We start from the raw sequence: 57,916 nt of genomic DNA, 5'->3' as shown, positions 1-57,916 counted from the left end.
TTTAAGCTGGAAAAATTAGCCTCACATTTTCCTCTCAGATTAATGTTTGTTTTATGTTTTTGCATTTTAGGATAAAAAAACCCAGCCCCCAATCCTTGCCCCCAAACTCACACTCTTTGTTCAGGATACATCTACTTCCTTGCAATAGTTTGTCCCCATCCACAAAGACCTTCCCTGGGGTTTTCAGCCCACCTTTGTCCAGCTTTACGATTCCTCTGCCTGCTGGGCTAACTTTTCATGGAAATGGTAATTTAAATTAGTACTGTAGGTAGACAAAAGCTTTCCTTAATGAATACATTAGACCAGAGTTCCTCTAAAAGCTGCAAGCACAGATTTTCCTTGTTTACCAAAATTATAAAAAAGGAAAGAACTGCTTACTGCGACTTTATGGGGTATGATAAATATGATTTTTAAAAAATGCAAGTGGGAGTTAAAAGGAAATCTAATGGCGTTAAGCTTTCATCACCCACTTAATGTAATGTTGGGCTGGCATAGAAATATAACATACAAATATTTTAAATTATATAAAGCAGAGATTTCTGCAAAGTGCCCACAGCACATTTCTTAGTTTAATGCTCTCAACAGAAGCAAACAAGGCAAAATGTCCTGGCTGAAATTGATAAAATGTGCTATTGGCAGGCAATAAATAAGATTGAATGCCTTATAAGTGAAAAAGACCAGTCACTGACACAGTGTCTGGTTGAGGCATAACGCTGAACCATTATTTAATGTTATGTGTGCAGGCTAACTCACCCTCTCTCCTCCTGCATTATGGCCATTAGGAGATCCAGCTAACCAAACTTTGACATGTCGTCTGAACTGGAAACTGTGGTTAGTTTTGGTTATGGTTTGTATGCTTTATATGAATTGTAGAACTGTAGAATTGGAAGGAACTCCAAAAGTCATCTGGTCAAAATCCCTGCAATGGGTGGGGTTTATATTCTTATTATGAACTACCCAATAATGGTGCTGTGTTTGTTTATGTGGAAAAGAGCACTCTATGTCCATGTCAGGAGTCCCAATTTCTGACATGATAAGACAGCAAGCGTGGTTAATTAAAAAGGAAGATTTATTGCAAAACAAACAAACAAATAGAGTTCTCGGGAGGGCTCTAACATGCCACCAGTCTCATCAATCATGATGACCCTTCTAAGGAGTCCTTCCTCTTCTGCCAACATAAATGGAACCTATGACCCTTATGTTTCTGATTCTTTTTCCTGTCATACATCCTCCCTCAGCGACAACTGTGTGGGCATTCCACTGGGTGGTGAAGTTACCCCTGACTGATGTGAACTCTGCTCAGCCTGTGTGTGATCTGCCTCTCTCTGTTCTTCAGCAGGCTGCAACCTTTCACTTAGAGCTGTCTTAGTCCTGACAACCCCTTTGCCCAGCTCAGGAAGACTGGAGCTTGGGGGTGGGGGGTGGGGAAGCTGCTTCAACAGTGACGCATCTCAGCCTTGAACCTTACACAGGAACTTGAGGCTCCACCTCTTTCTGATTTGCAGTCAGATCCTGATCTTCATGGGTGCTTCCATGCACTTCACCCTCCTCCCAAGTAGTCTCATGTGCCACTAGCTGGACACTTTGAAAGCATCACTGAAACATCTTGTGTGGATGGGGGACATATCCTTATCCAAGGAGACCTCAGGTTCTAAGACTAGGCAGAGCTGAACCCTGACAAAATAGACCCAGGAGTCCTTGGAGGATATGGACTATCTGGATTTGTTTCACTCTTGGTTCAGGCACAGTCTTGGTCACCAAGAGTGGGACAGGGTACCACCTTCTCAGTCTGTTGGTGGCAATGACAATAATAATACCCTTGCCACTCTGGGCGACTTCCAACAAACATTAAAATACATCAAATATCACAAATTAAAAACTTCCCTAAACAGGGCTGCCTTTAGGTATTTTCTAAATGTCAGGTAGTTGTTTATCTCTCTGACCTCTGATGGGAGGGCGTTCCACAGGGCGGGCGCCACTATCGAGAAGGCCCTCTGCCTGGTTCCCTATAGCTTTGCTTCTCACAGTGAGGGAACTGTCAGAAGGCCCTCGGCGCTAGACCTGAGTGTCCGGGCAGAACGATGGAGGTGGAGACACTCCTTCAGGTATACTGGACCGAGGCCGTTTAGGGCTTTAAAGGTCAGCACCAACACTTTGAATTGTGCTCGGAAACGTACTGGGAGCCAATGTAGGTCTTTCAAGACCGGTGTTATGTGGTCTCAGCGGCCGCTCCAAGTCACCAGTCTAGCTGCCACATTCTGGATTAGTTGTAGTTCCCGGGTCACCTTCAAAGGTAGCCCCACGTAGAGCACATTGCAGTAATCCAAGCGAGTGATAACCAGAACATGCACCACTCTGGCGAGGCAGTCCGCAGGCAAGTAGGGTCTCAGCCTGCGTACCAGATGGAGCTGATAGACAGCTGCCCTGGACACAGAATTGACCTGCGCCTCCATGGACAGCTGTGAGTCCAAAATGACTCCCAGGCTTCACACCTGGTCCTTCAGTGACACAGTTACCCCGTTTAGGACTAGGGAGTCCTCCACAGCTGCCCGCCTCCTGTCCCCCACAAACAGTACTTCTGTCTTGTCAGGATTCAATCTCAATCTGTTAGCCGCCATTCATCCTCCAACCGCCTCCAGGCACTCACACAGGACCTTCACCGCCTTCACTGGTTCTGATTTGAAAGAGAGGTAGAGCTGGGTATCATCTACATACTGATGAACACCCAGCCCAAACCCCCTGACGATCTCTCCCAGCGGCCACATGTAGATGTTAAAAAGCATGGGGGAGAAGACAGAACCCTGAGGCACCCCACAAGTGAGAGCCCAGGGGTCTGAACACTCATTCCCCACCACCACTCTCTGAACATGGCCCAGGAGGAAGGAGCGGAACCACTGTATGACAGTGCCCCCAGCTCCCAACCACTCTAGACGGTCCAGAAGGATGTTATGGTTGATGGTGTCAAAAGCCACTGAGAGATCCAGCAGGACTAGGAAACAGCTCTCACCTTTGTTCCTAGCCCGCCGGAGATCATCAACCAGTGCGACCAAGGCAGTTTCAGTCCCATGATGAGGCCTGAATCCCGACTGGAAGGGATCCAAACGGTCCGCTTCTTCCAGGCGTGCCTGGAGTTGTTCAGCCACCACTCGCTCAATCACCTTGCCCAAGAATGGTAAATTTGAGACTGGGCGATAATTAGCCATATATGCCGGGTCTAAAGATGTCTTTTTAAGAAGCGGTTTAATGACCGCCTCTTTCAGCGGGTCTGGGAATACTCCCTCACAGACCATACCGGTAGTATCCAACCTTGTAGGCTGGGTACTGGGGATACAGTTTTACTGTGCTGCCATTCCTACATGCAGGGCCGTGTCTAGAAAATAACATTAGGGGATTGTCTCTTGGCTTCCTGTTCCTTGTGCTATAGTGTGCCTCAGGGAACAAATCCATTGTGAATGTTCTTTGACATTAAGCCATTGGGAGTCATGTAAAGGAGTTTGGGGGCATGCTATGATAATCAACTCCATTTCTCCATAACACCTGAGTCAGGTGAGGCTAAGCATAGTCTGAAACGTTGTCTGGATGCGGTTGTGGAATGGATGAGGGCTGATAAACTGAGCTTGAATACCAAGAAGACAGAGGCACCGTGGGGGTGTAGTTCCAGTGTCTGGGAAGTTGGCCATTCCTTGCCCTGGCCAAATATATTATCCCACTGAAAGAACAGGTGGGGTTGCTCCTGGATCCATCTTTATCAGTTAATGTTCAGGTAGCCTCAGCAGCTAGGAGTGCATTTTACCAACTCTGGTCATTCTTGGACAGGAATAGGCTGGCTGTGGTGATTCGGGTATCGGTAACTTTGACACTTGATGAGTGCAATGTGTGGGGCTACTCTTGTTTCTGGTCTGGAATCTCTAGCTGGTGCAAAATGCTGTTGCTAGACTGTTGAGTGGAACAGACTACTGCCAGCACACAACTCCAGTCCCTAGAAGCTTACACTGGCTGCCCATATGTTACCAAGCTATGTTCAAGGTTCTTCTGCTAATTTACAAGGCCCTTAACAACTTGGGCCTAGGATATCTTAAGGACCTGTCCTTTCACTGCAATCTCTGAGGAGTGATTGTTGGTGCTCCCCCATGGCTCAGACATACAACTCATAAGTACTACAAGGCATGGAGCCAGAGTATTGGGTCGAAGCCAGTGAAACTCCCTCCCACTTGCTGAATTTTGGGCACATGGCTAGGACTTCCTTTTTCCAACAGGCATTTGAAGGTAATATTTGGTTTTAGGATGAATTTTGAAGGCTTTGTTGTCCCATTTTCTGTGGATTGTTTTTTTATGTACACCTCTTAGCAATGTGAATAATTAAATGGTATATAAATGTCTTTAATAATAAAGAAATAAACCTTATGAAATCCAAATTCTGTGTTGTGCCAGTATGGCATGTTAATTTGTCAGCTTTTAACTAGTAGACTATGTTAGCATGTTTTTATTATGAAAGATATTGAGGTTATTTTAGTGACAGCGGAACAGTAACCAACAATAAATGATTCCCTCTCTCTCTAAAATATTTTCAGCCCAATTGCTTTGTGGAAAAGGAACAAAATGATCACACATGTTTATTTAATGCACAATGTATTTTTTATTTAGAACTTCATACAATGCAGAATGCATTTGATTTTAGTTTAGTTCCAATTAACATTAATTAATATATTTATCATTTGATGTAGCACTGGCATCCCCAAGGTGGTTCGCGAGATAACTCAGTTAATTTGAGATATCGAAAGTTTGGTCTTAAGTACGTTGTCAGGGTAATGTTCACCCAGTCCGGAGTCTTCTCAGAGCTAAGCTGCCCAAGCTTCTGAGTCAGACGTTGCTTCAATATCTGTCAAAAAAGGAAAATCACCATCAATCAACAGAGTCCAAGCGATATATTTTTAGCAGTGAGGACATTCCCACCTTGAATTAACAAAACCAAAACCAAAACAACAACCCAGTCAAATAATTTGTTGGAATGGGTATGGAATGTTTTCAGTACTGTATACAATTCTAATTTTTGTCTCTACATCTACAAACAGAGAAAAATTGGTAATTCTTTCAGTTTTATACACACAGTTGCAGTGAAAGAGGCAAGTGCTAAAAAAACAACACAAACCTTTTATCAAATAATAATGCTATTTTTGTTGAAGAAAACTTCTGCTGGGACATGTGGGTTATCCTATTAAGGCAACATGCTAAAGATCAGTTCATTCAACCAAGCAACTCCTTCCAGCTCTGAACTGTGAAATACTAAGGGCAGATAACCCAATGGTGTGGTGGATTTGAATGTCACACATACATTTTTTTTATTAATGATTTCTTAGTTTACCAAAGTGTGTGCAATGTCTCTTTTTTCAAGTTAAATTTTCTACAGGCGCACATACGTTTGAACTAACCAGCCTCTTCAAGAACGAGAAGGGAGAGTGACATTGCATCAGCTGTCTGCATTAATGGTACAAAGCCCCGCTTCTCCCTTCCTCCTTCCATTGCAGTGGCAGTTAGCTTTGCCTTGTGAAATGCAATCCACCTCTTTCTTAAAAGACTCTGCTTCAGACATGCACTCTGCTCACAGAGACACATTTGCAGCCTTAGACTATTAGTAATGGTAGAAAGCAAGTCTCTCTACTTTCAAGCTGAGAGATGCATAGCAGATCAATGACAACACAATTGTCATTGTCCCCTCCCAACTTTGTGTTGTCGGGAATCAGGCATGGACAGGTAGCCATGGCACTTCTGCATGTGGACAAAGCAAGGTCTATTCTGTTCCATTCTCACCGAAAATTCCGTCTCCTAATATTTGTTGAAGGCTACTTACAACTTTACAGGCTGCTCTGAAGGCTGCCTTTAAAGCTTAAAAAACTGCCCCAATTCCAGATAAAAACCAGTTTAAGTGGCTAGCAAGTGTAACTGCCACCATGACTAGTGCCTGGGAATTCCATCCACAGCTACAAGTGCCTCTGGGAGGGATGTGATGTGGTGCTGTGCCGTTTTATTTCTAGGAGAGTTGTATGGAGAGTATAGTCAAGCTATAAACTGATGCTCTGGTTTCCAAATTTAACTGACCTCTATCACACTTATCCGTCAAAGACCAGGAACGCAAAAGCTCCGTAGTGGTTGATGCTTGTTCTTGATTGGGCATCTGGGCTTCATTTCTCATTTCACCATCATTGTTTCCGCAGAGTCCGCAGGTTTTACCTCTCATGCTGGAAGCGACTGTAACCTGCGTGGATAATGGATATTTACTGTAGAAACTTGTGCTTGTATCCTTACAATGCAGTGCATTAAAGGAATGCAGCAAGAAATTCTAGCACAAGAAGCAGCAGGCTGGCAGACTTACTGTCAGTAGTTCGCCATCGTACGTCACATTCACTAGGCCTACCATTGGTGCCTCAATAGCAACAGTGGTCTCATTTTTACACATTTTAAGGTGGGCTGTGGAGAAACGGGATAGTTGAAAATGGCTTACCAATTATTTTAAAGAGCAAGAGCATGTTTCAGCAGTGTACACAGAAATGTACACATTTCGTTCATTTGTTTTACATTTCTTTTTGAGTCTTGCCTACAGAATGGGACCAGAGACATAGCAATTTTTGCTACGAGATTCTGTGACATCAGCTTGTATTGACTACTGTGTACAGAAAATTTAATCAAATTTGTGGGTAGGATACTCAGCTAACCCATCACACCTTTACTGATCAAGGCTTACTAACTTATTTTCAATGTTTACTTTATTTCGTTATTGTGTGTGTGTGTGTGTGTGTGTGTGTGTGTGTGTGTGCCAAGTTATTAAAGGTTTTTTTAAAAAAAAAACAACAACCAACCAATTGATTACCAATATGTAATCAATAGTTAGACTACTTGGATTTAAGTTGACTCAGGTGAATAGAACTGTGTTGTGATTTAAGAAAAAGCATAATATTAGATGCCGTACCTTTCTCATCCTCAAACTCCTTTTTGTCAAGCAGGACTCGTTTCTCATTATATAACAAAGAAGGTGCATTCATGGTAGGTAAGATCCTGATATAACTTCTGAGCCTGGGGGGGGGGGGGAGGAGGAGAGAATGCTTTTTGTTAGAAGGTAAAAAAACTGATATTAACAATCAATGTGAAGCACCACCCATCTTTCTCCCATATTTGTCATTTACGATTGCACTGCAAAACTGCACCAGTCCCCCCCCCCCCCCCGAGGCTCCTCGTGCTTCTTTTCCTGTGGTTTGAAAGGTTCACATTAAATTTGAAACCAAATGCATTTCTTCCCTGCATATTGGTTGCTATAGACCCTTCAAGGCATCAGCAGCATGGCATGGGATAACTGTGATCTGATTCCATTTAGATCTGAGAAAACCAGCTGCACATTTCTGCAGTCTGGGTCCTGTGGCCCAGTTTGCAATTATTTCTAATGCAGTTCCCATTACAGGGGGGGTGGGGGTGGAAATAAAGGTTAAACCTTTATTTATTTTTCCTTGTGATTATATTATCTGAAAAAGCTGTGTGTTTGTTAAAACTTACTCTGAAGAGATATTGATGTGAACCTCTGCTGGACTATCAGGTCTGGACTTTGATAGCCAAACACGGAACCGTGGTTCATAATCCTCATTTTTGCTGCAGTCTTGGACTACCAAAAGGTCACAGGCATGTTGGCTTATAGTTACATTGAATACCTTGTTGTCGAAGGTCACGATCTGTTCGTCGTTCATCTCACATACAGCTGGTAAGATGACACCCCCCCCCCCAAAAAGAAGTCAGATGCGGCAGTGAACATAAGATAGCCATAAATATGCAATGGTTAGGCAGATGTCTGGAAGCACATTTTCTTGTTAGACTTAGATTCCATCCCTTGCGGTTCAGATGAATAACCGGGGAAGCCTGTTTGATCCAAAAAGCCTCTCAGCTTGACTAGATCTCAGGTTTTGTCAAACTTTTGCCACTTTTACAAAAGACTGCCAGTAGAACTGTCCAGTTGTGGACCCATGCGCAGTGTGCAGTGAAGAACAGGTGGAACAAACTTACACGACTATGTTCTGAGACTGAAAATCGGCCACAGCTTTATTGATTACAGATGTAGGCGGGCTAAGGCTTTAGGCTTTGGGTGTGTATCCTGCACCGGCCTCCCAGAGGGTCATACTTGAGTTACAGGCCACCTCAAGATGCAGGTCAACTAAACTGGCCCCCGTCAGGCTGCCATTGGAAGTTCTATAGCCCAGCCACTCTCTAAGGCAGGCACCCCCAAACTGCGGCCCTCCAGATGTTTTGGCCTACAACTCCCATGATCCCTAGCTAACAGGACTAGTGGTCAGGGAAGATGGGAATTGTAGTCCAAAACATCTGGAGGGCCAAAGTTTGGGATGCCTGCTCTAAGGCTTTAGGACAGAAACTCCTATTCAGCCCCCTTTACCGGGATACCCTGAGATATTGCATCTGCCTGAGAGTGGAGTGATGATCGGACTCAACCTACTCTTCAGAAGCTACACTAAGGATTGATCTTCTGCTGACTGCGCTGCCTAGTCCAAGCACAGACGGCTTAACTAGAGCAGTGGTGGACCAGAGTGGTCCATTGCCTGCCCCTTCAGCCTCTATTGACCAGTTTAATTTAAAGTTGTGGCAGGCAATCCCATTACTCCTTGCAGCTGCCCGAGGGCAAAACCAGCAGCCAGACTTTATTGTACTTATTGGGGCTTATGTCTGAGTTCATAGGACCGTGCTGTCAATTATTTATGTATTTATTAATTTCAATGTATTTCAGGTTGCAAGGTGGGTTACAGAACAGAAGAAGAACATCATAATTTATAATAATTATTAAAAATATATATCAAATGAGCCATCCATATAAAATCACTAAATCCGTTTACAATATATAATTGCTAAATAGAAGGCTTAAAGTAAGAAAAAAATATGCTTGCAAAATGGTATTGTTGTAAGCTAAGAACAGGCAATGCTTTAAATTCAAAGACTTGCCTGATGTAAGTAAAGTATTAATTTACCTTCACCTCCTTTGGGTGTCCATGACATTAATTCAAATAAATCATATGCCCTTTTTGCTGAAGATTGATAATATGGAGTTTCGAAAGCGGGTAAAGAAAATGGAAAACAGAGGCCATCTCTGTAAAAGATTCCCTAGAAAACAAAGAATGAATGTATAAGGACCAATGTGGCTGTAGACAAAGCTTGTGTTTTGAGTTATCATTTAACTACATGAACTAAAACATTCCCCCCCCCCAATTTTCTAAACACGAAGGGATACATCCCAATTTAAGCTCAGCAGTTCCACTCTCAATAGAGGAAGTGGGGGTGGCGGTTATCTCTGTTGATTCTTCCTTCCCCTTAAAGTTCCCTGTGTCCCCTCAAAATCTCCTCAACAGGTTGGGGGCTATTGGGAGGAGCATGAGAAGTAGCATAGGCAGCTGCAGGGAGAAAATGGCTCCCTCCTTCCTCCCTGGATCTTGACCGAATCTTCAAACAGAAGAAGCCCTTCTGTTTGTGGAAAGGACACAAGCAGAATGTTGATTGAGCAACCATCCTGATTTGTTTGGGGCAAGTTAAAGTGCGGCTTAAATTTGCGACCTTACAAAAATGGGCTTTTACGATACCGCTGCTGAAACAGACATACGGTAAAATGGAATGGGTGTGAGTGCCTGTGGAATTTTAAGGGAGCGGCTTATATTCGAGTATTGCCTCTCTCTCTCTCTCTCTCTCTCTCTCTCTCTCTCTCTCTCTCTCTCTCTCTCTCCCTTGAATTTTAAAGGTGTGGCTTATATTCGGGCCAATACGGTATAAGACATTGAATCAAGCAATTGTTATTCAACACTTTCCAATGCACTTTCACATCACTTTCCTTTTTTGGGGAAAAAAAAGTCTGCTTTTAGGGAGCAGAGGGCCTGCTGTGCAAGGTCACCCACTTTAACCGTACCACCTGAATATGATAGTATGTGGTTGAATCAAACCTGAAAATAGGTAGTTGGGGCTGTTTTTTTTTGGGGGGGGAGTTAGGGGAAAACTGTATTTGATTGCTCGTATTTGATTATATGTTGTTCTTATATTCAACTAATAAAATATTTAATAATAATAATAATAATAATAATCTCCTCTATACTTGCTGACCACCCAGGTGCTTCCCCGAAGACAAACTACCCTTATTTAATAACCCATATTTAATAAAAGAGATAACAAATACATGCCTCGGGCAATCTCAACAGTGTAGCCGTTGTATATGGTGAGGATTGAACCACTCTGAACAGAACCTGACGTGAAGGATTCTTCTGATAGACCGCTGTGAAGTATTTCATGTATGCAATACCAGGAATGAGATCCATAACCCTTGGATGAAATCAAAATAGGATTTAGTCAGATTTTTTTTAAAAAAAACCCTAATATGTGCAACAATTAGGTTTAATACGAAATGAGGTGGGTGCTATACCAAGCAGCACATTTCTCTAGGTAGCGTGGAACCTTTGTCCATTTCATCTCGATTTGGAATGCATCCCGTCCTGCAACCAGCCCACTGGAAGCCTTTGTTCGAATGCTGTAATCTTTGCAGTTGTCACCCCAGCTCAGGTCATTCTTAGGTAGAAATAAAAACAAGTTATTTAATCCCATGGGAATGAAAAGCCAATGACCCGTTTGGATCCTATCACAATGGCATCTTCATCGCATTGGGGGATGCCCCTGTTTTATAAGCTGAAAATATTTTTGTTCTATCAGTGAGAAAATTTGGGACTGGCCATTTGCTCTGTGTTTTATTATCACAGAATCCAATGAGTGTTTTAGTAACTGTATTGTAGACCACTGTTATATTTTTCCTATGAGTTGGCAGTTCATAAACAAGCAGTTGGCCAACCTAAATGATATTGGTAAGGAATATTTAAAGAACTATCTCACCCCCCACAAATCTGCATGTTGAGATTGGCATAGGTATGGTTTGTGCTTGTGTGGAACACTTTTCTTTTCAAGTTATTCACCAGGATGCGACAACGTCTCCCTCTACATTCTAGGAGATGCTTTTTGATTTCTGAAGTTTAGCGAATTTTCAACTTTAAGCAGATCTTCTGCCTGTAATAATCTGTGCCCCCTAGCTAGTGTGGGATAATTAATAAGAAGTGCTCTGCCTTGGTTCTTAATCTATTCAATGTTTATTATTAGTGATAATTTGTTTTATTGTATTTCAATATTTTTATCACGTGTAGCTTTGGAGAAGCATTGCTGAAAATTGTCTTACAAACCACAAAAATAACTGAAAACACATTTTTAAAAAATGTTTTGTTTTTGTTTTTTACCTGGAATGTGTAAGGTTGCACAATACTATCAAGACATGCTCTCCACTTGGTTCTGGCAAGCTCACTTCCAACTACTTTCATCTGGACTTTGTAGCGGTCATGCTTCATGTACATTGAAAATCTGTAGCCCTGTTCTTTCTTATCACTCCTAACTGCCTCAGCCACAATAGTAGCATAAGGTCGTAGTGAATCGCCATGGTCCTGAAAGACAGAAAAACGAAAGGGCACCATTTTAATGCCTACGATATCAGTTGCATTCAGCTAGAGTCACATTCACACCATAAATTTCAATCTCTGTGATACCACTTTGAACAGTCCTGGCAGAGCCGGCTCTAGGGGCAGTCTGGGTGCCGTGGGGCGCCAGGGCGCCGGCCCGGGAGGGGGGCGCCGTGCAATGGAGCCGCATGGAAACTGTGCTGCGCGCTGCGCCCACCCACCAGCCGCAGCAAGAAACGGAGTGGGATGGGGGCACCGGAGCGATCTCCGCACCACGGCGCCTGGGCGCCCGACGTGCTTGAAACGGCCTGAGTCCTGGCTTTCCCCAAAGACTATTGGGAGCTGTGCCTATTAAGCTGTACTGTACCTATTAAGGGTGCTGAGGGATCTTGGGAGGCTCCTATTCCCTTTACTGAGCTACAATTTCCAGCATGGTTTAACAATCAAATCTCTTTACAGGAAACTTTGGGAACTGTAGCAGGAAGTCTGTGGTTGAGACCCTATGTACTTCATGCTGTCTAGGAGCAAAATCAGATGTCTATGTAGAGGTGTAATTATTTGCCTGCCCTGTTCATCTATAAAATGGGAGGATGGGTCCACTTTTAACACTAAAAAGGGTGTGTGAGGAGGGGGAGCTGAACTCTGCTGTCATTTCCTTCTCTCCTTGTGTTCTGCCACCCAGCTTTGATTTGTACTTCTGAAAGTGCTATTGAAAGGGTGAACCAGAGGTAGAATTCTTAATTTATTCAGTAATATTTTTATACCACTTACTATTAGAAGAGAAATCTTGAAACATTTTATAATGTTAAAAACAGCAACAATATTACAGATGCCACCCAAAGCATAAGGCAAGTGAAACCACGTTCATTTATATAATTGCAATTAGATTTTAGCCTCCACTGTGACTAGGACAGACACATGAACAAGAATTGTAGCTGTTTTGAAAATGCTTTCCCCTTGTATTTAACACAACAACAACAACTTTTATTATTCATTATTTAAAATTCATTATTTATTTTATTATCCCGCCCATCTGATTGGGTTTCCCCAGCCACTCTGGGCAGCTTATAGCATACAGTCATACCTTGGAAGTTGAACGTAAGTCTGTTCGACTTCCAAAATGTTCAAAAACCAAAGCACAGCCAATCGGAAGCTGCAGAAGCCCAGTCACTTCCTGGTTTTGATCATTCGGGAGCTAAAACGTTCGAGAACTAGGCTGTTTGAAAACCAAGGTACGTTTTAAAAAAACACTTAGGAAATAAATAAAGATAGGGAGAAAAACCGACAACTTTGCTAGCCACTTCCTGTAAATTAATTACCTGACTGAAACCTGGACCTAAGCTAAGGAATGAAGCAATGACTTCTTTTTCACTTTTATAAACTTACCTCCTGCGAGAAGCTGCCTTTTCCACCCTTCAGCTTTCTGCTTCTGCTGCTTCTGGAGCTGCTGCTGCTTGAGCTGCTACTGGATTCAGAGGATGAGGATGAACTGCTTGATGATGAACTGCTTGATGCTTGCTGATTTTCACCCCGTAATAATAATGAGAGAGATAAACAGAGAGAATGAGAATGAGATGACACTGTGATATAGGACCTGTCACTCACACTATGAGGTGGAATATCCCCACCCCCGTCTCCAAAGTCCCAGGTGCTTTTCAGACACATGGATGGCTTACAACCCTCTTTGCAGACAGTAGCCACAGATGCTTCCTCTGGAATGCCCACCCTAAAGAGTTACGATGCCAACTCTATTTGCAGCATCAGATGTTGCAAAGTCACGCAGGCTATATTCCTAGGCACTGTTTAAAATGGTGCAGAAAAAGTCTCATTGGTGAACACTGCTTTTTTTTTTTTGGATGAATTTGCCCCATTTGGATGAATTTGACCCGCACGACATGGAATTCTGCAGTCTTTCTCGGAGAGGAAGTCCATTTTAAAGAATCACTAATATCAAAACTACCTGGTGCTTCGTCTGCTGCTTTGCCTTGTGTGCCGTGTATTTCGCGTTAGCCAATTCCAGACCTCGCAAGTCCTTCTGAATTCCAAGAAGAAGAAGAAGAAGAAGAAGAAGAAGAAGAAGAAGAAGAAGAAGAAGAAGAGGAAGAGGGGGGGAAGGTAAGGTAAATCAAATGCACTCTGGTAAATAGAGGAACAATTCGGCAGCTGTTTCATAGAAAGCACTTACTGAAGGTCTCTTGCTGCTGCCGGTGTGGCTGTCCTTAATGTGCTGCTTCTGTTTGCTTGGGCGGCCCTTGGAATGTTTCTTGTTGCTGCTGCTGCTGCTGCTGCTGTCGCTGCTGCTGCTGCTGCTGTCGCTGCTGCTGCTGCTGCTGCTGCTGCTACTACTGCTGCTGCTGCTGCCACTGCTGCCACTGCTGCTGCTGCTGCCACTGCTACTGCTGCTGCTGCTGCTGCTGCTGTCACTGCTGCTGCTACTGCTGCTGCTGTCGCTGCTTCTGCTTCTGCTACTGCTGTCGCTGCTTCTGCTGCTGCTGTCGCTGCTGTCGCTGCTGCTGCTGCTGCTGCTGCTCTTCAAAGAAGTCTTCCTGGGGTGCTTCTGATAACGTTCTTGTTGCTTCATATCTATCATTTCCTCTTCATCCCAATCATCGCTTGAACTGTCAGAGCTATCACTAGAGCTTTCGCTGGAGCTGCTGATGGGCTAATGGGGGAAGTACCCGGAGAAAGACAAACACGGTCATATTAAGTTTTCTAAGCTCGAAAAGAACTTTCTGTAGACAATGTACTTCTCGTTTGGCTAGAGGGGGGAAGCTAATTTGCAGATTCTCATCGGCACAGAATTCTTGGCACCCGTCAGTCTCAAGAGAGAATGGAGTGCGCCTCCGGGAGCAAAGAATCACTGCGCCTGCTGTGGGTGCAAAGACCGGTAGCTTCTAACTGCTGCCTCCTGCATTGTTGCAGCACCAAAGTGACCTCTGCAGGGCACAAGAAAATGTTTCACACAAACACATAGGTCACATATACAATCAATATCAGTCTTCAACTAACTGCTTCCTTGGTTCACAATATTGGACCCTGCTGGACTAGGGTTGCCATACTTCAATAAGTGAAAATCCAGACACAAAAGTCATCAAGCTTTTCTTTTGCAAAAAAAGTTAATTATTATTATTTTTATTATTATTATTTTTTAAAAAGAGCTATTTTTGAGCCATTTTTATTTTAACCGATTTCTGGAAATCCTGCCTGGATGCTATTTTCGTCAAACAAATCCCGGATATGTCCAGGAAATTCCAGGCGTATGGCAGCCCCATGTTGGACTCAAAATCCTAACACCCTGGGCAACTGGCCATGCTAGCCGAGGCTGATGGGACTCAGGCAACATCTGGAAGGTCAAAGGTTCCCCACCCTAGAGTTTAATGCCTTAAATGTAATACACGCTTTCCAAAAGCTAGAACAAGTTGTAGAATATAAAGCATATGGATAGTAGACCCTCCCACATGGTGATATGTACGTATTGCTATCAGAAATACCTGAATTCTTCTTAAATGTCTTTCTTCATCTCTTGTCAAACGCACCATCGGTAAACTAGAATGAGCGCCTCCTTGAACAGTCAATCGTAACTTCTCAATGGGTGCTCTTCTATCACCTGAAATAATAGAGTTAGTGTTACTGCATGGTTTATCTATGCAATAAATCATGGTTTCTGAAACATAGTCAATGGGTGCCTTTGATACATGCAGCCACCAGTTGGGTCCATTGATTTGTATGGAATATGAATGTGCTATGTGACCACCATGCATAATCTGTGGCTTCACTGGCAGGCCCAGCGAAAGACCAGCTTGAGAACTATGGTAGTAAAACTTTAAACCTAAGATTGTTTTGTCACCAGTTCACATTTCAGACATGGACAACACTGGAGGATACAGGAATAAAATTCAGAGGATGAGATCCAAAATTAGTCATTCTTTGAGTAGGAAACCAAATGGTGGGCGGGCTAATAATAATAATAATAATAATAATAATAATAATAATAATATCTTCCTCATTAAGGTTATTTCAATGAGTCTGTTCGAACCATGCCTAAGTCTTTATGTTATGTCTCTGTGTGCACATCTGTATTTTTTCCTAGGTTTTCATCCACTGTGGTTCACAGTGCCATTTGCTGACGGATGACACTGTGAACTACAGCATGACAACAGCCTTTTGTGAGCTGCTCCCCCCCACTACCAGTCCCATATGACACAACCCACGCTATCCAGGAGGACTGCCAATTGTCCAGGGAAATATTGCTCCTGTTCTTTTCCCTGAACCCCTTTGCATTTTGTCCAAAAAGAAAACAAAGCCCAACAAACACCAGAGAATAAATAAGAGTTACCTTGCTTGAGTGTTACTCTGAAAGTATGTTCGCCAGCCAAGTTGTACAGAGAGTCATCTATGGAGCACCCGGCATAAATGTTTGACCATTCAACACAAGCCTTACATCCAAATGTGCATGCTTCAACACACTGAGTGTGACGAGGGGCAGGCGTGTGACGTTCTGACTGTCCACTTTCTGCAGAAATTTGGTCCTGGATGGATGATGAACATAGTCCAGCATGAGCGGTTGCAATCTCAGACTTCTGCCTCATCATCATCATCATCATCATCATTTTGGTAAAGATCAGTAATTCAGCTGAAATGCTGCTTATATAAAACACGGCATCTCGACCAATGGTTAAGGGAAGCCCTCATATTTAATAGAGGGGAAATACAGGATTATTTCCAGTTCCAAGTAATGTAAGTCCACTGATTTCAACAGGTCTGCTCTAATTTACGTTAGGGTTTTGTGCTCAGCCTTTCAGGACTTAACATCTTTAGTTGCATCAATTTACATCCTGCTTCAAGAGTGTAAGTTACATCCACTACACCATTAAAACTACATCCCAGAACTTTCATGCACAGTAGGATTTATTCATAGCTAAGTTTATTTAGATTAAGGCCACTACTTATTTACTTGACCTTGAGAACTGCAATTATGTTCTTCACTGAAACAATAAGATACCTGTTCTCTACGTATCACACCCCAGTTTTAAATCCCCCCAGAATCCTGAAATAAAATACATAATTAAAATTCTGATGGCCACTACTTCCCCTCCCCTTCAACCTAATACTCCAATGCCTAACCGCCAAACCCTACAAAGTTGTGACGATTTGCTACGAGGTAGGCAAAAAACACAAATGGCCGGTGCCAATTTGCCAAGTGGGGAAAAATTCCTACCAGGCCCCTTGGACAACCAAGGTCAAGAATAGAGCCTAACCTAAGGGCGGGAGGGTGGGATAAATGACCGAGCAGGGAGAAAACAGGGGCGAGTCCTTGGCCATGGGCAGTTTAAATAGCCCTGGACCATGGACCATGCTGCTGGACCATCTGGATTGGATGGCCTAAGGATGATGTGGCCGAGGACAATCCAGTGGCGTAGGGGCTATCCTGCCCCGTGAGCGTGGGGAGGGTGTGCTCCCAGCCTGCAAAGCCATCTCTCCGGGAACGGGAAATGGCTTTAATTAATAACAAATAAATCCTTTATGGTAGCTATAGTGCTTTTATGACTTCTAACTCTATACTCGTACCAGTAGGCCAGTTTTTACACTTCCCTGGGAGTAGGTCTCATTGACCGCAATGTGACTTACTTCTCAGTATATGTGTATAGGACTGGACTGTAAATGTTTTATTTGGGGAGGAGGAAACACATTAAAAATAGCTCACACAACTTATTTTTTAATGTAAAAGTAACATTTCTCAAGCAAAAAACAAGTGCACACAAAAATCTAATATGGGTTACCCTTCTTTCATTCTCTTGTTCTGCTGACTCAAAGGAGCCTCTTATTATTTTAGACACAGTTTGAGGGATGAAAAGTGGAGTTGACTTGGTAGCAGGTGCCTCTTCAATATTGCGAGTGATAACAGATGTCACAGCACTGCCGGATAAACAGAGGGAGAAAAACTGTGTTAGAAGCACAAATACGTTTAAAAAGATCTGGGTTGTGCCTTGTAGTATGGACTTGAGCACACATGGAGTTCCTTGCAAATTGCTCTATAAATTGTACCTAGGCAACCCAAATGCCCAGGTACAATTTTGACTAGGCAAAAATGACTAGGCAGCTGTGGCTAGTCATATTTTAAAACAAAATCAAAGTTAGTCTCATCTATTTTGGGTGGCCATTTTCAGACTTCAACTTAAAGGCAGTATTTCATGCTCACTGCTCCTAATTTTCTACTAAAGTTAAAAACAAAACAAACAAACAATGCACAAGCCACTGACATAGTTTCAATCCCAGCATTGGGATTTAATCAATATCCTAGCTGCGAAAGTGATGGGTTTCTGTTCTGTCTGGGACACTGCTGCAGAAGGGATAGACTTCAAAATATAAGGAAGTCAAAAGCTCTGGTACAATACAATATCATTCCTTTGAGTCAGTCACCTGACAGGAGAAATTAGCTTCCAAGCAAACTAACTGCTTTTCCACATCCCACAGATTGTATGCACATTAACTCAGAAGCAAGTCTTACTAAATTCAGTGAGTTTGATTCCAAGGGAAGTGGGCATGAAGATTGCATCCTGTGCTGTAAAACACTAGCAGTATATTTACTCAACAGCATTTTAACAAACTCTTATCTCTAAACTGCTGGTAGTCCAATCATATTTATGATGCAGGCATTAAATTTCTAACTACATGGCTTCAAAATGCATTAAACACACACCCGTTCCATTGTTAGTATTTCATGGAAGCAACTGATATTGTCGCCAGGGGGTTGTTTTGCGAACATGGATGGGTGGAAGTGACCTGCCTGGCTGTGAGCTGAGAGGTAGTCGGTGTTCCCATGTTGAGAATAAGGGGCTTCACATTCTGGGAGGGAAGCCTAAGAACACCTAATCTACTTTATTTGAAAGGCGAATTTGCATTCCTTTTATCTTTCTCTCTCTTCATCTTGTCCATGCCTGCAGTGCTGAGGGTACTGTAGAGAACATGCAAGCTATGCTTCACATGGAGCACTTCAGTCAAGTCAAAATAAATAAATGACACCTTATCACCCACAGGCTTTGTTTTCTGTTCAAGTTCTCTGTTTCAGATAAAGGGCATGACAGCTGCACCCCACACCAAGCTCCAGGTTTTTTTTTTTAAGGGACAAAAAATATTCTCTCAGACAAGCTGAGGGGATGAAAGAAATTACAAATCAACTTGCATTTTAAGATGGCTCATCTGGGAAGAATAGATTAAAAGGAAGTGGCTTTAACTTGATTCACATTTAATAATTTAAACCGTCACCAAACTACGGTTTGCATCTCCAGGCAGAAATAGTCGGCATCACTCCCCCACCCTAATCTTTCTCTCAGTACTGTTTTTTTTTTTAACCCAATAGTCTACATTTGCCACTGAACTGAATGATCCGTTCTTCTCCACTGAATGTAAGAGAGAACCAATAAATTTAGTGGCAACACTGGTGTCACATCATAGCTGCCAAGTTATCCCTTTTTTACAGGGATTTTCCCTTATGCTGAATAGGCTTCCTCGCGAGAAAAGTGAAAACTTGGCAGCTATGTGTCACATATTGTTTTCTGCAGAAATCAGCTCTACCGCTTTAATAAGAATGGGTGGAGGAAAGTTACAAGGAACTTCCTAAAGGTTCCAAATGGGTCCCTGGTGAGTACAGGGAGCCACAGCAAATCATGTAACTGGGCAGAAGGCTCCTTACTCATAAGTACCTGGTCACTGTTCAAAGACTGCAACATCAGCATATGAGGTTCTTGACTGAGAAGAGCAATCAGAGATCAAACACCATGAGAACATCTTAAAGCCCATTTTTAAAGTGATTGATGGCCACTCCCACCATCAGATCAGAGTGATCAAATGATGCAATACTAAACACCTTCCACTCAAGGAATACTTGCTAGGATACTTGCATCACTTCTTAATTAACTACTGAGTAATCAAGGCTAAGGGGGCCAGTCTTCTAACTGATTCTGCCAGACTTAATGCATCCATACAAATTCCATATGTCAACATGAGGGATTGGGGAATGTTGGATAATACTGGAGCAAGTAGGAAGGTTTGACAGGGGGGAAAAATTAGGTAGAATCTTTCCTGGTAGAAAACATGTGAGGATAAGTAGAAAGTATAAGGACTGTGCAGACAAGAAAAAAAGAGTAATGCCCTTCAAAACGGAAGTGTCCTTCCTAACGTTTTTTATTTGTGTCATTCTATACAATGTAGCACCAAAGAAAAAGAAAAAGAAAAACTTTTACCAGCTTTCACCAAAGAGAAAAAAAGAAAAACAATTAATCCTCTAAGGATGCATAATCAATCACATTTGTGATCAGCCATGCAAATAATTTACATATGTGAAGTGAAGCTATTTTTATTGGCCTTGCTCATAAGTATTTTAAAAAACTGGAATTCTGGTAGTACTATGTACATTTTTCAACAGCTTGTCACTGAATTGTAGGCTATATTTTGGGCAGTGCCTTCTCTGGCAGCTTTCTAATATTTCTGCTTTAATCTTCAGATTTAGGTTTCCCACAAGTTTTATATGCTCATTCTTCCTCTTGATGTTATGTAGAAAAATGTAATTTTAAGTTATTCAATTGTTGGCTCATCAAATAATGCAAAAATACATTGCCTGGTAAGGTTTTGAAATACTGTCTATTTACACAGTTTATGCCATTCACTTTAACTTTACTAGTACTCAGATTTTTGTGGGTTTTTTTTGTTTAAATGCCAAAGGCCATTATGAATTCTAACAAGAAGTTTGTCACCGGGATAAACAGACAACAGATACCAATATTGATCTACCTTGCAACACTGTTGTATTGACTGTAAAAGAAAGCCCCAGCATATTCACATGCTAAAGTAACAGTTTATAATGTCGTTAGAGATGAGGGGAAAAAATGTATAGTATATAAATCTTACAATACGGATTCAAAAATCCAATTATAGGATTATTCTGTGCAATCTAATTATCTATGAAAAAGCTTATGTCAAACATTTTAAACATATTTCGTGATCTTCAAGCATTTAAAGCTGATTTTTAATTTAAAACACTCTTTCAACTCTGTCAATCTCAACTTGACACCTCCATAAATTTGATTGGAGTGTTTAACTTTAAAATAAGTCCACTGCACTAGATAATATAAAATAATTAACTCAAGAGATCAAGTACTAATTATAAAATGTATTGTGGGAGAAGTGGGGGGAAGGGTGTTCTACCAATTTTTGCTTTATATCGAAATGGCAGCTAATTTAGCCCTACCTGAAAGACATGAGTTCAGTTTCCTCTCTGCATGGTGGAAGTTCAAGTTTGAAGATCTTTTCCTTAATGTTCACAGATACATCAACGTTCACAGGGATATTGGTGACCATTTTGACATTCTCTTGTATTATAGCCTGGAATTCAGGGACAACGATTCCCATCGTCACGAGCATATTTTTGTCCATGCTAAAAATGAAAAACAAACAAACGTTATGGCAACTCTACGTTAAAGAGTTAACGAATGCCGAGGGCACATTTGTACCACTTGAATTGCATTTCGTCATTTTATGTATCAATGATTCTATTTACCTGACAGACAATCTGGTTTTCAGTTTCATATCGATGTTAAGCAAGTCAGGCAAAGTCAAATGTGATGTCGGCTCTGGGCTCATGGATAATTGAACTGTTTAAAAGCAAGCAAATAAAACAAATGCATGCTATAAAATAATTATTATGCAAAATGTGATCTATAAAAATGCAATTTTTTGTTACTCTTTTGATATTATTTTGATAAAGGGATAAATTTGCCCTGAGCACGGCTATTTGTTTCACAGTTAATAATGGGGGGGGGAACTGAAACCCTGGAATGCTTATTTAATCCCCCCCCCAGCATCTTTTATCCTAAATATATTTGAAACTCAGTCATTTCCAGCTAAATGTGCTCAGGAACACAGTCTTAGGAATACGTCATGTTACATTTTTTGTCCTTATATATTTTTTCCTGTACCACTTTAATGAGGTGCTACCATTCTCATGGTAAAACCCAAGACCGGAGTCAGCTATACAGCTGCAAATGAAACGTTTTAAGTGTGTTGTGAAGTGCAATATAAAAATATGACTCTAGATGGCGGCAGTGAGCTATGGCAAATTTCATGCACTTTTCAAAACTTTTTTTTTTTAAAAAAGCATTTTCACAGCATTTTTTATACTTGTGTAGATACTACCATGGTTAGTCACTGTGCTTGGTAGATGATAAATTTCTATTGCCTTACCATTTCCATTGACTGATGCGTGAGTAAAATGAACCAAGCTTATTTGAAGTGGAAGTCCAGTGCATGTAGGCACAACACCGTAGATTTCCGCAGATACGAAATTGTTCTCCCACTGCATATTTGGGTGATTTTTAAGGGCATCTGCAGAATCTTTTATCCAGGGGAGAGGCATTTTGCCATGGAATGTCTGCAAAGAAAATTTGCGCTGATTAAACAAAGAGAACAAGAATATCACATGCTTCACATCACTGTTCCTTTCATAGGAAAAAGAGGTTGCCAGTGCAATACTAACTAATGCTGAAACGTTATAATTGCACCCAATCGAATCCTGAAAGCAATCATGCTCAAAAGCCTAAAGAAGAAGAAAATATAATTTATATCTAAACAATATGCATGTCAAAAGAGGCACCTGCAATGCATCCTGCATCATATCAGGAGTGAGCTCCAGATATCCAATGTCTTGGCGTGCAAATCTGAGAGCAAGTCCTCCAAAAGTTGGGTCATGTCCTTTTTTCTGATCGAGGGGCTGTGTGATAAGAAGTAGAAACTTATTGAAATATTTCAGGTTTTGCTTGTTTATTATTTTAAGAAATGACGGTATACCCACTTTTTGCAACACATACGTTTGCAATGCTCAGGGTGGCTTAAAACACTCAACAAAACAATGAGGGAATCTAATGGCAATTAAACAACCAACAGCAACAGAATTAAATAGAAGGTGAAACCAAAATGATTGGGGGGGGGGGGAATCAGCTGCAAAAGAATCCTCATTCTGGCAGGTCAAATGTCTTCTTGAATGAACTAAATAAATAAGCTAGGTTGTGAAAAGGAATGAGAGAAGGGCCCCAACACACACCCTGAGTTAGGGAATTTCACAATCTAGGTGGAACTTCAACCAGGCCTTTGGCTGATTAACATTCTGCAGGCTTTAAAATGTGTTTGGAGGAATTACTGCTTTGTTTCTGTTTTAACTCTTTATTTGTGCTCTTATCTTCTATTTTTATATTGCGAACTGCCCTGAGATCATTCGACGAAGGGCGGTATATAAATCCAATAAATGAATCAATAAATAGATTTAGAAAAGCCCATCACATCCCAAGCATGTAGCACATCCCAACCAGCCACGCCTTGCTTGGATATGGGTACCAATGGGACACAGAGAAGCGCCTCTCTATCAAATTTTATGGACTGGGCATGCTGGTATGGCAGGTATCATGCGCCCAAACAATTTTGGGCCTTAAGCAGATACAGCATTTGTAGGAATAATGCATTACGAGGTTTATTATGCCACCCACTTACCAAGTCATGGAACCTTCCTTCTGCATATGCCCTTTCAAAAAGGTGAGATACTCCTAGACTCTTAACGCCGACCTGTGTTGAAAGGGGTGTATGAAACAGTTAGAAGGGCTTCCTATGCTTTAAATCAGAGCAGTTTCAGAATATTTTAAACAATTAAGAACTATGTTTCAGTCATTTGCATTTAATACATTTATGAAGGCTGGTTGAGCATGAGTTAACTTAAACCATTATAGGCAAAAGTTGTAATTTGTTGTTAACAACAACAACAACAACAACAACAACAACAACAACAACAACACATTATTTATGCCCCACCCATCTGACTGGGTTTATCCAGCCACTCTGGGTGGCTCCCAACCAAATACCAAAAACACAATACAGACGTCTTTTAAAAGTAAGATAGTTGCTTATTGCCTTGACATCTGCTGGGAGGGCGTTCCACAGGGCAGGCACCACTACTGAGAAGGCCCTCTGCCTGGTTCCCTGTAACCTCACTTCTTGCAGTGAGGGAACTTCCAGAAGGCCTTCAGAGCTGGACCTCAGTGTCTGGGCTGAATGATGGGGGTGGAGACACCATGTAAGGATGATCTTGCCCCCTTTTATCAGAGCTTAGTGTATGAAAAGCTCATGCTATAGAAACAAACCAGACTCAAATGAATTTTGTAAGAAAATTAATTCAAGCTCTAATGGCACAGGCCTAATGCAATTTATAATGGACAGCCTCTGTTACCTCAAAGAGATCAGAGGAGACACCAAGCATGTTCACCCTGGTTTTGAACATGGTGAGGTATGGGAGGATATTTCCTTCTTTGCCTATGGAGATAACCTCAGCTCTCAAACCAGCCATAAGTCGTTCTGAAAGGGAGATAAAACAACAAGCAATAAGCCTGGCCAGTTCTTCAAAATGCGTAATAAAACAAATTTAATTTCCTAATTGTTTAATGTGAAAACAGCATCTTATGAAAAAACGAAGAAACTCCATGTACAAAACCAGCAGCATAAGAAAAAGAGGCTACTGTGTCTCGGTGATTTGGGCTTGGCACTCTCTCTACATTTGACCAGTTCTTCTGGAAGGGAGAGAGGGAGCAAGACTTTATAGAAGATGTTGTAGGAGAGAGTTACAGCTCTATCACAGAGCACTTCCTTTGCATATGGAAGGTCACCGATTCCCTGTTATTTCCAGTTGGTTTTTTAAAAAATGTTGTTATCATGACTGGGAAATATCCCCATCCCTGGTTTAAGTCAATGGGCAGATTCTAGATGTTTCATGGAATCTTAGAATTGTAGATTGTAGAGTTGGAAGAGACCCCAAGGGTCATCTAGTTCCACCCCCTGCAATGTCCACAGCTCATTGGCCAACAATATCTGGAGGAAGCTATGTTGCCTATGCCTCACCTAAATAAACACAGAAAAGTGACTCTTTGTGTAGTGTGAATAGACACATGAGAAAGATGTTATGACAGACATCGGGCTGTCAAAATGGTAGACCCATGCCTAGCACTCTCCACCCTTCTCTTATAATGTCTACTGTGACTTTTTGTGTGTGAGATATATTTCCGTCTATATGACTGCATGACATCAAGCAGGGAGTTTCAATCATAGCTGTCAAGTTCTCCCCCTTTTTAAGGGCAATTCCCTTATGCTGAATAGGCTTCCTCGTGAGAAAAGGGAAAACTAATGCAAGCCATTCTGTTGCTGAACTACTTGCTGTATATGTAAAGGTAAAGGGACCCCTGACCATTAGGTCCATTCATGACCGACTCTGGGGTTGCAGCGCTCATCTCCTGTTATTGGCCGAGGGAGCCGGCATACAAATTCCAGGTCATTTGGCCAGCATGATAAACCACTTCTGGCGAACCAGAGCAGCACACGGAAACGCCGGTTTACCTTCTCGCTGTAGCGGTACCTATTTATCTACTTGCACTTTGACGTGCTTTCGAACTGCTAGGTTGGCAGGAGCTGGGACCGAGCAATGGGAGCTCACCCCGTCGCAGGGATTCAAACTGCCGACCTTCTGATCAGCAAGCCCTAGGCTCTGTGGTTTAACCCACAGCGCCATCTACGTCCTGCTCTGTATGTAGGCTGTCACAAAACAGCGCTAGGACACGATGAAAGGGAAAGAATATATTTTATATAGCATTTCACCCTCGCTGGAGCTTACTTGATAATTAACTGTTACTGAACAAGGAGTGCCATTTGATTTGGCATTTCAACATTTATTGCTAGACATGTTAAGCTTCCTAAAAGTAATTTGGCACAGCAATCTGTATCTTATCATCTGTCTTTAACAGGACACCATGCCACCTCTCTGAAAGTGTTAGCAAAGGCGGCAAATGTCTTTTGGTTTCTTACCATTTTCAGTACGTTATATGTGAGGGATAGGAGTTGTGCTCCAGTGGCACCTGCTGGGTACTACATTGGCTACTTCTGCTCTGAAGATACCGGTACTTATCATAGAATAATAGTAATTTCTAAGAGATTTTTCATGCTATGATATCAATTTAGCTAATATCCAAATATGGTTACCAACAGTTACCAGCAGTTTATGCCACTTTAAGCGCTCACACTATTGAATCTTGGAAGTATTTGCAAGTTATTCTGCTTAAATTTATAGTGTGTGAAAAAAACTGAGCAAGGACTAAGGAGATAAATCTCATTCCTTTAACTTTAAAAATAGTATATGACAATAAAGATGCTTTGGAGGGAATAAAATTTCATATACCATGAAATTATTTTATCTCTTCAAGAGCTCCCTACATATCTCTGTGAACTGGTAGGTCTGTATATCCTAGTCATGTTCATGGTACTTATTTTTATTATGAAACTGATTTCATGGTCATGTAAAAGTCAGGAGGCACAGCAGTAACCTAAGGCACTGTGCAAAATTCTAACTTCGCATTTTCTGTAATTTTCATGAAATATTTGTCATTAGCTTTTCAAGTGGACTAATAAGTTACACAGCTATTAAATGAGCCTATATTATTTTTATTGTTATATATTGAGTTTGTTTGTAGGGTGTTTGTTGTTGTTTTCCCAGGAATATGCAGAAAATCTCTAGGATTTTCATGGTTCTTTAAGAATGGAGCCACTTAAATCATATAATGTAAAACTTTAACTTTGCTTGAAAATAACATGACATTTGGCCTAGAATACACAAGATGTGTTATCTTATTCCCCCTCCCAACAACCAGTAAATGTATCATTTGTATTACATTATTAATAGAAGGGTGAAGTAAAAAAATAATACAGTGGTAATAATACAGTGGTACCTCAGTTTTCGAATGTAATCCGTTCCGCAAGACCGTCCGAGTTCCAAAACGTTTGAAAACCGAAAACTCAAAACCGAAAATTCAATACGGAAAACTCAATACAGAAGTCGTGTTTCATGTTCGACTTCCGAGATGCGTTCCAAAACCGAAGCATTTACTTCTGGGTTTACGGTGTTCGAAAACTGAAGCGTTCGTCAATGGAGACGTTTGAAAACCGAGGTACCACAGTATAACATAGTTTTGTGGCATAAAAAGCAAATGTATCATTCCCCCCCCTTCCTTAAAATATGAGTCAAAATGGTTATATGAGTCAAAATGGTTAGTTTAGAGACGAGAGAACATTTTGGTTTTGCAAATATCACCCCCTTCCCTAGAATGCATACTTTCCTTCGCAGGTCTTTCCTTGTGCTTTCTGAGCTAGTCACATGACAAGACATGGCTGATTTCTTTCTGGTTCTTGAAGCAAATGGCTTTTACTCTTGAAGCAGCAGGTTCATCTTTAAGCAATCACTATTATTCTGGGAGGAATTAATAGTATCGGGGGTGGGGGGAAGCACACATGTCTCTTACCACTGTGAAGTCCAAAGAAGTAAGCAATGTGGTGGCGATAGCTTGGCCGCTGAATCTTGATGCTCAGTACTTTAAGTGCCACTCTGCAGGCAGAAGCCCTGAATAAAGCAAATTGACCAACAATGTTCACATTTACTACTGCTGTTTGTTGTGCGCCTGCTCCTTTTAAAAGGAAACCATTTTTTTAAAAAAATTATGCTTACATCTCTTGGCAGTCAGGAGCTCTGCAAGTGGCCGCTTCACGTATAAGAGTTAACAAGAAATGTTTAACTTCTGACATGGGTGTCTCTGATGCATAATTAGTTATTGCCATCAATGAAGGGAGAGCTGGTAGGGTTTCCATATAAACAATGGCAGCACATTTTCGAGTTATGGGATCTATCTTGTTGTCCATGATGATTGGAAGAGTAAGTGCTTCCACCTGTGCAACATAGATTGAAAATACAAATTTTGCACTCTTATTTTTCTCCTTCCCACAATGACTTTGGCTCACAGCTCAAAAAGCTAAGAAGGCATTTTGATTTTTCTTCTTTGAACCACGGCAGCCAGCCCCAGCTTCCACAGCATACAATAATCAAATTCAGTGGCTGGCAATATTATGTAAGGGACTTCTATTAAAACAGCACTGAACTTTTCAAAGCAATTATCTGCAATGTAAATTTTCCGATTCCCGCTTTTCAGAACGACATGCCCAGCCAAGATTTAGGCCCTTCTCCTTCTCCGCGTTTTGAGAACAGACCCTCTAAAAGCCTGCTCCTAGAAATATCTGCCACTTGAGAAAAGGCAAAGCGATATTTTCTGTTGGTGTGTTTTTGCTTGTACAGAAGAAAGACACATTTGGACTGGATAAAGCACCCATTGGCGACGTGAGTGACCTGCACATCATCTGCCCCATCAACTGTTTAAAGCAATTTATCACACACTGCTCTCTCACTGTAAAAACCCATGAGTTTCAATTCTGTGCATAATGGTATACGTATCTACACAGACAGGGGCTGTCCCTAATGCAACTGGTCTTTGAGAAATAATGTATCGCCGTGATCAATTAGCATTAGAAAAAAAGATATTCCTAATATCTCTATAATGTTGTTGAAAACCCCCCACAAGATTCCCACAAAAATGCCATGCCTTCTTACCCGTGCAGGATACCTCTCGACAAGGCCTCTTAGAGCTAACATGGCAGCACAAGGATGCAGGGAGTCAGGAGAAGAAATTAGAGTTGCAAAGGTCTTCATGATGGGCTTCTCAACGATGACATGTCCCACATTTCCTAAGGCCTTCAGTACCAGGATTTGTCCATCTACGTCGGATGTACGTTTTGCTTTAATTGCAAAATCATTCAAAGGCTATTTTAGGGGGGGAAAGTGGTTTCAAAATTAGTTGCAAAATCATTAAAAAAATGATTTGAATCTTGAATTGATCTTGGGGACAGCTTTATGAACAGCCTGTGATCTCAGGTTAGACATGATAAGGTTTGACAGGGGTTGCCCACCAGCACCTCCTACGGTGCAGGTCACAATAAACTTGGCCAAGTACCATATGCATAGGAGGTCTTATGCACTGTCAATAGGGCACCCACTTCAATAGTCTTTCTGAAGCATTCTGCATTAGCTGTAGGTTCTGGACCAACCTAAAGAAAGCACCTCACATGGATGTTATGAATGCCTGGACTACCATATCAAAGCCATCCCAAAGCAGGAACTGCCAGAAATATTGCACCAGCTCTAGTGAAAAAGATGGATGCAGGAGCACCCCCCCCCCAAGCTCTTTCAGAGGAAGTACAAGCCCACCCAGATTTTTGACTAATACAAAAATCATAATAATTATCCTTTGGATATCACATTTCTCAAAATATTTCTTTACAAATTTTGGCTCAAAAAACGTAGAAAATAAAGTGCAGATTTTAGGTTGGAATACGTACATTAAGATGAAATGCATATTTAAAAATGCATTAAAAATTTAAATATTATTTGTGTGGATATTTTTTAATCAAATAATAACATGGAAACAGGATGGAAAGGACATAGAAATTAACGCAAGCAGAAATAGACTAACCTGCCCATGCCTGATGTTAGATAACCTGGAACAAATGTTGCTATTGCTTTCAGTGAGGAGTGAACGATACTCAGTTTAAACATTTTCAAAGAATTTACAGTAATAATTACTTTATAGCAGTATCATATGATTATTTGAATGATCAGTTAAGCAAATAATAGGTAAAGATTCTGAGAACTACTGAGACAAGTATACCATGGTAGTGTAGTGCTAAGAATAATCCCCCCCACCTTATTTTTATTTCAAATTGGAGACAGTAATCCTGAACTCACTGAAACCAGCAGCAAAAAATCTCATTGTTTTCAATGTGTTGCAATTTCCTCTAAAGGCTGCACTCAACACATGCATCTTAACTTGTAGGCTGATAATAATAGGCCAGCTTAAGCACCTTATATTTTTACTCTTTAAATGATGAAATGCCATTGAAACATTGGCACAATACCTTGATGTATTTGTCAGGGCAGGTTTCTGAGGAAGAACAGTATTTTTTAACAACAGTTCCATAGGCAAGGCAGGTAAAGCTGCGATAGAAACTTCTGGGGCCTTTGAGGGCATCTGTCACAATTGCCTATTGAGAGAAAAGTTGGTCATTGAAACATACAGAAAACAAATTATTTATCTCATTTTAACATATGCATCAATTAGATCAGGTCTGAATGCATTTCAGACTAAAGGAGAGAAAATAGCCCAAAGCGTAACAATTGCTGGGAGTATATAAAGTGATGGATAGTGTTCCAAGAGTTTCAAATGTATATCATCTCAGTAATTTTTACAACTGTTTATTCAAGTAAGACAGCATTATTCCTCCTATATTATAAATGTGTGGCTGATACATAATGGGCTTGCCAAGGGAGAGGTAATGGCTCATCACAGCAGAGGTAAAATTTGAACTAGGGGAACTCCAGCTCAGTTTCTTAGCCCATAAGAACACTAGCCTTCAGGAGGCCAACAATTTCCCAGAGACTCAACTAAATGGGTTGTGTTCACCTAAGTCAAACTCAGAGTAGAACCATTAAATGCACTTCATTTCATCATGATGAACTTGCCCAGTGATTTCAGTGGATCTATCTGGGTATGACAGTGGATCTATCTGGGTATGACAATAAAATTTACTTAAGTACAAATAGCATCCTTGATGCCCACAGCATTTCAGAGACCGAGTTAAGAGGAACCTATAAGATGGACCTCCAATGCTATACATCTGGTATCCATATGTTAAATTTTATTTGCTTCATACTCTCTGACACACACCTTTGTATATTGACCTAGCCTGTATTTCCTCCGCTATGAATTCAAAGTTAAATATTAATAGTTTTTCTTTGTCCGGCAGATGTGTGGTTACACAGCTCTGTTACCTGATATTGAGGGATAGCCAATGAAATCATACTTAGAATAGACCCACTGAACTCCGTGTGGACCAAAATTACTTCTGTCTGACTTCAGTGGGTCTACATTGTGTATCAGTAGCTTTGGATATCACTTATGATTCAGGATTTGTTCAGGTTTAAGTGGCACTTGGGGAGAAGATGGGTGTCTGAAGTGGTTACCAAACTGGTATGTTTCAGGGTTTTAAAAACTGTTGACCTCGTGGGAATTCTCTTCTCTTGGGACTTGGGCAGAGCTGCTCAAAGGCATGGAAAACAAGAACTTAGATCAAGAAGAGCCCTCCATATGTTGATGGACTCCAACTCCTTTAAGTCCTAGCCAGCATGACTGGTGGTTAGGGATGGTGGGAGTCAGTCCAGCAACATCTGGAGGACACAATGATGGAACAATGCTACTTTGAAGTCTTCAGGATGCCTAGGTTGTAGGAACTGTCAAATGTTAAAGTCATATGCACTTATTCTTGCACCCCCCCCCCAAAAAAAATCTATTCAGGTAAAGCTGACATCAGCAAACAAAAAACCCGTAATGCAAGATGTATTTTACCATAGCTGTTTCTAGGATTTCTGGAGATGGAGTGCAGGTATGAAAGAAGGTAACAAATGCCAGTGTTGCTTCACTCCTGCTGATTTCTCTCTGATCAAACCTATGTTTCAAGAATCTAAGTGCATCTGGAGTACCAGCAGCGGCAGCTAGTTGCACAATGAGGTGTCTACAAGAAAAGAAGCAGCAATCAAGTCTGAGCTCTGATCACTTTAATTTAGATCTTATTCAATTATGAAGCATGAAAAGCATAACACACTTCCTCTGTTATCTTACCTGAGTGTTGGCTCATTGGCATGTTTTCTAAAGAGCGAATCTAAATATTTAGTATCGTTCATCTCACGCACAAGTTCGATAGCCTGCAGGAATTTAATTGCACCATCTCTTGGAAACTTTGCATTTGGGTGTCCTGCCAAATACTGCAATCTTTCCTCAATCTGTAGGATAGATTTAAAAAAAAAAAAAGAGAGAGAGCATTGTCAGGTGTTGTTTAATGCCTCAGGCAAAGAACACAGGTATGTTGCAAGGTTCCATTTCCACTACTAATTTTAAAACTTACCTCTCTCTCTACGTTGTTGCTCTTTATCAGTGGAATAGGAAGAGGAGGAAGTTCATAATTAAACTTGTAGGAAAGTGAGCCCCATCTCTTCAAGTCAGAAGGGACATGTGGCAAGTGGCCGTGCATATCGATGAATACCATTTTATGCCTAGTGTGGAAAGACCCGATGAAATTTAGTGAGCAAATAGTTAATACAGAAAGCTGTTTTTTGTCTCTTGGCTTTGTAATGATGATGATGATAATAATAATAATAATAATAATAATAATAATAATTTTCCTTTTGCAGCAGAAAAAGCAGGACTAAACTAGGAAATATAGTATGTAAATTTAAAATGAAGGTGGATCTGACCTTAGGGTTATGAAGATTTGCTGAATCTAAAGACATAATGGGTAATACCCAATCTTAGTCATATTGCCTATCTGTTGATTTCTACAAACTTTTGCTGCTTAAGCCCATTCATTTCAATGGGTGAACTGTTCTTTTAAAGAAACCCTTGTTTATTTATTAATATGAAACACAGTCCTAGAAAAGGGAAGCAGGCATATCAAGTACAAGAGAACTGCTCCTCCCCCTCCAAAAGAAGACATTCAGGAGAAAATCAGTGCAGCGCCACCAATCCAGATTGTTGTTGTTGTTTAGTCATTTAGTCGTGTCCGACTCTGTGTGACCCCATGGACCAGAGCACGCCAGGCACTCCTGTCTTCCACTGCCTCCCGCAGTTTGGTCAAACTCATGTTGGTAGCTTCAAGAACACTGTCCAACCATCTCGTCCTCTGTCTTTCCCTTCTCCTTGTGCCCTCAATCTTTCCCAACATCAGGGTCTTTTCCAGGGAGTCTTCTCTTCTCATGAGGTGGCCAAAGTATTGGAGCCTCAGCTTCAGATTAGGGCTCCTTTTTCTCCAAAATAAAACCAGGCAAGCCAAGCACATGTTTTAAACATGGGACTGCTATTACATGTACTTTGGCCTGAAGAGATTTTTTCACGACTGTGATTTTCCAGGATTCTTCTATTCACTGGGCTTCCACACTTTAAATTACTGTATACTTTTTTTTAAAAAAAATCAAATTATATTGGTTATGGTTCTTATATGTGTGCATATGTTTCAGATTTATAGCTAACCATGACACTCCAGGGAAATCCATGGGTTTATGAAATGGAATGCTGGCAAATACAGTACAGTAGATAGTTACAGGTAGGTAGCCGTGTTGGTCTGAGTCGAAGCAAAATAAAAAAATTCCTTCAGTAGCACCTTAAAGACCAACTAAGTTTATATTTTGGTATGAGCTTTCGTGTGCATGCACACTTCTTCAGATACACTAGAAACAGAAGTACAGTAGATATTGAGACTACTCTCAAGGAGTTTGACTAGGTAATTTGGGATGGCAATTTTTTTATTATTAGGAAACCAACAAAATGGTCAAGCTTTTTTGTTTAGGAACCTCACTCAAAAATAGTGAAAACCCGAAAACCAGTACATGTCAGGAATTTTCCTGATGTATGGCAAGCCGAATGAACTGATAAGTTGAAAAGCATTTGTGAAAAGGGAGCAGTTATACAAAGGTGCGGTACCTGGCCTCCATGATGCCTGTTGCTCCACTAAGCTCATTGAATGGTGAGAACTCGCGGATTTCCACACCTTCGACCTGCATAATTGTTCTCTCGTTGTCTCCCTTTTGTGCATCCCTAAATCTGTACTTGAATGTAGCTGAGCCTTGGAAAGGTTTGACTTTCTGTATGAAAACAGGCAATGGCAAGTCATATACAGTATTAGAATGTTTAACATAATCATAGCAAGTCCAGAAATCATCACACATAGGGTTGCACCCGATGCTGGGTCCATTCAGAGCACATACATGGAACGTAATGGGCACACGGCTAATTTATGCCCATTCATTTCAACTGGTACAATCGTAGGAGAACTTGTTTGGATACAACCAGTGCATTCAAGGATCATAGCTGTCTAGTTCTCCCCCTTTTTAAGGGAAATTCCCTTAAGCTGAATAGGCTTCCTCGCGAGAAAAGGGAAAACTTGACAGCTATGTCAAGGATGTGTATTGCCGGCACCTGTCTCTTTTTGGGTAATAAGTGTGGCACTTATAGTAACAACTTCATGGTGAGTACCAGCATGTATTTTCTAGAAGAAAAGCACTGGATACAACCCAATCAACCCAATCAGGAGAAAGAAAAGAACAAATGGATTGTCCTGTCAGAAAATGATATTGTTTCTGAGCTCCCCCCACCCCTTCTGCCCCTGTTCTCCAGCCATTTAGAACAGGCATCACCAAACTGTGGCCCTCCAGATGTTTTGGCCTACAACTCCCATGATCCCTAGCTAACAGGACCAGTGGTCGGGGAAGATGGGAATTGTAGTCCAAAACATCTGGAGGGCCAAAGTTTGGGGATGCCTGATTTAGAAGAAAAAAGGTGGAGAGGGAAAAAATGGTGCATTGTAAATTATATGTAACATGGCCATCTGGGTCTAGAACCCAGCATGGGGGCTGGGTCACTGGCAAAGGTCCTCTGGACCTCTTTCTCCTCTTCACCTTTGCAACCAACTTGACTGTCTCCCTCTGTGGTTTCCAACTCAGGCATGAATCACATGCAAACAGCTGCATAGATTGGTTGCAGTGCAATGCAACATTGCGACTGATATACATGGGAACCCATGTGTGCCTAACTACATGGTACTAGCAATTTTACCACATCATTGCCCCCACCCCACCCACCTAGCAGCTTGTGATCGCATGTTAAAACAGCTTGAACAGAATGGCAAATCCTGCAGATTGCAACAGAGGTCAGCATCCATGCAACTGTGTGCAAATGAACAGCCAATCGTGGATCTTCTTGCACATGTGAACAGGACCGCAGATGATATAGTTATATACACACAACCACCATACTAACCTGTTGACAGGCTTCACATGAAGTAACATGTGATGCACCAAAGATCTTGAAAGCAGCATTGTCACAGTCATTTAAGTCCATGGACTTGGTCATGAAGATCTCATCGGCTTTTACAGCATTTTGAACAAGGTATGTTGTGTTGCACCTCCCCCAAATGCTATTCTGTAAAACGAATAAAGAAATCAGGTTCATTGGGAGAATATTGGTCTTCTTGTGAAATTGCCTTAAATAACCTTACTCTGACTCCTTTAATGAACCTCTCAGTTTTTCTTATACTCTCCCCCCCCCTTACACACATTTCTCATCAAAAATTCCAACACAGGTTTCCTACTGAAAGATCACTGGCAAACCCCGACGGACTTCAGTGAAGCCATGGCTTGTCCCACTGGGAAGTTCTTTATTCAGTTCCAATTAAGGCTTATTGTATATGAAGGATAATTTGAAAATTTTAATAAAAAATGTGGTGAAATAATTTGATCAGACAGAATGAAACCTCAAAAGCAGAGATTTCAGAGTCGGGGCTGGCTCTTTGCCCCTAAAAATCCCATTACACCTAATCTACAACTCACACAATCCTCTGTTAGAATCCTTAGAAGCAGACGTGCCATAAAATCAGCAATAATTAGGCACCACTGAAGAACTGAGGAACCTTAACTCTCTTTCCTTACATTAGCAGGTTTCACTCAGATCTATAACATCACGACATGATTTTGTATTCATCAGAAGTGCAATATCAGTATATGCACAGAGGTTTTTTTTTTTTTACCAAGTTTGAATACTGTTTTTCAAAGTGTTTCAAGTCTGGAGTGCCTTCCATATGCCTTATGCTTGGCCATTAGCTAATGAGCAAATTTGCACCCTGCAAATCAGATCAGTCTCACAAACTAGGAACCCAACATTAAATGAAAGGATGGGGGAAGAGTTTGCACTGGATGAACATGTTGGCACTTCATGCAGTTCAAAAATTGTGACATTTGACCCTTGAAGGATTCCCTACCCTTGCCCCTTCCCAAAACAAGCTTCTTGTAGGTGAGTAAACTTAAATAGGGACATTGCACAGGCCACACAGAACACCTTGGCAAGCTGTGATCACAGTCATTTAAGTCATTAGACTTGATCATTAAAATCTCATTGCCTACTCCTCCATGAACTGTTTATCAGGTGATATCAATGATAATAAGCTACTTAATGCTGATATCATGCAAAAATAAAATAAAATAAATAAACTCCAAACTGTACAGCTAACCCTGGTATCACCTGGCTTGTCTGCGTTAAGTCAAAGGGATTTAACTGGAAGGAATTCAAAATTGGCAACCAAAATAACAAAGGACCTGGATCAAACCACTCTGAGAAAAAGGCTACAACATTTGGGGCTTTTTAGTTAAGAAAAAGGCAAGTAATGGGGGTGGGGTGGGCGGCAATGAAAGAGGTGTATACCATTATGCATTGACATGGAAAGAGAGAATTTGTTCTCCCACTTTCATAATAAGAGAATCTGAGGCAAAGCTGAATGGCGAGAGATTCAGGAGACACAAAAGGAATAACTTTTTTTCCACAGTACATAGAATCAGGTAACAGATCTCACTTTCCATTGCCTGATGCCTGCTTAGGGCAATGGAAAGTTTGGAAGAAAAATAGGATGGCTATAAAGCTAGGCACAATGTGATACAGGGACAGAATATTGGCCGTAGTCTCCAAACCAATTTCCTAAATTAAATATTACTGTATTAAACTATTTGTTTTCTAAATTAAAGCAACCCTATTCTAAATTTCATACCAAAAAATAACTTCAAACATTTTCAAATATCAACATCTGAATCAAAATTGACTTGATTAATGTAAATATGGGACTGTGAAAGTGAAATTAACTGTAGTCTGTAGTCAGGATTTCAATATGAGCCAAATTACAATTTAACACAGTGTAGCCCTGACACCACTCTATTGCAAGCTTATCCCTAAGGCAGTTTTAACTTGGCCAGATTTATTTTGTAGGAGATTAGGTATTCTAAAGGTAATTTGATCATCTGCAACTACAAATAGAAATTATGTTGTTTGTGTGTGGAATGACCACGTCATTTGATCATTCGATCTAAACCAGAGCTAAGAAGTTTGTCTGTTGACTCCAATTCATTCTTTGAATTCAAGTGCATGAGCCTCATTTTAAGGGTGGAAGTTTGACTCCTGCTTATTTCTATATATTTATTATCCATATTGGTCTATTAACTTTGTTGTGGTACTGGAGGATATGATGTAGTTAATGTCAACAGCGATGTGCTGGTTCAAATATGAGCTACAAACTCAGCAAGTAGCCTTAAGTAAGACACATTATTTCAGTTTACAGCTGCTCCCCACCCACCCACAAACTATTATATTGAAATAAACTGGCCAGTCTTACATCTATTGAAAGGACTGCTGATAAAATGTACGTGAAGATCTTTGAAATTCTCAGGAATAAGAGAATACAAATAAAAATAACATATAATCGTAAGTGCCTAGTGTGGAAAACAAAACAAAATAAAATAAAATGAAAGCCACAGTACTACAAATGCAACTGAAATTAAAAGTTCACCTCTCTTAAGTTGTAGCTTTTCTGGTCTAGCTTCATGGAATATTGCAGGTTGTTCAGAAGTCCTTTGAAGACTCCAAGTTTATATTCTGAGAAGTGTCCTGAAGCCATGATGTCATCAACAAACCCTTTCCTGTGGCGAAATGTAACTATGCCAGGTAATTCTTCCTCAAACATCTTGGTCAGCTTGGATGACTGCTTGAAGTCCTGCTGTGGCTGGATGCCATTGAGCTCAAGCACTTCAACGCTATGAAGCTGTCAAGTGCACACACAAAGAGGAAAGTTCATGTTATTTTCCATGTAGGTTATTTAAACGGCAGTCTTCGAAACCACACCTTCTCAAAACCACACAAATTAGAGCTTAAATGTTTTCTGCCTAGCATCTATTTCACCCCATGTACAAGCCATTATAGTTTCACTGACTTGACCTTTAAGAGTTTTCAAGAACACTACAAGTGAAGACAAATGTAGTATGATAATAGGATCCTTCCCCTTTGCCAAGAGGCCAGTTTTGTCACAGGCTGACAAAGCTAACCAAAGCAGTCTAGCTGCTTCCTCCTGTTCCTTAGTTCTCTCACTTGCCACCACTCCTATTGCCGCTTCTTGCATCTCTACCATCTGGGGAAAGTTAGCAATGGTACAGACATTCAGGTCTCTGGAATGGAAATGCCGTTGCCTCAGACCCTTTGCTACAGACGTTATGTTAACTTCTTCCATTGGAAAGGAAGGAGGAAGTGGATGCAGTGCAAGCGAGTGAGCGAGTGAGCAGTGTGGGCCAAGTCTGGTGTGTTGTTATTATTACTGTGAAGGAGAGCTTTGAATATGTGAACACACTTTGGACCCTACTCTTGTATTATGTCTTATCTTCAGCCTAGAGCAAGCCCACATAATTTCTGACCCAGTAGGGTTTACAAAGCTTTCTCTTTGTGTAGCCAGGCTATGATCTGAAGTGAATTTAGGGTAGAAGAAGAACGAGAAGAGTTTGGATTTGATATCCCGCTTTATCACTACCCGAAAGAGTCTCAAAGCGGCTAACATTCTCCTTTCCCTTCCTCCCCCACAACAAACACTCTGTGAGGTGAGTGGGGCTGAGAGACTTCAGAGAAGTGTAACTAGCGCAAGGTCATCCAGCAGCTGCATGTGGAGGAGCAGAGATGCGAACTCGGTTCATCAGATTATGAGTCTACCACTTTTAACCACTACACCACACTGAGTTACGTCTGGCACCAGGACAGGATGACAGGGAACAACGGGTTCTGCTACAAACCTATAGGGAAACCCTTTCTCACTTTCCCCCCTGAAATTTCAGTAGGAAAAGGCAGCAAAGGTTTTCATGCTGCATTCGTTATTGTTAAAAGATATATAAATGTCACCAGATTGCTCAAAATATGCAGAGTGTTGCATAGAATATCATTTGCACTCTGCAGGTACTGAAGTAGCCACATGAAATTAAGAATTGTCAATATTCGATGACACCCCACTTTGTTAGAAAATGCATTAGTCTTTGCTTATTAGTTGCAACCATCATTTGATTAAGTAATTTTCAAAGCATCACAGTTTGAGAACAATTGAATTGATGCCACGATAAAATTATTGTGCATCTGAAATTACATCCTATTGTCTTTTTGAGCACTAAGCAGAATAAATCCTCCAAGCCTGAGTTTGGCTTGAGCTGACTGAGAATTGCCTGGTAATGTGTGAAAATGAATTTAGGTCAGCACATAAATAATAATACTGTTAGTTAAAGTCTATGCAAGTTGTATGATAAAATTTAATTATTTCCCCCTCAACTTTAAAAACTCACAGAGAAAGTTAACTTTCAGACTGGAAAAGTTCCCTTACCTGTAGAACTTTACGGTCAGGTGCAATTGGGCCAACGGTCATTTTACATTTTATTTTCAGTCCAGAGCTTCCTGCACCTTTTCCTGGGAGTCTAATCTTATTTTGAAATTCGACTGCATATGTAGCAACATCACCTTCAGTTTCTGGAGGGAGGGAAATCCAAAGAAACATTATAGGCAACATGTGAAAAATATAATGTCAAATATTTCTAAAACTGCCAAAAAGCTTTCAAAATTGCATACTTCTTTTTTTGATACTTACGTTTTTGTTGCTCACAACCTGAAAGATAAAAAATAAAGTTAAAGCAGGGAAAATGTTCCATGAATATTTGTACTTCATGTTTTTTGGGGGGAATCCATAGGCATGAAATCTTTGTAAACTGCTTAGAGGTTTTATTTACAAATTGTGCCAAATAAAAAAAGTTTCTTTTTTTTAAATGTTGTTTTATTCATGCAAACCTTTTAGGTATTTTCCATTTACTGATAAGAATTTTAAGTTCACACTCAGTCATACTCAGAGAAGACCAGACACAATGAAATTAGTGGATGTGACTAAGGTACCGTACTTTTCTGTGTATAAGACTAGGATTTTTTATTTAAAAATTATGTTAAGAAAAGGGGGGTCATCTTATACATGGGGGAATTTCCTCCCATTTTCTTAATTTGGAGTCCCCCAAATTTGGAGTCTTATACACGGGGCGGTCTTATACACTGAAAAATATGGTATATCCATTGATTTTAATAGGTCTGCTCTGAGACAAATTTAACTGAATACCACCCACTGATTTCAATGGGTCTGAGTTGGAATGAGGCAAAGTGAACCATACCCCATTATTTGCTATAATAAAGAACTATGAAACAAGCATGGTACTGTTTTACATTTGAAATTTCTGTAACTTTCCCCCCAGCATTTCTGATAGATAGTACATCTATACTTACCCACAAGGGTCAATGCCAGTGCTAGAATTAAGGCCTTCATCATGGATGAGGAAGGTACAGCTGAATGGGTTGCTGCCACTTTTATAGTGAGGGATATTTGGTCACATGATTTATCTTGGACATCTTTTTTGATGAACCAGCATATTTTGGGTACGTTATTGATTGACCGAGCAAACAAACATTGCTTGGGGCAGAAAGTGGTATTACAAAATAATGGCAGGACTTTGCTCAAACGTATGTTTTATGCAAACTGAGAAAGCAAAATTCTAGTAAATTACAGTTATAGGAAATAAAATGGTACAGGTTTAATAAAAACAGTCACATCTAAACTTTAAAAAGGAGAGCGATGAGTTCAAAGCTATCTGTTTTGCTAGACTGATGTTAGTGCATATCATCCAATATGTTCCTTGGAAGATGCCCAGAGTAGCTGGGGCAACCCAGTAAGATGGGTAAGGAATAAGATATTTATTTATTTTTTATTATTAATTATTATTATTATTTATTTATTTATTTATTATTATTATTATTATTATTCCTGTAAACACTCCAGGTTTAAAGTTCAGTAACTTAAATAAAGTGTAATACTGTGTGTGGCAGTTCTGGATGCCTTTTGTATATGTCGGAACTTCAAATAATTCTGAGAGTTATTATTCATTATATGTATGTAGACGATCAATCCTACTGCCTCAGTGCGATCTACACTGACCAGCTGTGATTCTTCAGTGTTTCAAATCAAATACTTTATTACAGCCACAGGCCCATATTTAGATACCAACACAGAATAATATACGTCACACAGCAGAATAAAATAGGACAAAATAAAATAAATTGAATTAATTCCATTCATATAAATCCTATCCCTATATTATAAATTTCATTTACAAGGTAGGAACAACACTTGGTTCATCAGGTCACCACTATAAATCAAACACTTGGACGGAATATCAAGTTCAGTGTTTCAGACTGGGGACATGCCCCTTCCTACCCGGGGATGCCAGGAATTGAAAATGGAACCAAGGCTATGTTCTCTGGGAGAGCAGCCGAGGGCTCATTAGATTCTGTGGATCTCTCTCCCCACCAGAGGTGATGGAGGTTCTGTCACCAGAGGCCTCTACCTCAGTGTGATGGCAGAAAGGTCCATTGCTGCCATTGTTCTGCTGGCAGTGCTCTACTGGTGGTAGGGCAAGGAACAAGGTGCTGGGGAAACTATGGAACTGCAGGATTCTAAGCTGCCTTATTCCCCTATCATATCCCACTAAGGGGCCAGTAACTATGCCAATGTGGTGGTGTGGTTAGAGTGGGACCTGGGAAATCAGGGTTCAAATCCCCACTCGGGCATGAAGCTCACTGGTTGACCTTGGGGCAGTCACTATCTCTAAGCCTAGCCTACCTCACTGGGTTGTTGTGGGGATTAAATGGGAGGGGGGAGAGAACATTGTGCTCCTTGGAGAAGAAGGTGGGATATAAATGCAATAAAATAATAATAAATAATTTCTCCCCCCTACTGGGCTCAGTAAGAAGTATGGATGTAGCTAGGATTTATTTTAGGAAGGGTTTCCTTCCTAAAATAAAGGTTTTATGTTACATAAAGGCTTTATGGTTACAGGTAGGTAGCCGTGTTGGTCTGGGTCGAAGTAAAATAAAAAAAATTCCTTCAGTAGCACCTTAAAGACCAACTAAGTTTTTATTTTGGTATGAGCTTTCGTGTGCATGCACACTTCTTGGGGTGGCAGAACCAAATTATCTGCGACACAATTGATCAGTTAGTTAAGTACAGTCATACCTCGGTTTAAGTACGCCTTGGTTTGAATATTTTCAGTTTAAGTACTCCGCAGACCCGTCTGGAACAGATTAATCCACTTTCCATTACTTTCAATGGGAAAGTTCGCTTCATGTTAAGTACGCTTCATGTTAAGTACAAACTTCCGGAACCAATTGTGTTTGTAAACCGAGGTACCACTGTATTTTTATTGATTTACTTGATTTGGGGGGGGGGAATAAGCTGCACCCCCTGGCTACGCTTATGGTGAGAAGGACTATTTTTTAAGACCTGGGGGGTGGGGAGAGGAAAAGCTACTCCATTTATGACAGGTAGTCATTGATAGACTCCCATAAAAAAAAGAAAATCCAGAAACACCATTGTGACTCTTGGTTTCCTTCCTGCCTTATGGTGGTGGTGGGGTCTAGCACATTTCCCCTTAGACTTCAAAATGTAACAGCTGCTTATTGAGCAGAGATGTAGAGAAAGAAGAAAGTTTCTCCACCTGCTGACTCATTTAGAATATGAATGGAAGCCCACTGGGTTTCTGAAGCCCTTGAGTCTGAACTTGAGCTTCTATTTTTTGGAGGGCCTATCCAGCAGCTGCCTCTATTCTGTAACGATATTATTACATTTACTCGGAGTTGTGTCACCTATCTACAGGAATAATGAAGGCGATTATTGCCGTGCAAGTTCACCTGAATTCTGCTGAGTGTGTGAACCAGTCAGCTATGCAAAATAAAAAGGAAGCAAATTTGCAGTGTATTATCAAGAGTGCCATTCAGCTTCACAACAGCTATGCTCTGAAAGCATGGAAATTGCACAGATTGTTCAAAGATGGAGCTACTAGAGTGCCTTGTTGCTGGAGTGGAGTTGAATGAGTGGACAGTGAAGGAAGGAAGGAAGTATAAAGAACACGAGGGGGAGATGTGAAAACACAGAGTAAAAGCTTTAGGACCAACTTTGGGAAGCATCTAAAAGTAGCTAACTCTGTGATACACCTCTTAGCTTTATGGTGCAATCCTCTCTTTGACAAGATTCCCTTCAATTGGGGATGGGGACAGGGGTAGACAAATGTCCCATGATGTGTCTCATTCCTCTCTGCTACTGTGATTGAGTACTGCTCTGTGTGGTGTTTGCAGTGTGGGTTGGCGTTCCAGGCACTCCCTCTGTTTTGCTCCCGACAGGATTCTCCCAACACCAAGATATGCAAAATGTGAGCGCCTACCACCTCCATGCCCTATGATGTTGTTAATGCAGTGCTTCTCTTTCCATGTTCTTGCTGCACCCTTTGGCTAGTTGTCAGAGGAGTGTTCCTCCCTGGGTAGGACTTGAACCCTTGTCCTTAGAGGGCTGTGTGTGCCTTGCACATGGAGCTGGGGGCTCTGCTATGTGCCTCAAAAACAACCCTTGGGAGTAGCATGAGGGGATTTGAACCATTTGTCTAATCAGTACGCCTGGGGACTTGCAGTAGAGCAGATGTTCCTGGATGTACCACTGGGACTGATGGAGGTTTAGCATTGCCTTGCATGTTATGTGTGTGGTGATGCAAGGGAGGATGTCCTCACTTGCACGAGCTCATTGGCTGCTTCTGTCTGAAGTTTCACTGTCAGCACAGTCCCTGATTGGTGGGCACTGGCAGAGTTTCCAGGGACTGTGCATCTTGTCATTTCCCCGCCATTTTGGAATGTTCTCAAATATGGTAGCTTCTCCATTGGATATGATGGCTTCTCCAACCCTGCAGCAGGGCTATATATCTCATTATGTAATAATAAGTATAGAACTGCTCAGTCAAAGGAACTATTATAATGATGATGCATGAGTAATTCACAATTTATTTATTTATTTTAAAATGCTTGGAGTACAAAAATGAAGCATGGTTGCTCGTGAATTAATTGAAGAAAGAATGTAGAACTTTATGGTGCTACTGTTTTAAAAAAACAGCTCACCTGCAATGCACCCAATATGTGAACACAATTGCCCATAATTTCAACACATGAAGGTGAGAATAAAATAATACAAGATGCCTGTATATGCTTATGAGGGTTGTGGTGCAATACAGGTGGATGATTTGGATTTACAAAATGCTTTCTCCATAAATGAAACATGAATAAACCTGATGAGAATGATCCCTTCTACTATTGTTGTCCTTCCATAGCATATTCTTCTCTCGTAACAGGAGTCTTATTATCTGTTGCTGGATTGGCACCAAGAGCCCCGAAGTCTCCAAGTCTTATATTCACATTGTTAAATTATGGTGCAGTGAGACCATTTTCATACTGTTCATATAATGCCAAACAACAATGCAGGGATTAGGAAAATAACTCCCAAACAAAAAAACAAAATGCTTGCATGGATGCAGATAGTTAAGCACTGAGAGTTTATTTATCCTGTTTCTAAAGAAGAGTTAAAATATTGTCTGTTTTTCATTCAGTGTTCCCAGGGCTTAGAAAATTCTAATATCACTGCTTTTGTGGAGTAGGATCGGCCCTACCATGAGGCAATGTGAAGCAGCACCTCAGGCAGCAGGTGCTGAGAGATGGGAAGTGGGCAGACCATTGCCCACTACATTGGCTCCCAGTACGTTTCCGAGCACAATTCAAAGTGTTGGTGCTGACCTTTAAAGCCCTAAACGGCCTTGGTCCAGTATACCTGAAGGAGCGTCTCCTGCCCCATCGTTCTGCCCAGACACTGAGGTCCAGCGCCGAGGGCCTTCTGGTGGTTCCCTTGCTACGAGAAGCCAAGTTACAGGGAACCAGGCAGAGGGCCTTCTCGGTAGTGGCACCCACCCTGTGGAATGCCCTCCCACCAGAGGTCAAAGAGAACAACAATTACCAGACCTTTAGAAGGCATCTCAAGGCAGCCCTGTTTAGGGAAGCTTTTAATGTTTGATGGATTTCTGTATTTTAATATTTTGTTGGAAGCTGCCCAGAGTGGCTGGGGGAACCCGGCCAGATGGGCGGGGTATAAATAATAATAATAATAATAATAATAATAATAATAATAATAATATGTTGTTGTTGTTGTTGTTGTTGTTGTTGTTGTTGTTGTTGTTGTTGTTGCGTGCTACATAGGCTTCCCTGAACCCTCTAAGATTCTCTCTCCCTTTATTAGGAGACAGATGGGGAATCCTACCCTGTTGCTTCTCCTCGACCTTCCAGTGGTTTTGGACACTATTGGCCATGGGGTTCTTCTGGGAGGACTGAAGGAGGTGGAGTTGGAGCTACTGTGGTTCTTCTCCTACCTGCAGGGTTGCTACCAGAAAATAGTATTAGGAGATTGTTGCTCAGTTACATGGCTTTTGGGCTGTGTGGTCCCAAAAGGGTCCATTCTGTCTCCTATGCAGTTTAACATCTATATGAAACCACTGGGAGCTCTCATTCAGGGGTTTGGAGTACAGTGTCAGCAGTACGTTGAGAGCATGCATTCCCATCTGGCCATTCCATCTGAATCAGGAGATGCTGTGAAGGTGTTGGGCAGGTGTCGAGAGACAGCGATGGACTGTATGGGGGCCAATAAACTGAAGAGGAATCACCACGATAACCATGGGGCTATGCCAGCATATTATTCTGACACACAAAGCAGGTCATATGGTATCCCTGGTGCTGAACAAGGAGTTGTTAGTAGTTGTGGAGGTAGGAATGCCCCCATTCTTAGATCATTTTCTGGTGAAATTTAGATGGATCTAAATCTCTCTGGAAAGGATAGTGTATCAACTAAATTCTCACCCATCATACTTGCTTCTGAAAAAAGGCCTCCTTTGAACAAGGTGATTGCAACAAGCCTTGCCAATCACAAATATCCCCCCCTTTTTTTATTAAGGTGCTCAAGTGGATGCTGGCCATCTTCCTCCAGACTCTGTGGGATGAGATGGATTATTGAGACCAATTTTAGTCTATTGTAAAACCTGGTTTTGGTACCAAAGCAACTTTGACCATCATGATAGATGGCCTCTGCTAGGAGAGAGACAAGGGGAGTGTGACACTCGGATTCTCCTTGACCTCTTAGCAGCTTTTGATACCAGGGACCACTGTAACCTTCGGGACTGGCACTGTGAGTTAGGAGTTCATGGCATGATGCTAGACTGGTTCTGCTCCTACTGACAGGGTCACTTTAAAGAATTGCACAAGGATTCATTTTATTCCACATGCTCATTCATATATAAAGATTCTGAGAAATGGTATCTGGGGATTCGGGTGAAGTGTCACCAGTGTGTTGATGACATCCAGATGTGCACCACATTGTCCTTGGGTGACACTGCAGACATGCTCTACCTGTGCCTAAATGCAGTAAGGCATGAGTGAGGGCCAATAGAATTAAGCTTAATATTTAAAAATATTATTAGGCAGTATACATGTTTTAAATAAAAAGAACTATGTCACTTTGTATCACAAAGAACCAGGTCACCCAGACTCCACTGACAAAATGTGCACAGCAACACACATTTTTGTGCCAGTACAAATAATAGGTATTAACATTAATCTAAAAGCAATGAAAAAACCATCTCCCAGGATTTCAGCAACAACCGGGGCTTCCAGTTACCCAGAGTGTGATTCTGTACATATTTACCTGGAGGGTCAAGGTCTTTTCTGGGTCCAATCAGACATACTACAAGTAAGTGTATATAGGACTGAAGGCTTAGTAATCTAAACATATGAAAATCAAAAGGTACTGAAGGCAGAGTTTAGCTTTAAATATATATTGTAAAATATGGATAGCATGAATATGCTACAATGCTATATTTTAACAGATAAGGAAAGAATATGTTACATTTACGCAATAGTTTTATGCTATGTTTACTCATGATTTGTTTCTCTTCTTTTTTTTTAAAAAGCCTTCAATAAATAAATTAAAATACATTGTATTTTAACATATAAACTGCCAAGAAGTCACAGACCTGTGCTAAAGAAAGAGAGTGGACAAGTTAGGACAAGAGCTCAGAGGCCTCAGAGGACTAAGCTGGCCAGTGGGCCCCACCAGGGACTGGCCTGCTTTTTTGTTTGAGTTTTTAACTTTATTCCATCAATATTCTTGCCCCAGGCCTCAGACAAGCTCTGCGAGGGCTTTAATGTTGTGGATCACACAGAGCCAGTATACCCCTCAGCAGGTGTACTTGTGTACTTAGCAACCCCCCCTTCTCTTTGAAAGCCAAAAATAATTTTGTAATAGCAGGTTGCGTGCTCAATTTTAATTTGCTTATGAATGGGCAAGATGGTAAATGTGAGACTTTGGATTTTTCAGTAGTGTACCAGGTCAGAGTGACTCAACTGATAAGAGAATCAGTGTAACATATTAAGACAGCTGCACATGTTTATTTACCAGTACAAATAATTGGCATAGACCCGGTGACTGCAAGTAAGACAGCAGAATCATTGCAGGGTATCAAAAACAGCACACTGTGCACCTTTACATGGAAGTAAGTCCTGCTGTGTTCTACCAGTCACACTTAAAAATAAGCATGCAGATGATTATAGACTCCCAGTGTAATCCTTTCCACATTTCCTTTGTAGTAAGTCTTACTATCTCCAACCATGCTATGTACATCACAATGTTATGCCTTGTTAGAAGTATGTCCCACTGTGTTTGAAGTTTATTCCCAGGTTAAGACTGGAGCCTTTTTAATCTAACCATGGAAGAACTAGAAAGCAGTGTAGATAGAGTTCAGTTTTTTTAAATGCACAGTGTGTTATACAGATAATATGCAGATACAAATATGATAATAAGATAATACAAATACGATAATGCCGTTCTATAGCTATAATACAAAAGCTATAGAAAGCACAAAATACAGAGTACAATTTCTCACTTCTGCACTCTTTACAATTACAGTATCAATCGTTGGTTAGTTGCTGCAGCCATATTCTCTTCCTGTGTGACTAAGCTCAAATGATGACTGTTATTATTAGTGTTCAGAAGAACCCCTTTCAAGCTTATAGTCAACATCTGCTAGGACTGCAGGACTTTGCTTGCTGGCCTGGTCCATAACCTCCATGCATCTACTAGCCCTACCCTTCAATGTCCAGAAATTGAGTGGGAAATTATCAAGGAGGATGCCAGTGTGAAGGGAACCCTCTGTGTTCAGTGGGCATGGTCCTGATGTCCTTCCCACACATGGAATATATGCATGATAATTGTATTCTGAGGATCCCTATTCTTGTTGCACTCTCAAGTTCACATTGTGTGTGTATTAGAGATGGGCCAACTCTTGTGTTAGGTTAACCCAGAATCACCAGAAATCTATTCTGAGCCAATCCATGGGATTTGGGAAAGTATAAATAAGTAACAAAATATGTTACATTTACACAATAGCATTATGTCATGTTTACTGCTGATTCTCTCTCTTTTTTAAAAAAAAGCATTCAGATTGTGTTCCACAATGTTTTAATTTGGACTTCATGCCAAATCGTGTATCAGGCCACAGGGTGTGCTTGCAGTCTGGTGAAGAAGCCCCAGCCTCCATCTTGCTTGTAGGTGAATGGGCACCCTCAAGCACAGCATGCAGTACGTGGCAACGTGAGGAGTGGAGCAGCTGAGGGCACATAGGCACGAGCTGTTCCCACCCCTTCTCCTCTTTTCAGTGGTTGCATTGCAGAGAGATAATGTAGGGAGATATTCTGTCTTGCAGCCAAGGACAGCTGTTAGCAGCACAGAGGAGGGAGAGCTGAGTGCACAGCAGCCAGGGGAAGGGCTGGTCTACTGATACAGACTACAATGGCAATGTGAAAACAGCAATTCACAGCCTGTTTCTTGGGCATTGGTTCGAATTTTAGCTGTGTATAGCAAGCGGCTTCCACACCTTCCTTTTCTCCATCTCTGGGCTCCCCCCCACCCACATTGGATCAAACTTTGTTACAGGAGCTACAATGCACAGCCCCCTGCTAGGGAGGAACATTAGTTACGTGGCCTGCTCTTTAGCAACCTGCCCTGGGAATCAATTATAAATCCAGGCAGTCTATTATAATCCTAGGACCCCACTTACTAGGTTTGCATTGTAGGTCCAGTACCTTAAGTGACCTGCTTTGGGTACATAGCCCAGGCATTCTTTTGACTGGCATTTTAGTGCGGCTCCTAACCCCAGGTGTGCTTCAGGCTGTGAGCCCATCAATTTCTCTTGGCCAAGGCATAATTGGCCAGTTTTGTTCTGGCTTACTGGCTGGATCAGGCCTTTGTGCCTTTGCCAGTACAAATAATTGTCATGGACACAGTGACTGCAGGTCACAAGCAATAGGACAGAAACATCGTAGAGTATCAAGAAACAGCATGCTCTGCACTTTCACATGGAAGTAAGCCCAGCTGTGTTCAACCAAACTTACTCAGAAATAAGCATGTAGATGATAATTGACTCTCAGTGTAATCCTATGTAGTCAGTCTTCCTAGGAGGCTGGAACATGGAAAATAAACTGATTTGTTTCTGATTTTTTAAAGACACAAACCAATTCACTTTTGGGCCAGTTCAAGAGAACCAAAGAATATTTACCAATTTCAAGTTGCACATTAGTTTTAAGAGTAATTAATTTTTTTCTTTTAAAAAATGGTCCCAATGTGACAAAATTACACAGAGGAGCTAAGGTTATATCCACTATGGTTGCCATAAGTCTGGGAAAACCTGGATATGTTCTCTTTTGAGGGGCCAACATGCCCATCTGGGTGGATATTTACATTTTAAAGGGCTTGGGTGGCTTGAGCTACTCTTCACGCCGTGGCCGCTGCCAGCCTGAGCCAGGGAAAGAAGGGCACAGGCATGGTGGCCCCACGCACCTGCGCCCCCGCACCCCTTTCTCTGGCTCAGGCTGGTAGTGTCTGTCTTGGCTGTCCTCTTTTTTGCTCTTCAAGATATGGCAACCTTAATATTAATATTCGCTAAGAAGGCACAAATCCATGTATTTAGAATATGCTGATATTTTTACATACAGATTTGCAATGGGGCTACTGGCTGCACTGTGAGAGTTTTCAGTCAAGATACTCCACTATGCATTTGTGAATAGAGATGACCTCTCCATGGAAGTGTATTTGCAGGAGCTCTGTGCACACAGGAGATATGCACAAGGAGCTGATTATGGTAGCTGCACTGGTGGACTAATGCAGGCCATCTCTTAAGTAAATATCCCTATTCTGATATTATTTAAACAGGCCAGCAGGAACTATCACATACGCTGGAATAATGATTGGGTGAAGTATGCAAAGCAATAGGCCCATTCACATCTCAATCAAATGTAGGGCACTTTTGAAGTAAAATGGGCTTCCCAAGATTGTGATTCTAGCATGCAATGAGAGGTCAGGAGATAGTCACAGGTTAGATGGGTCTGTAATTCAGTGGTAACAAGGCATGTTATATTTTTCCTCATGTGATTAAAGTAGGAGAATTTGGCACAGGGTTTAGTAATGAGAGGAGAGAAGAAGATGTTGTCTATCATGCTACACACTGCTCATCGGATGTCAACAGTTGCAGGAATCAGAGCAGGTGAAAGAAGCGTTAAAGGAGCCTGGCAAGTCCCAGAATGGGCAAGCAGGGGCTACTAGGTTTCAGGATTTAATGCCAGGAAAGATGTGCATCTTTCTAACATTTTGCTTGGCAACAGCAACAAACAACAGCAGCAGCAGGCACATGTTAGGAAACCAATTAACTCCGGGAATAATTTTAAAGCTCTGCTCCCTCCCCTGTCCTTAGCACATTAATTGGGAACTCTCCCGCTACAGTGGGTATTAACCTCATTACGGAACAGGTAATCATGAAGAGAGGTTTCTCTAGAGGGCTGTGTTCATGATCAAGAAGGATGGAGCTCTTACTTTCCATCCAAACCTGATTTTATTCAATTTCACAAAAATCTGGCAGTGAGTAATGAAGGAATCATTTTCTATGAGCTCATTGAAGGGGAGCTATGTGAGAGCTTCATAGTTCTTTACATTCAACAGTACACGAGTGTGCCTTTGGGGCACCTTAAAAAAAAAAAAGTTCCGAAACACTTGATTTCATTTAGTCTGAATTCAAAGAGTTTAAGCAGAGAAATTGCCTTTGCGCACATAAAAATGATGGGTTTTTAAAAGGATCTTTTAGCTAGATGACAGCAAACCTGCATTTTGTAATACCACAGGGGTTCTTTTAATAAGTCGCCGAAAAGTTCCATTTGATGAGGCGAGCCTAGGATTTTTCCCTCTTTCAGACTTATTATAGCCAAGGAGGTGCTAACCTAATACAATGGACAAGGGTGTGTGATTGCAATTCAATAGAGCAGGCTGAGTTAGTACAATGCTAGGAAACGGGGGTACTTAAGGCAAGGAGTGAAAGAGCCGGTGTCAGTAAAACAAGAAGTGTGCTTTAAAATAAGTGACACCTGGAGCTGCTAGTGAGTAGACACTTAACACAGCTTCACTACAAACTAATGGCAAAATAGCCTTAACTTTGATAACCAAACACACTAAAATCACAAATGCAATAATGCTAAAATAAAGCATAGCAATATTTTGCAGTCTTGTAGCAAAGCAGCAAATTAACAGATGGTTAATGTACCATATGTCAAAGGCCTCTTCCTTGCATTAGAGCAAGCATCCCCGAACTCAGCCCTCCAGATGTTTTGGGACTACAACTCCCATCATCCGTAGCTAACAGGACAAGTGGTCAGGAATGATGAGAATTGTAGTCCTAAAACAGCTGGAGGGCCGAGTTTGGGGGTACCTGAATTAGAGCATGGATGGAGGACCTCAGACGCAGGGACCCAAGTTACCCATGCAGGATTCTCTATCTGTCGTATGGCTCTCTCCCCAGGCCACAGGCCTTGCAAGCCCTGATTTGCACCCAAGAGCTTTGGTCTGCCTGGAATGTGCTCTGGAATTCTGATCATGCCTCTTGCCTGTCTGGATGCAGAGAAAAGTATATGAGCTTGTGAGGAAGCTGTGCAGAGGTAACATTTGCATTCACTGCTTTGCCCACTTTTGCTGGTTTTGCCACCTCTGTCTCACTATTGCAGAGTCTCCAACTGCCCCCAAATGGCGGGGCCATCACAAAAACACTTATGCCACTTATGCCATGCAGAATCTTGAAAGGAAATGCAGAAGTGCAGAGGAAGGCAGAGATGGTGGCGGCCTGGCGGCTCACAGTGGTGCAACGGGACCCGTAAGGAGGAGGAGAGGGTAGGGCACCAGCTCCTCACTCATGCAGGCACACAAACACCCTTCACTGACCATAGAGACTGCATTGCTGGTGTGGAATTGCAGCCTTGTAAACATCTGGTGTGGGTGCCTCCTCTGCTGCTGAAGGCTGGCTGATGGAAGCTTCACGATTTTTACCATTTATCATCCAAGGCTCCCGCATATAACCAAGCCATTTGCTGGCAGAGTATTGTTACATGCTCCTCTTGGTAACAGCCATTAGGGCAGCTCAGCCAGCCCCATATTCCCCATATTCAATCAGCAGTGTGTGTATATAGGGGGTGCAGGTGGGTACTGATGTAGAATAGAATGTCCCTATTTTCATCTAAAGAATCTTGGAGGGTATTGTTAGGTTAGAGCCGATAAGTGAGGAGGCTCAGCTGTCGGACTTGGCTGATAGCCCGGGACTGGAAGGGAGGCTTGTTTTGACAAGGGCTGAGGAACTGGCTGGGAGGGGTGAGCAAATGGCAGAAATACATCAAACCTCAGAAGAGAGTTTGTCTGAGCCTGTTCCTAGGTCTTTAAGGTTACAAGAACGCAGGAGGGGAGGGTTACAGGATAAGAGGAAATTGCAAGTACAGAGACAGAAGCAGAGGGAGGTGTTTGAGCGTAGGGTTAAAAGGAGACGGAATCACGCTAGAGAGCTAGATGAGTCATCATCCGATTAACCAGTGGCCTTGAGCATGAAGCGGCAGTATTACGAGTGGTTGTTTGCCTTTGTTTTCAATTTGGAATAAATCTCACTATTCACAAAAGACTGTGTACTGGTCATTGCTGTTGCTTACAGGTATGTCACTGGAATGTGGCCCTCAGAAAGTTTCCCAGAAGGGAATGTGGCCCTTGGGCTGAAAACGTTTTCCACACCTGAACTAGGAAGTCTTAGCATCTGAAGAAGTGTGCATGCACACAGAAGCTCATACCAATGATAAACTTAGTTGGTCTCTAAGGTGCTGCTTGTTTCGACTACGGCAGACCAACATGGCTACCTACCTGTAACTTCGAAGTCTTAGCTTGGTTAGATATCACCTCCAGTCTGTTAGATGCATGTAGGACATTTGTGCATTATGGCCTTTGTAATGGGGCATAGAAATAGTCTGCGAAAGGGTGGGTAACACATATGAGGCCTGTGGGTAGAGAAGAATGCCACAGTATAAGGCACTGACAAATTGAAGTAAAACTAGAGCCATGCTGCTGGTTCTCTTACCGATACTGCATGCTTGGGCTTCCACAGCCAATGACATCTTTGCACTGCATATGGATGACTGTAGAGAAGGCCTTATCATGAGATGTCAGAGGCAGGTCTGCCCTGAGAATACAGCACAGAGTTGTACAGAATACAGATGCCATATGTCTATTCCAGGGAAGAGACAAATCTGAAACTTAACTCCACCCTTCTGCAGCACATATCGTTTTGTAGGAAGAAGAAGAAGAAGAAGAAGAAGAAGAAGAAGAAGAAGAAGAAGAAGAAGAAGAAGAAGAAGAAGAAGAAGAAGAAGAAGAAGAAGAGGAGGAAGAGTTTGGATTTGATATCCCGCTTTATCACTACCCTAAGGAGTCTCAAAGCAGCTAACATTCTGTTTTCCCTTCCTCCCCCACAACAAACACTCTGTGAGGTGAGTGGGGCTGAGAGACTTCAAAGAAGTGTGACTAGCCCAATGTCACCCAGCAGCTGCATGTGGAGGAGCGGAGACGCGAACCCGGTTCCCCAGATTACAAGTCTACCGCTCTTAACCACTACACCACACTGGCTCTCCAGTTTAGCTTAATGCAGAGTTGCAGTGGAAGGCATGTGGGCTTTCAGTGAGAAATTTGCTCAGCGTTTGGTCAGAGTCTCTTGTTGCTTTGTTGTTGAACAATTGCTGCTTTGGTTTTGTTGTTTTTTATACGGCCTTGCATATCGTTGGGTTTTATTGTGTTTTTATTGCACCCTACCCCGATCTTGCTTGTTGAAGAAGCTCAGTATAAAAGTATTCACATTTGTAATAATGTAAACTGCCCTGTTATCTTTGGTTGAAATCAGTTTAACCAACCAACCAACCAAACAACCAACCAACCAACCATCAAACAAACAAACAAACAAACAAACAAACAAACAGCTTTCTAGCTATTTCTGGAGCCCATGGGGAAAGCCCATGGCATATTGGGAAATCATTCGCCTTGCATGCAGAAGGTCCCAGATTCAATCTCCATCAATCTCTGGGTAGGGCTGGGAGCAGGGCCATAGCTAGCAGATGGTGAGGTGAGCCCCTGCCAGGGGCGCAGAAGAGAGGGGGACATGCAAAATCAGCTTTAAAATATGTCCATAAATATGTCTGTAAATACAAATATTGATTATTGCCTCATAAGAAAATGTTTTAAATGGAGGATGAATTGAATGGGTGGAGGGCGGAGGTTGGATGAGAGGCAGAAAGAAGAACTAATTTGTCCATGGGTAGGGGGACGCAATCTGGTTGGTTCTGCCAGGGGCGCAAGATCACCCAGCTACGGCTCTGGCTGTGAGAGAACCAATGGCTTGGCAGTTTCCTTTATATAGTAACACAGAAACTCTATGCTAGAAAAGTATGGTATTCATGCTGAAACCTAGAAAGGCTGGCACATTACTGAGAAAATGTGTTTCCATTTCCCACAAAGTGTCCTGTGGTTACAGGTTCTTGCCATAACATTCAAAACCTGCACAGTGTCAATTTCTGTAGGTAATTCGGGTGAACTAAATTCTGTACATTTCTGCTGACCTGGTTTATGCCGCCCTACTTAATACATAGCAACGTCCCTTTTGCCAGTCCACATGACAGCCTCCAATGATCTGCATGAACCCTTGATCTCAGGCAAGTAAAGCTGTTGGAAAATGACAAGAAATAAGGCAAGAGGGAAAGGTGGAGGAGAAAGTGAGATGTGTTAAGTGCTAAATTTCACATAGGACTGGGCAGAGTGCACACTGCTGAGGGAAAGTAGTGCTTGTTTCGGTTGTAACTGCTGGAATGATACGGTTTGGAAAGAATGGTATCATTGAGAATACCTCTGATAGTCGGGGATGCATCCCGATTTCATTTTAGCATTCACATTGCAAGCTTTTCCTATACCTAGTTAACACCTTTCTGCACCTGTTTAAGTGCACTAAATACAAAACCAAATGTTCCAAAACATCTGCTTGCCAATAATCATAAACACAGTTAAGGCTGCCAGTTGATTAAAAAATGCTATAGTTAAATTGACCGTGCTACCTTGTTTTAATGTACCACTTTCCCCTGCCCCTCTTTGTGTACAGAGGTCAGCCTCGCCAGTCAGTACATGGGTTGATGATGTAGGAATTCTGTAAAACCCATTATCAGCGAGGCCAGTGCCACTTATGCAAGAAAACAACCTGACCACAAAGCTAGTAAAAACCAGTTTAGGAGGAACCCCATGCTGATAGAGTGAAAAACAACTCCAGACAAGATACAAGAAGGACTCTGTATGTGTGGAAAAAAATGAGTTGAATGAAGTTGCATTGAAAGGACTGTGACTGGATGAGAGATAGCAGAGCAATGGGATGGTAGAAGGTGGCTGGAAAGAGGTTAAAACAGCCAAGATGATGCATTTTGCCTACACAGTGGTACCTCTGGTTACAAACTTAATTCATTCTTAAGCTGAAACTGTTCTTAACCTGGGGTACCACTTTAGCTAATGGGGCCTCCCGTTGCTGCCGCGTCACCGCTGCGTGATTTCTGTTCTCATCCTGAGGTAAAGTTCTGAACTTGAGGTACTACTTCCGGGTTAGCGGAGTCTGTAACCCAAAGTGTTTGTAACCTGAGGTGTTTGTAACCCGAGGTACCACTGTATAGATTGCATTCGAAAGGAGAGCTGTTGCAGGCTCTCTGGGCTGTGCGCTGTTACTGAATGAAATCTGACCAGTTGGGAGCTTGATGTGATGTGGGGAAGGTTGTAATTCCGGTGGATCATGAAGCATAGATATTCTAGGATGATGAACTGTAGCTCTTTGCTGCTACGGTATCTCCCTGCCATTTCTGTTGAAAGGATTCTGCCAAAGGAAGAAAACAGTTCCTATTACATGGTAGTTTTGAAGGGTTTTTTTTTTGCAAGGTCTTTTGCATTAGCAGAAGGGTGAATTTTAATGTTGTACAACAGAAGAATCCAATGCAGCAGTTGCACTGGTGGTGGAAACTCGATGCAGTAAAATTATCAGAAACCTGCTTATGTATTCTCTTGCACAACAATGTCACACTGGCTCAAAACAGTTCACCAGCGGAACAAGTATACCACTAAATGACTTCAACGTAGGATACAATCCAGTGCTTTATGCAATAGTTATGAGCAATACACTTGATTATTTGCCTACTGTAAAGTGCGTCCCAAGCACATGTGTCTGAGACTGAAAGGGCTCTTGCTGTTATTACCCACAGTCAGAGCAATTTTTAAGCAGGTGATTGCTTGATGGAGAATTAATATCATTTTAAATAATGCATGACTGGTGAATCTTTAGCATCAACACAATCACTGACATGATCACCAATAACTCCACTTGCCTCCTGGAGGGCTGCTCATACTCCATCCGTCAATTATTTTCCTGGACTGGAACAAGTACACATACAATTTTGTCTTATGCTCTCTGCTGCTCTTTTGACTTCAGGCAGGAGAGCCAATGGAAATTACAAACCTCATAACATTTCCCGTTGTGCTCTACTGTATGAAATCTCCAAACTACAATTTTGCTATAAAAAGAAACCAGCCTGACAGAGAGCGGTACACACTGTGAGATGCCATCACTTCTTTAAGAAGATCTTTGTCCCATGAGCTGTCCCAAATTGAGAGAACAATGTGTATGTGCCGTGCTTGTCATACCGAGGACCGACCAGGAGACTGGTTACTGGATAGATTGACAGATAATAAAAAGAGGTGAAGAAGCTATATACTTTGGCTTTCACCCAGTTGTTTTCTTCATTCATGGAAGGCTCTTTGCTCTAGAGGAGGCTTCTGTAATCAGGGGGAAGAAAGAGAGGTTTGTGCAAATTTCCCTATCTCTCTTCACCTCCCAAACTGTTCCAAGGGATCCTCCATCCCTCTGGAGCAATGGTGTTTTTTTTTGGTGGGGGAGTGCAAGGGGCTGCATAGGAAATGGGGGAAATAAGAGAAACTGCCTTCTTCTCCCCTATTTGGGAAAGCTTCCACTGGAACATCTAAGTAGCCTGTCAGAGCTGATATATACAGTAGCTCAGCAAAAGAGATGGCCTCTTTTGCCTGTAGTTTCTCAAAAGACACAAAAGTGCAAGAGTCTTGAAAGGGAGAGGGATGAACTGCAGCAAAAGGACATGGTGCTTTCTCAGGTCTCCTTTATAAGCACTTTGAGCAAGCTGTTTTAGATCATGTGGCAAAACTCTCCTCCTTCTCTGTTCCTACTTCAAGTGGATTTAGTGCTGGAACACCAACACCAGGCATTCCACAGGCTATGGGCTATTTGGGATGAACATTTGACATCACATACCTTGTATTTTCCCCTACATGGATCACTGCCTTGTTGTGGCAAAGGGGCTTGAATAACTCAGAGAAGCTATGAGCTATGCCATGCAAGGCCACCCGAGACGGACAGGTCATAGTCGAGAGTTTAGACTAAATGTGATCCACACTGGCAAACCACTCTGGTATTTTGCCAAGAAAACTCAATGGACATAAAAAAGGAGAAGCTTTGGGAAGAAAGTGAGAGTTTCCAAGGCATGCTCTGGTTCATGGGGTCTCAGAGAGTCAAACACGACTAAGACGATTAAACAACAACCACCTTGTATTTTGGGGAGCAATAACTAGAAAATACAATACAACAGGTTCTTAATAGCTGGTATACATGAGATCCAAAACATAAGCTGAATAAGAAACCTTCTGTTGTTATAATAATGCATTTAAAAATTAAGTGGACAATGCAGTATCCTATCCCTGCCGGCAACCATTCTGTTACTAAATGGAACTAATTTTGTGACCAAAATGCAAGTATGGTAGATATTATGACACTTCCCCCCCCCAATCTCATTGCCACCAAAATGGTTAAAATTCGGTTTCTGGTTATTTTAAATGTGCAGCTTTTTATTTCTGGTCTGTAGTTATATCTTCACCTCATATTCCCCTTGAACAGCTTTGCACGGCAATAAAAGTAAATGATTTGAATAGGATGCAAAAGAGTAAACAAACCTTTACCCTGCAATTGTTCTGGGCACCATGAAAGAACAAATAATTCTGACAGGGAGACAGAGAACAGGTCAAAGTGGTCTGATGAAAGTTTGCTTAAAAGCAGAGTTTGCCAACATACCATTTTATTTTATTTTAAAGGAATTCAGGGT

The 57,916-nt window shown here is 41.5% G+C and overlaps 1 protein-coding gene across 1 annotated transcript; it reads right to left on the bottom strand.

The window, feature by feature from the left end:
• Positions 1–4,612: 4,612 nt before the first annotated feature.
• On the bottom strand, positions 4,613–39,746 carry LOC118088835 (vitellogenin-1-like). Its single transcript, XM_035122949.3, has 34 exons — positions 39,689–39,746; positions 39,012–39,029; positions 38,751–38,893; positions 36,912–37,163; positions 34,343–34,504; positions 33,008–33,168; positions 31,437–31,584; positions 31,154–31,314; positions 30,881–31,046; positions 29,394–29,519; positions 28,033–28,242; positions 27,100–27,317; positions 26,897–26,994; positions 23,788–23,912; positions 23,058–23,129; positions 22,168–22,284; positions 21,759–21,945; positions 21,076–21,169; positions 20,767–20,952; positions 17,300–17,435; positions 15,856–16,048; positions 15,011–15,126; positions 13,705–14,181; positions 13,480–13,554; positions 12,906–13,037; positions 11,304–11,504; positions 10,448–10,590; positions 10,209–10,347; positions 9,015–9,147; positions 7,543–7,741; positions 6,965–7,068; positions 6,371–6,465; positions 6,097–6,253; positions 4,613–4,879 (listed from the first exon to the last, which is right to left on the bottom strand). The coding sequence occupies exons 1-34, from the start codon at positions 39,729–39,731 to the stop codon at positions 4,839–4,841; spliced, it is 5,028 nt and encodes a 1,675-aa protein (XP_034978840.3). The 5' UTR covers positions 39,732–39,746; the 3' UTR covers positions 4,613–4,838.
• Positions 39,747–57,916: the final 18,170 nt, after the last annotated feature.

Source organism: Zootoca vivipara, chromosome 7 (assembly GCF_965207765.1).
Source record: "Zootoca vivipara chromosome 7, rZooViv2.hap1.1, whole genome shotgun sequence".
Lineage (NCBI taxonomy): Eukaryota > Metazoa > Chordata > Lepidosauria > Squamata > Lacertidae > Zootoca > Zootoca vivipara.
The sequence above is the reverse complement of the archived record's forward strand: the minus strand, read 5'-3'. Positions and strand labels throughout refer to the sequence as shown.

What these genes read in the sequence shown, in the direction of transcription:
- LOC118088835 (XM_035122949.3), bottom strand. Translation starts at nt 39,731, where the DNA reads ATGATGAAGGCCTTAATTCTAGCACTGGCATTGACCCTTGTGG. An exon ending in ACTGAACTCATGTCTTTCAG is followed by an intron (nt 17,436 to 20,766) that starts GTAGGGCTAAAT and finishes TTTATCCGGCAG; the next exon opens with TGCTGTGACATCTGTTATCA. An exon ending in AAGGCAGCTTCTCGCAGGAG is followed by an intron (nt 11,505 to 12,905) that starts GTAAGTTTATAA and finishes TCTGTCTTTCAG; the next exon opens with GACCATGGCGATTCACTACG.